Genomic DNA, 72,089 nt, shown 5'->3' with positions numbered 1-72,089 from the left:
ATTGGGGAGAAAAACAAAAATGAAAGCAAACTCCCAAAGTGAAACTTAAATATCTATTGATCCCTTTATCCACCGAATCCATTTTTGTGCATGGTAGAGAGGGGACGACCCTTCTTCTTGTCTAGGCAAGAGGGGGAATTCCACGATCCTCCAGTGTTTCTAACACCATAGGGAGTCTACTCTTGACAAAAGCATTTAACGATTGAGGACAAAGGTACCCTAGCTTGACACAACTCGGAGGTGATTTATTGGTATCCTTCTACGCTTAGTAGTTTGAAGAAATTGCATCTATGAAGGAGTGTGTACCCTTGAATTGCTTCCCTTGTAGATAATTTTCGCCACTTAGATGAGGAAAGTGGCTATTCGTTTGTAGATGCATCCATTATTTGTTTTTGTGTGCTTAATTTTTGGATGTGTTGCCATTTTGGCAAGACCCGCATTGCCTTGCAAGAAGGCATCCTACCTCATGGTTGCCTTGTTGTGAGTTGAAGGGGCGGAGTGAGACCCGCTAATTGTCTCATATCGGCTATGTTATTAGGTTAGTTTAAATAATGGTCCTAGTCTTTGTCACCTCTTTACTCGGGACGAGCAAAGGTTCGGTTTGGGGATATTTGATGTGACCATAATTAGAGCATATTTAGTCCCCGAATTAGCCTTGTTCCCATGATTTTTAATGCATATTTGGGTCATTTATTGTCTTTAGTTCTTTTTTTTGCATATTCTTTGAGGTTTTGTGTCCTTGGTAGGAAAGGAGTGCAAACCTTGCATTTTCATGGCAAAACGAGACTAAATTGATTGAATTCAATGACCAAGCATCAAGGAGAGACAAGATTAGAAGGCCTTTGTACATACTATAGTAGATGGGAAATGATGAGAAAAGATCCTTGCATCCCCGAGGAAATCCCCAAGGATTTTATGAAGAAAAGGGGAGAAAAGAAGAAGAAATGTGACTGTCCAGCAATCCGTGCGGATTGTCCTGAAGACGCCCGTCCTCCACCTTCACAATCCGTGCGTCTTCACTCCAAGACGCCCGGGCAGCAACCCCAGAAGACGCCCGTCTTCTCCCCAAGACGCCCGGGCAGAGACCCACGAATTCGGTCGTCCCGTGCTAAAGACGCACTGATTCCAAGGCAGAACAACTTCGTCTTCTTCAAGCTTCAAGAAAGATGCCCATCCTTTCAAAAATACCGGCGTTTCCTTAAGTAGGGACTTAATCGTCATTTAAGCCCTTAGTTAACCCTAATTCCTACACCTAATCCCCACTATAAATACCCCATTAGTCTAATTAGAAGAGCATGTTCTTCTTAGCAATCTTTAGTATAGTTAATATCAATCAAATCTCTCTTTAATATTGTAATCAACAATTAATCAAGTTTTAATACAAGTTTTATTTCATTAATCTCTCTTTTGTTCATCCTTTATTTTGGGTAATTGAAGATTATTTGGGTTATTATTGGGAGATTAACAACCTCTCAATCAAGCATCAAGTACTTCTTTTATTCTTTGCTTTATTATTGGAATCATTAGTAGGTATAAGTCTCTTAATTCCTTTTTAATTATTGCTAATTACTTTCATTTATTCATCATGTTTCACTTTGTTGGTATGATTGACAACCTTGCTAGCATATTCAACATGATAATGAGTGAGTAGTCACTTAGCTAGGGTTAATGGGTAATTAGGGGAAACCAACATGGGGAATGATTCATGCTTAAATTAATATGCTTTCATGATTTATTTGCTTGCTTGTTATGATCTCAACTCATGCACATGTTATGTTTGATGAAATGCGAGCCTATGAATCCTTGCATTTTTTACCCATCACCTATCTTTTCAATGAGACTTGTAAGACATAAACCAACTCAAGTCTCAATAGACCATGCATGTTGTTGAGTAGGGAAGACTAAGTCGACTTGTAGGTGTTGTACAATCTAATCGATTCGGCTCCGGGACCCAAACTTTCCGAGGATTGTAAGATATAACCCAACTCAATCCATCCTAACAATAATTGCTTGCTTATAATTTGAGAACATGTTTGTATGATCAATTCTCATGAATCCCCTATGTCCCCATGATACCCTAGTGCTTTTTATCAATTGTTTACAACCCTTTTTAATTCATCTTGTTTGTTTACTTTTATTGCTATTTAGTTTAGTGACCTTCTACATCAACCCAAATTGTGACACCCCTAAGACACCCCTAGTTACAATAGAAATCTCATCTCAATTCCCGTCCCTTGGGATCCGACCTTTACTTGCCTCTTTACTAATTGTAGAGTTGTTTGTGAAGCTATAAATTGTGTTTTGGTCTAGGTGCTCCTAACGACAAGTTACCGAAAAGATTTAGTCCGACCATTAATAAAAATATGAAACATTAAGGCATAAACAAACAAGTGCATGAACAAAACATGCAATATAATTAATAACGATGCTAAACATTAAGGCATAAACAAACAAGCCCTTCATTGTTTCTACCCCATTTACTCTCACTCATTTACTAAGTCAATTTATTTTAGTCATCAACTAAGCGAGAGTTGGGAGCGTGTTCGCTCTGATACCAACTGTAACAACCCGGATTATAAAATAAAGGGAAACGTATATAAAATTAAGTATCAGAGTATAACAATGATAACATGGTCAAGGTGTCGGAAACACCTGACCAATCCGGTTCGCTACTAAATCCAAAACCAAACTAATACATTATTCAAAGGGTCTCAAAACATGAAAACGAACTCCTAATTTATTATTCGTCTCGCCCCTCGATGCATCCCAAGCAACATCATCCAAAAAGCGACGAGCATTCAACCTGAGAGTGGGGTTGACAATCAGTCGGGAGTAACTTGAAGATCTCCCAGTCATGTTTACAACAATTGAACATAACCAACAATGATTAATAATTGAAATGCAAAACTAGTAAACATGTGAGACCATCTATACTCATGAAAACTTTATAACAACTCACTACCAAACAATGGCATAAGAAGATAATTATTCAATATATTGACTCTAAGTCAATCAGCATGTGACGACGCATAACATACACCACATTATGACATCATACACATCATAGAACCATTATGACCACGTACCATATGACCAAACCAACAACCTTCTAGAGCGTATAACAACTGCCTCTAGTCACAAGCACAGTGTATAAAATGAACGTCGTTAGAGCGTATAACAACTGCCTCTAACTGTCAGAGTGTATAACAACTGGCTCTGAACTGACGGAGCGTATAACAACTGCCTCTATCGGTGTGGACCGTATAACAACTGCATCCAAGGTACTATGTATAGCATATAACCACTGTATATATGTCTAAGACCTGGCCAGACTCTCGGTGCAATAACTGTACACCGAACGACACTCGGGGAATATAGCGTATAACAACTGCCTCCATTACCCCCGACCATAGACCATACACCAGACCCCGAAGGGTTGCATTAGTTCATTCCGTTCGGTATGTAACTGATACCTCACGTCATCTATACAACCAAACCACAAACAATGCACAGTATAACTGACCATACATACATGAATAACATCATTATCAAACCGTAGGATAATATAACTGACTACCCTACAATCATATGAAAAAGAGTAACCAAAGACATATGCAACACCAGGACATAACATGTTGAACACAATACAACATATGAAACAAGTATACGCAACCAATGTTATAGTAACTTCAGCTATAACATTAACAATAACCTTACCTCATAACCCAATGTTATATTAGCTTTAGCTATAACATTGACTTCATTAGCCTAATGTTACATTAGCATTAGCTATAACATCGACATGTGACTTAAGTTATAGTAGCCCAGCTATAACATTGAGCTATAATCTGAAAGTTATACGACTTCACTTATAACTTTATCACAACCTCAGAGTGTACCAACCCAGCTATAACATTGAGCTATAATCTCAAGGTTATACTAGTTTAGCAATAACTCCAGGTCTTCCCCCATACCACCACCAAGTCGCCACTAGGGTTTCCATTGGGAACCCTAGCCGCACGCCCAAACACTCAAACGGAGTATAGGCAAGATACATTATGCAATTTAAACAATAAAACACATACGTAAACACACCAACACAATTAAACATGATAGTAAATAATCCAACACGTACCAATTACACAAATCAATTATTAAATCATATAAATTACATCAATTGGCATAAACACAATTAAAGGAAAACACATAGTTACCATTGTAGCAATTAATGATCCAAAATAAGAATGAAAACTCCATGAAAGACACGACCATCAAATCCTTGTCTCCAACGCACATGTCAACTACCCAAAACCGCCTTTAAGGACGCATGAACCCATGTGCAAGAAGTCGTGCATGCAGATCTTCTTTTAAAAAGTCAAAGGAATGACACAAAATGAACCCTTGAAAACACCATGAAAATATATTCTTCTTTACCCATAAAATTAAGAGACCCAAAACGTAGGTCTAAAGGTCAATAAAAATAATTCCCACAAAATAATTTGGAGATAAATATGATGTAAAGGTAAGAGCAAGGATTGTGGAAATATATTTTGTGTATGAGTTTGGAAGAAGGAAAGATATTCAACAATGAAGTAATGGAGTTAAAGGGAGAAAAGAAGAACAAAAGAGAGGAAAAGAGGGAAGTTGCCGTGGGGATTCACGCACAAAAGAAAAAGAGAGGAGCTTGCCTACTAGGTTAGGGTTTTGTATTTATAAGAGAGGGCTTATAAGTGGGTTTCGGGTCCATTAACTCATACAATGGTTTATCTAATTATAAATCAGATTGGACCATATTAAAACTGTAATACCCGTCCTTTTAGGGACCCTTTGACCAGCGTTGACTGACCTTGGGATCGGGAATAGTCTTAGAAAAGTGTGCCAAAACCATCTTTGGGTGCGTGTTAAGAGTGGTACACGATAGAGTAGAGGCTACTCGATCGAGTAGTTAGGTTACTCGATCGAGTAGGGGGCTACTCGATCGAGTATGTTGGGTACTCGATCGAGTACCGAGTTTTCAGCGAGGGTTTTATATCGCATTTTGTTAAATCCGCAAATCACTTCCGCCACTTTCCTCCTATCCTTCAGTCGCCTCTTTCCCTTCCCTTCACCTCAAAACCTCCATGGAAGCCTTTTAATGATCCTTGTGCTTTAGGAGAGCGCCTCTTGGGTCGGGTAGCGGTCTCTTGCTGAGTTTCCTCCCTAATAGGTATGTCATAATCATCATCCGTGTCCTTGTTCTTCATAGTTAGGGTTGCTTGTTAGTAATATAGAATTGTATTGTGGTTATAGGCGTTGCTTGGTCGCTGGACAGGTTGTCTGTCGGCATGGATTGGTTGCGGTTGCTTAAAGGTAGTTTCGCCTACTCAGTTTCTGTAGATGGTCTAGTGTGTCGGTCGTTGTAGTTGTATTGTGATCGTTAATGTCTTAATTGTATTGTGATGGCTATGGTTGTGATAGTGGTTGTCGTCTCTGGTTCTCGAGATACGTCTCGGCTGAGTGGGGTCACTTGCGGGAGTGGCTTCACGCCCTAGTTTCGCCCTTCGTGGAACCCGCCACGGAAGGGGATGTGCACATTAATGGACAGGGTTATCGCTCGGCATGATGAGCGGGGATTTGGTGGGTACGGCTGCGGTCCCCCACTGGCAGGACTGGTCCAGTGGACAGTCAGTGACAGAGGTTGGTTGGTTTGTCGTGAGTGTGTGTGTGAGACTGCTAGCATCGTATTGTGTTGATAGTTGTAGTTGTTATTGTTGTGTCGTATCTCAGTACTGACCTTGTGTGGTTGTTTGTTTGTTATGTGTCTGCCGTGATCCCTTATGGTGAGCAGTCGGTCTTAGCAGGTGTTGATGTTGTTGATAGCTGGAGTCCAGACGGGGATGAGTCTTCACGAGTTTTGATAGTCATAGCGAGTAGTCTCTGAGTTGTATCTTTTATATAGCTTGTTGGTTTAAATCACTTGTAATACAATATTGTAGTTCCTTTATTGACGTTTGATTATTACTGTCCTTGGGCAACCGAGATGGTAGCGCCCTTATATGCTAAGGAAGGCCTGGATAAGGCTCCTCTGAATATGGGGGTGTTACAAAGTGGTATCAGAGCGACGATTTTGGAACCTGTAACAAAAAAAAAAATGAACATGGGGAGTCTAATAAAATGAACCTGGTGTATGTGTAATGGGAGCCCCAGCTGATGCTAGGTTTTGGGTGAGTAGGCGCCCTCATTTCAAAATCTTGGCCCCATGACACTTAAGCCAGTCACATGGTATGGGAATGTGGAGTCCGTGTGTCTATGTGTGATATGTATGTTGATTGTGCTGGAGCTACCTCCGGTTAAGTCTTTGTTAGGGTTAATAGGGGTGTGATAGTGGTATTTGGGCCGCGTTTAGTAATCATCGGTGAAATTAGTGGAGTTTTTAGAATGATTAGTGAGTTCATACGATGGTTATGAGTTATGTGACGGAAGTTTATGTGCCAAAGATACGTGAAAATGTGGAATTGAATGTTGTGACATGAATATTGAAATCGTAGGTGTTTGCTATAAGTTAATAATGACGGGAGTCATATACGAGTTTATAAATCCTATAGTAATTTCTATGGTAATAGTTATAGTATGGTTGAGTCATAATTCGAGTCATAGCATATAATAATGCATTTATGCCTTATTCGTTGGTTGGAATTTTTCCGCTGCGTAATATTTAATTCGTGCAAGATGAATTGCTTAGGATAGAATGTAAGACATGATTGAACAATTGTTTGAAAAGTGTGTATTTATGTGATAAGCGAAAGAAAGAATTGATGTGAATTATATGCTTCAAATTGGAGTGAACATGAGTTTAGTAGTAACATGTATAGTAAGTTCAAGTACAATATGATGACGTGAATATGTTTATGGAACATTCGGTAGCAGGTGAACCGAGTGGGGTAGTTGTGTAGCGTAAAGTGGCATACGCCTTGTTAGTAAGGCGATACGTTGTGCGTGAGTAATGATGGTAAAACGTGATCGAAGGTGATAATTAGTGCCGAATTCCGAACTTAGTTTGGAATCGACACGCGGTGTTGTTTTGCAGGTATCTTTGATTTACTTCGTACTTTGACCGAGTACTTAACTAAACTTGACCGAGTGCGGGTGTTTACTAGACCGAGTAGACCTCACTCGATCTAGTTAGGAAGCTATGATGTCGGGATGTGGGGAACATTCCTGCAGATACTCGATGATTTAGCTCCTACTCGATCGAGTAGGGTGGTACTCGATCGAGTACCCCAGACACTCGATCGAGTAGGTTACTGTACAGCGAATCCTACAGGATTTCTAAAACCCCTAATCTTTCTATTTCTTCCTCTTATTCCCTATATTTCGAAACCCCTAAGTTCCTCCTAAATCCTTATTCCTCTCAAATCCTCTCATACTCTTGGGTTAAGTGGTGATTCTTGGGTTAATTTCCTTGCTTAATTTCGTTTCTTTACTTTGTTAATCAATCAAGGTATGCTATCCTTCTTAATTTACACGATTTATTGTTTTGAATGTATTAGAGAAGTGAAACAATCTGAAATTTCGATTATTATGATCAATTTGGTGCTTTTAATTGTTGAAACATGATTCACATGCCTTCTTTCCATGTTTGTTGGTGACCAATTACTGTAAATTAGATTAGAAATTGCAAAATTTGAACCCGAAATTTCTAGGGTCTCTTAAATTGAAATCGATTTTTGGTTGTTTTACAATGGTTAGATGGTAGAATTGAGCCTTAAGTATTGTTTATATCATGTTGGAGGATAGATTTTGATGATTTTACCTTAGAAAGTTGCCTTAAAACTCCGTCTTAAAAGTGCCTCAAATGGAAATTCGTGAATTATAATTGGAAAATTGGTGTTGTGAAAGACATTATAAGTATAAGTTGAACTTCAATATGATAGTAGAAACGATAATTGATGAAAATATGCCAAAATTATCACAGCTGTAATTACCGTCTGAAAATTTTAAGTGAATTGTTGTTCATAATATTGAAGGGTAATAATGATATGTTCCAAATTAATCTTCCCCATGAACTAGTAAGAATGCCTCACATGTGATTAGAAGTGTGTTTAGAATAACCTTAGAATCATGCTAGGATATTCGAATTTGTTGAGCATATGTAATCACCATGATAGTTTCTTTCACAGCTGTGGCTTATGAATAGTAATAATCTGAGCTTGTATGTCAAATTTTGGAAACTGCTGGTGAACGTATGTACTTAGCTTAATATTCAAAGTTAACGGCATAAATTATGTGCTTCACATGCTAAAAGTTGTTGGTTTATTGGTGTGTCTAACTGAGTATGTTGAATTCAAATTACATGAAATAAATATTTGCATGTTTATACAAGTTGCTTGAACATATGCCTAAAGCAGATGCCGAGACTGAACCTTGGAATCCGCCAAAGTAAAAGGGGGAGGGGTAACCCACCTGAGATGGGGGAAGGGAGTGGACCTGTGGTACCCGCAGTTCCAGAATACCCTTCAGTTGTTTTTGTTGATTTCAAGCAGAGGGAGCGTTTTGTAGCCTTACAAAAACGCAAAATGAGACCTACGAGGTGTATAGACACTACTTCGTTGGAGGAGTTGGAGATAGAGACGGATGTCCGTCACATTTTTGAGACCTTAGGTCTTATGGGTTTGTATAGGCTGAGGAAACACACTTACCCTTTTCTTACTTTGGAGTTCATGAGCTCCTTTAGCTATGACCAAAGAGCCGGTCATCGTTGAGTTTAGATTGATGAATACCAGCTTTCTGTTGACTATGGATTTGTTTGCCTCTCACCTTGGGTTGGCCAAGCCTCCCAAGGGTTCTATCACCGACATCCCAGCTGAGTGCGGCGTCTGCCGCCTAATGCCTTGCTTGACCGGGAAACCAGCCCCTACCTCAAGCAACATGCTGATTAATGACGTTCAGCATGTTACCTTGAGGGTCTTTCTCCGTTCTCTTTCAAACCTCATTTATGACAGAAAGGATATCAGTAAGCTCAACAACCATCAGGTGTTACTTCTGATGTCCTACTTGAACCCGGAGCGGACCAGGAAAGTGGTATTCAATGCTCCTTCCATGGTCTGTGCCGCCCTTGCCTTGATGGCTACTGCCTCAACCCGGTACTTGAGTTGTGGCGCTATCGCCACACGGTTAGCTGAAAAACTAACCTCTTTCGAGGCTTCTTCGGAGTACGTGCCGCTAGTTACCCCAGTGCCCACTATGGACCGCGAATACTATCTCGACCTGAAATGGTTAAGGACTTTGGCTGACGGTGGCCTAGCTTGGAGGGTGTGGGGCATGAGTTGGATGAAGATCCCAGCTCCTGAGCACCTCCCACCCACGGAGCCCTTGGAGCCGACGGTAGTGACGGTGGGACTCCGATGATGGGGAGAAGGAGGAGGAGGATGATAGACCCCGCCAGCTGCAGACCTACCTCATCGACGACACCATTCTCGAGGTGATACCGGAGCCGACAAAGGGCGAGAATGCATCGGTCGTGGCAGTGGAGAGACCTAGGTTGGGGAGAGGACCCCGTCGAGTGAGGGAGAGGACCTCAGAGACTAGGCCACGGCCGGAGGCACCACAGCAGCAGCAGCCTTTTCCATGCTACCCTTACCTCGACACCCCGGAGACACGATCCAGCTACTTGGCGGAGAGAGTGTCATCTACCTTGACACTCCGGAACATGCACGAGATGGCGTACGCTCAGGGGATAGGGACGGAGGGACCGCATCCGGTGTGGTGGAGTGGAGTTGGGGACTACTCAGGGGTTTTCCATTCCTACGGGGTGGATCAGTCGGCGTGGGGGACACCTCAGTCCTTTGCCTACGGTGGCTTGACCCCATGGTACGTGGGCCCAGGGGCAGGAGCAGGAGTGGATGCGGGGATTGGGACATCGGGAGAAGGTACTTCTGGCGGCGGTGGTGATGATGAGGTGATGTTTGAGCAGCAGCAGCAGGAGTGATACTCCTTGTTATTATCTTTGTTTTTAGTAGTATTGGTAGGATGGTTAGACTTTGATGGTTGATTTTGTGGAGACTTTGATTTTGGACTTTTATTGTTGGCCATAAGGCCGGATTTGTCGCTTAACTACGTTGCAGGATTGTGTTGGGGGTCGGGAAATCATCCCGACTCAAGTTATATGACGACTATGTTTACGGATGTGGGATACGACAAGTTTTATAGGACACCTTGGCCTGTAGGTACTCGACAGAGTACCCCGTACTCTATCGAGTAGCTGCAGGAAGGAGGGATAGAAAGCATTCTGACACGTAGGCTACTCGATCGAGTAGCCAGGACACTCGATCGAGTAGCATGGCACTCGATCGAGTACCGCTACATACTCGATCGAGTAGCACTGTTACAGGAGGTTTTCGAAAATTAAAAATGTTCAATTGTTTTATAATTGCAAGTTTCATATTTAACGTGGTTGTTAGTGCTTAGTAACATCGTTGAACCGTTAATTCGCTATGTTGGAAGTCGTGCTTGAGTTTTCTATGCATATTTATACCAGCTAATGAACCAGTGATAGATTCTTTTGTTTAAATGTTGCATCCGCCTTGTTCTTATCTCATTACCGGAATTACATCTTCTCATACGTTTGTGCATACCATTTTAACCTGCCTTCTAGACAGCGGCTAGTTATTCCGGTGGCTTGTGTATGATTTCTAATTTAACGAGTATATAGTTAGCGAGTAATGTCCATAATAAATAATATGGTTTTCTTTAATGTTATGAGGCAAATAATAGGTAATATGTGTAGTAATTTTGGTGGTGAACTTCGGGGACGAAGTTCCTTTTTAGAGGGGAAGAGTAATGTCGCGAAAATTATCGCGAAATAAAAGGCTGATTTCGAAATTATGTTTTGGTTGCTTATAAGGTTTTGTTGTTCAATTGTAAAATTTTCTAGTACCTTAGTTACTTTACTTGTATGAAGTGCAATTGGTTACCTCGTTTGTGGAGTAATTCATGCGTTGTAGTGAAAGTGATAGAATGAATCGAGTAACACGGTGATGTTAATTGTGCAATATGAGGTTGATATGAGTTACGTTTTGGGTTGACGAATTGTTGTCACATGACGACCGATGGTTGTTTGTGTTGGCTCATACGGCAAAGTCGATGTTTGATACATAATCATTAGTAGGAATTGATGCATACATGTAAGAGTGACAATCAATGGTGATAATGCTTGCATGATAGTGGTAAGAGTCGATAGGTATAAGTGTGGACGGTGATGATGATGACATGGGGGGGGATGGTATTTCCAAGGAGTAATGGTTTGAGCGGGAGGATTGGTGAGGTCGTGTTGTTTCCGTGTCTGGAGCGGGAGATAGGTGAGTTGAACTTCGGGGACGAAGTTCTTTTTAAGGGGGGAAGACTGTAATACCCGTCCTTTTAGGGACCCTTTTGTTGGGAAATGTGTCCTCAACAATAGTGCGATCATATGATTTAAATATCATTATTAAATCTCATTTTAAAGAATACAATTGGGAAGTAATTTTGTTACTGTCAACTGGTCAACATATATCGGTAATGATTGGCTGACTAGAGTTTGACATTACTGTCGTGCGACGGTGGTGATCAGTTGATCCCCTTAGGTCATACCTATAGGGAAATACTCTTAATTGATTATTTAATTAAACGTATACCGATACGAGTTAATTAAATTGCTTAAAATTGACGGATGATTTTGTGAGTATAATTTACGTATCTTATTGTAAATATGATTAAATGAGATACGGTCTGAGTAATCGAATTGTATCATTGCTCAGATGAAATTATTGTTTAAGGAAACAAAAGAATTGAATGAATTATTATAAATACAATTTATTGTGATTTATAAATTGGTAAAATATTTTGGTACAAGTAATTATGAATTACTAAGTCGATTTTTGTATATGACGTATTTTTATTAATACGTTGATTTTAATATGATAAAAATACATTACATTGTAACATGTCATGTAACATGTAACATGTGACAAAATTGACAAATGACAAAATATAAAATGGACCTTCCATTTTATAAGTGCCGAAATATTAAGAGGGAGTTAGTGGAAATTGTGTTATTTGTTTAAGTATAAACACAATGATGAAAGCTAGCTAGTAGGCATGCATACCTAAGCTTTTGAGAAGAGCAAAATTAAAAGGTATTGGGCATCCTACCCAAGCCAAAAATTTCGGCCACCCTATGGAAAGAAAAGGAGTTTTTCTTTTTCAATTAATTCATTCATAGAATACAAAAATTTTTCTAGTGTAAGAAAATAAACATGCTCTCTACCATTTATGAGAATTCTAGAGAAATAAACTCACAATATCATCACCTCTTGACCGAAAATAATCAAGAGCTCAAATACAATTTATTTGTATCAATTTTATTGAAAAACCATTATTATTACTAGATCTAAATAGTATTGGTTTATTAAGATGTATTCCTTGGGTATATGCTTTTGGGAGGGATTCTACACTTGAATCCTTGTTCTTCCATTTGGAAAGCTCAAGAACAAAAGAGAAGGAGATCTCTTTTGTGCCCATAAAACCGAATCATCCATTGTAAGAATATGATTTCTTCTCTTTTTGTTTATTTGTTTGCATGCATAAAATCCGTATTTAATTTTATGACAAATTAATTTAACATATATGAGTATGTTAGTATGTATATGAATCTACATTTCTTTCAATCGGTATCAAGAGCCACGGTTGTTTGCATGCAAATTGGTTAAAAGTTTTTCCAAGTTATATGAATAACAAATAAAACTTGTAAAATTTGTGTTATTATGATATATCACGAAATTATTACATGCATGTTAATATTTCTGGTCCTAAAGTGTTTTAGGATATTTTGGTTAATTTTTCGGATTTTTATTGTTCATAATTTACTATAATGGCATTTAAATGTGATTTTGTGAGTAAAAATGTCATTTTTGGTCTAAAAATAGCTATACTTCGAATTTTCACTTGGTTTTTGGATATGTTGTTACATATATTATTTTGAGATAACCTGTAAATTTTCATAATTTTTGGACTTGTTATGCTCGAAAAATGAATTTTTCATTATTAAATTCGGATTTAAGTGAAAAATAGGTTAATATGAGTTAAATTTCGAATCTGGTCATAGAAAATTAATATGTTGTCACATGCAATTTTAAAAGATGTGTGTAAAATAATTGGCTATATAGAAGTCTTTTAGCATGATTTATGAATTTTTGGAAGAAAAATAGCATAAATAGTGACATTATTAGTTGGAAATTAATAAAACATAATCTATGACTTAGGAAAAACGTCTAATGTTGCATTTTATTATCTTTTTCAGATCTAAAATTGAAAAGTTAATTAAAATAATTTTTCCATGTTTTTATGATTATTTTATTATAAATTGATAAACCGCAACATTGTTTTTCCGGAAAAAAAAAAAAATTTCGAAATTTTTAACCTAAAATTTTGAACATTATGAGTGTCATGGAATTTTCCAGAATGTTCATGAATTTAAATTTTGAATTTTGAATTTATTTGAAATTTTTGGATTTATTTGAAGTTAAATAGCTTATTTTTGTAATTTTTGGTCCATTTATGAACAATTTTGTAAATAAAGGTTAATTATGGTCAAATTATTAGTGAAGACTATATTTTGAGTCCTAAGTGGTTAGGGTAATTAACTAGTGCATAAATATGAGTTTATGTATTTTTGTGATTATAAAATGTTGAAATCACGCAAATCCGTAAAAACCGAGTAATATACGATATTGGCTAATTAAAGGCGATTTAGCATAAAATTGAGCATGTTCATACATATTATAATGCTGCATTTTCTTTATGATAGTCATAATTTTAATTATGTAATTTTACTTAGTATGGCCTTAGATTTTAATTGGTATTTCCCGAAATGTATGGGAATATCGATTCGGTTGTAATTTTTATTGTGATCTCGTATCACCGTTTTGTAATTTAATAGATTTATTTTATTTTAGTTACAAATGTATAATAGGAAATTATGTAATTTATTATGTAATTTTATTCATTCCGGAGTTTCCAAAGACGGATTTCTTCAAGAATGGCGATACATAAAGACGGTGTTACCTCGAGATGCGTGCCACAACCGAAGTTCAAGGGACCAATGGAGTTGGTTTCCGAATATGTAATAGTTAAATAGTTTTTCTATTCTAGGAAGGCCATACTAGGATTTATTTATTTATGCTTGCATTTTATTTTATGTCACATGCATCGCTAAATCGCCATAACTAAACATGCATTGTTGTTTTATCGAGTTTATCGACCGTGTCAATTCAAATTATCGTAGTTCACCGCTTTAGTTCACTTAAAACGTGATAGATAATAAATTGACATGACCTCTCGCTAAAAACAAACAATTGAGACATAGCCTTACCAAATAGTAGAAACCATGAAAACCTATTTCGCGAGGGAGTGCACTCGGCTACCCCGGGGTACAAACCTTGTTACGTAGGGGAAGTGGGTGATAAATGTCTAATCCACCGAATTCATGTTGATGAGGGTTTCATCGGCTACCCCGTGCCTAAATTAATATGGGTTTGGATAATGGACACATTTATTCGAAATTTGGATTGAACTCAACAAAAGTAATTGATAAGGGTTTCATCGGCTACCCCGTGCCCTTGTTGATGTGTTTTGGGCTATAGATAAATATTAGAGTAATTTTATCGACCAAGAGTTCTAAAAGTAGAATCGATTAAAAGGTTAATCCACCGAGTTATATTGATGAAGGTTTCATCGGCTACCCCGTGCCTAAGTCGATATGAATTTGGGTCTTGGAATCATTTATCATAGTTGGGTAGAGGTCACTATGTAAATGCTTTACTTGTTTTTCAAGTATTAATAAAACGATAAATGTTAAGTTTTCCACTATTCCGTTGTTATATTGTTCTATTTCTTTACCACAATTCATATACGATATCATTTCGTTTTTGATTCAAATCTCCATTAAAATATCGTAACTAAAGACAAATATGAGTTTGCTTCTAAAACCTCAAATGAACCATTGCTAAGGATCTCTTGTAAAGAGTATAGATTAAAGTTATTCATTATCAAACAGGTTTTTGATTCTTGACTAACACATCTACTTGCAATGGATTGTTTTTCCATGTACTTAAATGCATTAAGTACATCGAAGCGATAAAATTGTTTTGGTAATTAGTTTTGTCAAGAATTCGTAATTGACCAAAATAACGCAACCACTTCAATGAAAGTTTTTAAGACTAAAACGAACAAATGAAGAGTAATCTTCATAAATTCAATTTTGCTTCTCAAAGCAAAGACTCATTGAAATGAGTGGGAGCATTCTCTTAAACCGTTAAGATGAGAACGAGGTTCAAGAAGTAAAGATAATAATGGAATTGATACTAGGTAATGTTAAAGGTAAAGTTGTTGAGAATGACGATACTAAACCTATCAATCCCAACCGATAAAGTTTCCATTGTCTTAAATGTTAGACACGAGAAAGGAAACTACCCCAAATTATTGAAGAATCAACAAGTTAGTTGTGGGACATCTAATGAGACCTTCTTCTTTAAATGTTTATTTGATTAAACATAAATTTTGCTAGTACTACTTCGTCAATATTAGAAACCGGTGGTGGTTTACATCGTTGTACTTGATACATAAGATGATTAGAATATGACGACTAGCAACAATAATGTCGAGAGATAGAGTAATTGTGTACTCAATCTAGTTTTGGATTTAAAGTTATACTTAATTATGACTATTAAGTGCATAAACTCTAAATAAGAATATAAACTTGTTAAGATACAAAAGAGGTTTCACTTTTGTGACCCTATACACCACGATTTGATGTATGGCTAGCCCATTATCAAGGTGATTATATTCTAAACCAAACTAGAATAATATATCATGAAGATGATGCAAGACTCAAAATTGGTAACCCAAGATTAAACCTTAAAATTTTGGAATGATGAACGCAAAGAGTTATCGAGTACTCTTGAAACCATTAGATTGTTAATGGTATGTGCGTATCTTGTACTCAAAGCAAGATGTCTCGTGCCTTTTTGGTTGAAAAGGACATCGAGATTGTAAATCATTGATCCAAAATAGGTTGATCATTTTCTTTTACCAACGATTTAAGTTGACACTAATATGTTCACTTAATAAGGTAAATAGAGAAATCTTTGAAGAGGTTCAAGAGTTCAAGAAATCACGATTTAGTCGTGATGGGATTATCAAAGTGAAGACTTTGATATAAGCCAATGGAACTGTGATCTAATATCACAAGTTAATCTCTCTTAACACGCATTATGAAATAATGTGTGATTGGATAAGAAATCAAACGCTATTCGATATGGTTTGAACTTCAATCAAGTTACTTTGAGTTACTTGATCCTTTTGGGGATTTTATCATTTTGTCTAAAATTATTTTTCCACTAAATCGAATCATATGAGATATGAAATGGTAAGGGTACCATGGTTGTAAGTTTTCACAAAGAAACAAATGCTCATTTTTCCCTCTTCAATTATCACGAGTACGACGGGTTTGCGGCTCGTGAAGCTGTCTTTCTAAAATACAAGTTTATTTCTAGAAGACAGAGTGGGAGAAATTATTCAAGAGCCACAAAGATGTTATGTCGCAATATTCAAGAGTCACAAAGATGTTATGTCGCAAGAAACTGGACTTTCTTGACTACATGAGACGTTTTGTGTAAGACATTGTTTCTTTAAAACCTAGGAGGTTAAATTCGTCACTTGTTAAAAATGATGAATTTATGCTACTTTTAAGAATGTAAAGAGCTTATAACTTACAAAGAAATTGTTTGATTCAAGTTGATTACTTCTGGAAAGTAATGAACATATGACTTACATAAGAGTGTTCAAGTCACAACTCAATACAAGGCTTAGAGCCATGAAAATCCGAAATAAAAAGGCTTGATTAGTTGCAAAGGGTTTTGCACTAATAAAGAGAGATTTCAAAGTTTGATTGGTTGCAAAGGGTTTTGCACCAACTGAAATGCTTAAGCCTATTTGGATCTTCTTAGGGATTGTGTTTCATTATTATGAAATACATAGCGAGTGAATCTAAAACCCATTTCTTCAATTAGAAGGAATGTATTCAATACATATCTTGAGTTTTGAAGATTCTTGCAGTCCTAAGATAATGTGAAACTTAAGAGAGGGTCTTAAGTAGGACATCAATGAGTTGGAATCAACATTTTGGATCATGTGATAAAACATTTCTCGATAAGTCAAGAAGTTGTGTTTATACATGGAGTTTAGTGGGAGTTACGGAAATTTTAATTAGTCCGATATGTGGATGACATATTGATCATCAAGAATGATTTAAGACTTTTGGAGTATTATAATACATCTTTAATATCCGGATCTATGAAGATAAATCCACGTGATATTGGCGTCGAAGAAGTCTTATGTTGATAAGATTCATGACTAGTTCAATTAAATTGAACATATTTGATTGATTCCATTTGCTTCCGCTGCGGATCAATTAAATGAGTAATGATGTATAACACTTCATATACCTTGAGTATGATGAATTGTTTTCAAAATCGAATTTTAGTAATCTTTGCCAAGTACGCCATAAAGATTACCCTTAAGTGCATGCAGAAGCATTAAGGATGTAAAGCAAAGTGTTTATGATGCAATTTTGTGTAAGTGTGTTACACAAGTGACAATTGACAATTGAGGTTGCGCATGGTTTCCGACAAAACCATAATCAAAACACATTAGGATGGTTGAGATACCATTGTGGCTATGATAATTAAGAAGTAGATTTTCTAGAATCGTTCTAGGCAATAAAGAACAATGAGAGATATTTATAACGGAAATTGAGTACACTTGCAATCATGAGATGTGCAAGAGGATGAGTCCCGCACACCTTTGTGAAAACAAAGTGGGAGCTATTCTCGAGCTAAGAGGGCCTATGTCTTGATTGGATCTCGACACGTACTCAGAAAAGTTTTGTGATGCAAATGTATACATTACAAAGGAAAACGAATATGTAGTAAGGTTGAGTAAGGTACAAGAAGTTGATAAAACCTACTAACCAAAGTCTTCTCATAGGCTAAACATGATGAGTCATGTCATTTCAATTGAATTGAAATGAACAACTACATACAAGATCAAATTAGATTATAGAACATGAAATAGTAATCAAGCGTTGACTATTCATATGTGATAATCGCATTTATCGTTCGAGTTTTACTTTAAAACTCTTCTATTATACTTTGTTACATCCAAACGGGTTGTAGTGACAATTGAACCCCGTTAAAGTGAACACGGATTAACATTATATTCGCCCATAGTCACTTGTATGAGGTGACGTCTCGAAGTGACTAGAGTGTGATGCGATTGATGGCAAGTTCAAGTGTCATGGAGTCATGTGAGATGACTAGTCGATCACATAGGCAGATCAAGTTATGAACTTTTTGTCGGGCCTAATGACCGCTTATAGAGTTATGGCAAATTTATATAGCCTGGTCGTGGCGAGAGCTGCTATAGTATTCAAATGAGTCAATTCTTTTGACTAAAGACTATTCACCTAAGATGGCTCAGTTTCAGATTAACTTTGATTTGTGTTACTACGACCTTCGTAAATAGGGTCAAATGGGCATATTTTGGGTTATGATGGTGTGGCTAGTCGAAGGGAATGAGTGCGATAGGAATTGTCCATCCCCTTGTCAGGGTTAAAACAATATCTCGGGGCCACTCGAGGAGTAATGAACGAAATGCGTGGCCACGCTCGGAAGGTATCCGAGTGGATAAATCCGGTCAATCAGTTATTCTCCGATCGAGGAAACCACTCTCGATATGATCACTTGCAAGTACGACCTGAAAGACACCTTGCATTGAGTGGGAGATAGTAATAGGACAAGAGAATTGGTGACGCACACTTGTCGAGGACAAGTGGGAGATTGTTGGGAAATGTGTCCTCAACAATAGTGCGATCATATGATTTAAATATCATTATTAAATCTCATTTTAAAGAATACAATTGGGAAGTAATTTTGTTACTGTCAACTGGTCAACATATATCGGTAATGATTGGCTGACTAGAGTTTGACATTACTGTCGTGCGACGGTGGTGATCAGTTGATCCCCTTAGGTCATACCTATAGGGAAATACTCTTAATTGATTATTTAATTAAACGTATACCGATACGAGTTAATTAAATTGCTTAAAATTGACGGATGATTTTGTGAGTATAATTTACGTATCTTATTGTAAATATGATTAAATGAGATACGGTCCGAGTAATCGAATTGTATCATTGCTCAGATGAAATTATTGTTTAAGGAAACAAAAGAATTGAATGAATTATTATAAATACAATTTATTGTGATTTATAAATTGGTAAAATATTTTGGTACAAGTAATTATGAATTACTAAGTCGATTTTTGTATATGACGTATTTTTATTAATACGTTGATTTTAATATGATAAAAATACATTACATTGTAACATGTCATGTAACATGTAACATGTGACAAAATTGACAAATGACAAAATATAAAATGGACCTTCCATTTTATAAGTGCCGAAATATTAAGAGGGAGTTAGTGGAAATTGTGTTATTTGTTTAAGTATAAACACAATGATGAAAGCTAGCTAGTAGGCATGCATACCTAAGCTTTTGAGAAGAGCAAAATTAAAAGGTATTGGGCATCCTACCCAAGCCAAAAATTTCGGCCACCCTATGGAAAGAAAAGGAGTTTTTCTTTTTCAATTAATTCATTCATAGAATACAAAAATTTTTCTAGTGTAAGAAAATAAACATGCTCTCTACCATTTATGAGAATTCTAGAGAAATAAACTCACAATATCATCACCTCTTGACCGAAAATAATCAAGAGCTCAAATACAATTTATTTGTATCAATTTTATTGAAAAACCATTATTATTACTAGATCTAAATAGTATTGGTTTATTAAGATGTATTCCTTGGGTATATGCTTTTGGGAGGGATTCTACACTTGAATCCTTGTTCTTCCATTTGGAAAGCTCAAGAACAAAAGAGAAGGAGATCTCTTTTGTGCCCATAAAACCGAATCATCCATTGTAAGAATATGATTTCTTCTCTTTTTGTTTATTTGTTTGCATGCATAAAATCCGTATTTAATTTTATGACAAATTAATTTAACATATATGAGTATGTTAGTATGTATATGAATCTACTTTTCTTTCACCTTTGACCAGCGTTGACTGGCCTTGGGATCGGGAATAGTCTTAGAAAAGTGTTCCAAAACCATCTTTGGGTGCGTGTTAAGAGTGGTACTCGATAGAGTAGAGGCTACTCGATCGAGTAGCTAGGTTACTCGATCGAGTAGGGGGATACTCGATCGAGTATGTTGGGTACTCGATCGAGTACCGAGTTTTCAGGGAGGGTTTTATATCGCGTTTTGTTAAATCCGCAAATCACTTCCGCCACTTTCCTCCTATCCTTCAGTCGCCTCTTTCCCTTCCCTTCACCTCAAAACCTCCATGGAAGCCTTTTGATGATCCTTGTGCTTTAGGAGAGCGCCTCTTGGGTCGGGTAGCGGTCTCTTGCTGAGTTTCCTCCCTAATAGGTATGTCATAATCATCATCGGTGTCCTTGTTCTTCATAGTTAGGGTTGCTTGTTAGTAATATAGAATTGTATTGTGGTTACAGGCGTTGCTTGGTCGCTGGACAGGTTGTCTGTCGGCATGGATTGGTTGCGGTTGCTTAAAGGTAGGTTCGCCTACTCAGTTTCTGTAGATGGTCTAGTGTGTCGGTCGTTGTAGTTGTATTGTGATCGTTAATGTCGTAATTGTATTGTGATGGCTGTGGTTGTGATGGTGGTTGTCGTCTCTGGTTCTCGAGATACGTCTCGGCTGAGTGGGGTCACTTGCGGGAGTGGCTTCACGCCCTAGTTTCGCCCTTCGTGGAACCCGCCACGGAAGGGGATGTGCACATTAATGGACAGGGTTATCGCTCGACATGATGAGCGGGGATTTGGTGGGTACGGCTGCGGTCCCCCACTGGCAGGACTGGTCTAGTGGACAGTCAGTGACAGAGGTTGGTTGGTTTGTCGTGAGTGTGTGTGTGAGACTGCTAGCATCATATTGTGTTTATAGTTGTAGTTGTTATTGTTGTGTCGTATCTCAGTACTGACCTTGTGTGGTTGTTTGTTTGTTATGTGTCTGCCGTGATCCCTTATGGTGAGCAGTCGGTCTTAGCAGGTGTTGATGTTGTTGATAGCTGGAGTCCAGACGGGGATGAGTCTTCACGAGTTTCGATAGTCATAGCGAGTAGTCTCTGAGTTGTATCTTTTATATAGCTTGTTGGTTTAAATCACTTGTAATACAATATTGTAGTTCTTTTATTGACGTTTGATTATTACTGTCCTCGGGCAACCGAGATGGTAGCGCCCTTATATGCTAAGGAAGGCCTGGATAAGGCTCCTCTGAATATGGGGGTGTTACAAAAACGTAAGGAGAGCTTATTATAGAAAAGAAATTATTAAATACAAATAGTAAAATTGTGCACGGACATTTTAACCCAATCAAAAGTAGATTAAATTGAGAAATAATAAAATATAGAATGGAAGCGATAAATATAAATATTTCCAAAATACATCCACACACTTCGATATAATTAATTTAATAAAATATTTTTATAATAAAATATTTTAATAAAATACAGGGTGTTACACAATAGGCACTGTTTTGATATGAGGGCGTCTACTCATTGTGGACGCGGGCCCACGGGGGCGAAAAGCGAAGCAAGCTTTTCCTCTTTATTTGTTTTGCATTTGTGGAGTTGCCACCAATTTATTGTGGGAAATTGGAAACCGTTCGAATACTTCGCGTCATGTCAAGACACAAAGTAATGACATGAACACTAAGCACTCGTCACCCTCAGCATTCTATATCTAGAATGACTCTCGTGGATGCCAATGAACACGGATGTTCACAGAGATCTAGAGTATGGGGTGAGGGTACGTATTAGGAAGCTCTTTTGATCGAACACCTAATCCCGCCCGCCTCGATAGCGGCCTCTAATAATGATTGGGGAAAATCGTCTATACTTGATAAGTTGTCGATTTATATGCATGCAATGCAACATCCAATAAATTAATCCTAGCATGTGAGAATTAACTAAGTCCGTAGACACGTAATTTAACATGCATTAATGTCGAGGTAGAATTTTAGGTTAATTACATGTGAGAGCATACAAGCAATACGATAAAAGAAATACAATAAGAATACAATAAAGAAAAATTACAATAATTACATCGGATTTATTGATTTATGTCGAAAATACATTTAAAACGGATAATTTGGAAAAAGAAAGAATAAATGAGTAAACGAACAGATTATGCATGATAATACAAATAATAGTAAATTAAATACGTAAACTAATAAACTAGGTCAAGGCAGAAACGGGAGACAGAAATCAACCGGGAACAGGCGCAGTAGAGCTGCGTCCTTTGGACGAGGCGGAGCAGTTGCTGCGTCTGTTCCTGGGTTGAGTTCTGGCTGTGAAGCCGGAACCATATCTCGTTAATGTTCATTGGTGAATTTAATGATCGGTTAATGGTATTTGCCTCGGATGAAAGTGATTAACATATTATTTACATGTGATTTAGGTCATGAAAACGATAAAACATGAATGAAACCGATTAGAACGAATTATTTACAAGATGGGACTAATTAAAGAATTAAACAAACCAAAAAAATTAATTAGGTTAAACAAGTTATTAATTATGAATTAATGATGGTGACGGTAAATAACAGATGCAAATTTATCAAGGATGAATTCCAGAGATTCAATATGCGTAAATCGAATCACTAAAACCCGAATTGACTTAATGACGAAAACCCGCAAATATGGATTATAAGGGATTTAAGTCGGGATTTTGAAAGACGAATTAATTAATGATGATCAATGAATGATTACAGGCCAAATTATCATATTCAAATTGTTATGTTAATGAAACAATGAACAATTGAAAACGAAACAAAACAAACGAATTATCAAAAGACGAAGGAAGAAGAAAGGAAGCAGGAACTGCGGCAGCCTCACGAAGAGGCGCAGCAGGTGCTGCGTCCCTTCGAAGAGGCGCAGCAGTTGCTGCGTCCTTTCTCGACGGTTGTCTTTTGATAATCCGTAAAAAGGGTTTTTTAAACAAGGTTTTACAAATCGGTTTTAAGAATACTTTCGACATAAATCTTACAATATTCATTACGATAAATAAAGAACAATAAACAAAAGAAGGATTTACACCCTCAGACTTACATGTTTGACGAAACGAGATGAACTAAGTTAACGTTTAGTGATGCTCGACTAAAATGTAGACGAAAGTGCCCTCTAGGAGGAAAACGAATAAGATTGATTAAAGTTGATTGATGTGGAGTTGGTCAAATTGGTCGGTCATGCAAAACGAGGCTGGTACTCAGAAGGATCCAAGCTTACGTGGTCAAAAGTTCAAGCACGTAGACGCTAAAAAGCAAGAGCATGGTCCAGAATGCAAAGGGAGAAGAGAAGGGCGGACACTCACGTGAGAAATATGTGAGACCGAAGGTCTCTATTTATACTAATCACACGGAGGAAATATGGTAAGACTAGGATACAGAAGGAAAGATCCGGAAATAACCGACTTAGGTTAAAACATGGAAACTTGGACAAAAAGAAAGCCCTGGGAAAAGGTGCAGCAGGTGCTGCGTCCCTTGGAAGAGGCGCAGCACTTGCTGCGTCCTTTTTCGGGTAGGTTCCTCTGCGCGTAGAAAACGCGTTTGACAGCCTGTTGTATTTTAGGCATAACTTTCTCTACAAGACTCGGAATAAGGTGATTTTGTGGCGTTGGAAAGCTAAAAGAAAGATCTAGAACTTTCTGTGAAATAGGCCTGACCCAAAAAAGACGTTATCACCTTGTAAAATGGGCCTAAAAGTCGAGTTGTCATTTTAACTAAATGAAATACACATTTTGTAATGTAAACTTTAAGTTTAGCCCAATGAAGTGACATGGGACTCGAAATGAGTTATAATCTCAACATTTATGACATCCTAACCTTAGGTAGATAAGCACATTGCTTTTTGACTCGGGATTTGACGGTTTTAGGAATTGAAGACGGTTTTTGATCCGGACTCCAAATGTACTCTAATTACTGCCAAAACGACCGTAATGACACCTAGATGACGACCATGAGGTAGACACAAGTAATTGAGCAATCACTTGACGATAAACTTACGAATTGTCATAAATCGTTCCGTGTACCAAACATGCGGTCCAATCATCACCGAGTATTTTGCGGGAGGTGCAGAAATGAGGTATCTACAGAGCCCCCACTTTGACTGAGGCATGGACAAGGCAAAAGTCAAAGTATAGCCATCGGGTCAATTGAAGATTACAACCTGACGACTATGGCGACGCGAGGCGACTCAAGGGGTCTGAGCCAAGGACCTGTCGTCGGGAACATTTTAGAGTCTGTCGACTATCGGGGAGGGTCGTTTAAAGTCCATTAGACTACGTAAGGAGGCTCGCCAGCCATAAGAAGAGACCATACCTGAAGTTCCTTAAAACTCCAGGGGAAATAAAACGTGATATTGGGAGGAGGCAGCAGGACGTAGTCAAGAACTGCTGGGAGAAATCTGCTTGGGTCGGCTTCAAACAAACTTCGGAAGAGCTTGGGGTCGATGTTGATCTCCATGTCTCGAGAGGGACGATTTCCTGTCCGTGAACTCTCGCTGGGGGAACATAATCGGGAACTGATCTCCATGTCTCGAGAGGGAATGTCTCTCCGTGTACTCTCGCTGGGGGAACAGAATAGAGGTGTGTCGAAACACCTGTCAGAGAATATTCGCTCGTTGTAACAAGAAAGGTCTTGGTAAAAATATGGCGACAGTTTGCAATTGGCTTGGAAATACGGGTCTGGGCGAAGATAAATGTCAAACGGACCAAATATATGATATGACATCAAAGAAGAGGCGCACAAAAGATGGGCCCACAAAATAACGAACTTATAACGAATCTTCAAAAATTCATATGGAGGAAAACTGAGGAAGAAGCGCAGCAAGAGCTGCGTCTTTTGGAAGAGGCGCAGCACTTACTGCGTCTTTTCCTGGACGTGGCATTCCTGAGTAAAAACTCGATGAAACAGGGGTTTTGTTTCATTATTTCGAAACACAATTTGATCAATTTCTCTCTCAAATTCCAATCATTTCTCGTCAAAATTTGATCAATAACTTGCATTTGCCATGACTAATCGAGGTATGTGTATTATTTTTGCATTAATCTTCTATAATTGATCAAATTGGACCGACAAATTAAGGTTTTCAACCCTAATTATGTCGAAAATTTGGGGCTTTCCCCCAAATGATTTTGCCTTGCAAAATTGACCTTGTAAATGGCTAATTGATAGTATAAGGATCATAACCATGTATTTGTTTCGAATTTTTGTTGAGTTTTGAGCACTTGAGTGAAATTGAGACGGTCTCACAGCTAAACCGTAAATCGCTTCGAAAATAGCCTTTGGATTGCCCATTTGTGACGAAACTTGATATTTGGAATCCTTGTATGATGGGCAAACTTCCTATCATCTCGGAATTTTGATTTGTGACGGCTTTTTTAGTACACTTTCCTAGGGCATAATCGCCGTTATAACGAAATGCTGTCGAAATTCCGACTCGAACCCATGACTAGGCTTCAATGTAGGCTTGACTTGACCCAAATTACCACATGAGTGGTCGAGTTTATGGGAAAATGGCCAAAGATGGCGAGAAAAGAGCGATTTCGGAGTTTTGAAAACTCGACAATCCCCTAATTAAGCCTTGTCGTCATTTGACGCGGCCCAAATTCACTTTAATTTGCAGGTGATGAGGCTTCTACGTCAAGGAGAGCTCCCATGGACGTGGATACTGCAATTGACCCTTCTCGTTCGCTTGAGGAGGTGTTAGAGCAGGCTTTTACCACCGCGGTGACGGCTGCTGAGGACGAGGTCCTTGAGGAGGTGGTTCTTGAGGAGGAGGAGGCCCCGAGACAGGCCAACGTTAGACGGGGTGGTCGCCAGCTGAGGGGAGCACCTGCGTGGGCTGAGACTTGGGACAGCAGGCACCTACTTTGGGCTGCAGAGGGTCACCTGTCCTACAGGACGGTGAAGAGCTTGGTAAATCGAACTCATCACTCTTCACTCATCTTCTTTCATTTCTTCTTGTTATTCATTTTCTTCTTCATTCAAGCTAAATATAGCTTTTGTTTCGAATCCAAATAGGAGGCCGAGAACATCAGATCGTTCTCGGGCTACACGACGGCGATGGGGTGCTCCGAGAGGCTGTCGGCTGAGGAGTGAGCCATCATCGAGCGGGGAGCGTTCGGTGCTTTGGTGTAAGCTTGGAGGGATATTACGAGGAGGAAGCTTCGGGCTAACCTCAACCTAGTCCAAGCTTTCTTGGATCGGTTTTGGGACACGACCTCCACATTTCACATGCCTTTTGGTGAGGTTGGGGTCACGTTGGACGATTACGGCATGATTTCTGGTTTGCCGTGTGGGACTGAGGTGGTGGAGTGGCCGGAGACAACCATGAGGATAGACTCGGCTGAGGCTGGGAGATTGATCGGCTGGAACTTGATGTCGAAGGCTGCTGCGGTACCCGGGTTGGTGCCTAGTTCCTACATCCGGGACTATTTTGCGGGGAAGACCTTGACGTCGGTGGTGATCGAGGGGAGGGAGACGGCTCCCCCTCCCTGTACTGCAGAGCAAGAGTCCGCTTGTGGCTCTGGTGGTTCCTGTCTTCGATCTACTTTGGAGACAAGAGAGAGGCTATCAACAAAGCTCCTTCCTTTTCTTTCTGACCTGAGCGACCTAGGCCGTTGGGACTGGGTCACTGCAGGTTTTGCGGTCCTCATTCGCTTTATGAGGGCCATGGTTCGTCCGGAGTTGATGGAGAAGGGGACTTCTCCTGCCGCTATTGGCCCCGGACTGTTGTTGGAGGTATGAACCTTCATTTCATTTCATGAAAGATCATTTCCTTTTCTTATCGAATCACGAAAGAAATTTATTGATTATCTTGTTTTACAGGCGTGGGTGTACTCCTACTTTTTGAGCCTCGCGTCCAAGAGGACGGAGCCGGTGGAGAGGGCCTATCCCGTTTTGAGGGATTGGGTGATGTGCCGTACGAGGAGTCGGCGTTCCTTTCACTACGTCTGTCGATGGGAGGTGAACGCTCTTCAGTTGGACGGTGTGAGTATTTTACCTTGCATTGTTTGTCTTTCTTCTTTACTTTTAGAACTGATCATAAGAATGACCCTTCGTTTGATTTTCCTAGTGGGTGCCCAGGCCTTGGGTGGACTACGCTGATGCTCCTCCCTTTGTGGCTGAGGTCCTTCGACCTAGGAGCTCGAGACGGTTGCTGCTTAGGGCGCCGATGGGTGATGTGTGGTACTTGGGCGAGCGTTTGGCTCGTCAATGCTCTCAGGATGTCTTGAGGGTTCCCATCAATCCTCCTCGGACGATGTTCAGGGAGCCTTCTGAGGCTGAGAGGGAGGCTGACCTGGCAGGCGTTGGTGGTGACGCCCTCCTTCTTTCTGGTGAGTGTGTGTTACTCTTACTTTTGATCATTTTGAGAACACGATGAATGATCATCGGTTAAAGGAAATCATTTGACTTTGCAGGAGGTCGAGGCGGCGGGCATCGAGCCCCCAGAGTACCACGAGACCCTTGAGTACACTGACGCGACGGGGATGACGATGATCTCTGAGCTTCGTGACTTTGATGCGGTGGTGAGAGATGCTGGTCTAAACGAGTGGCAGCATCTGATTCGGAGGTTGAGTCTCCTAACTTGTATAATTTTGTGTAAGAACACATTTGCTTGAGTTTGTCCAATCGTTTAAGAATCTCTTCTTTTGAAATGCAGGTCACATGGCCTAAATTAGCGCAAAACAAAAAATGCAAAAAAATTGCCGGAAATGACCGGACGGTAAGGAGGGCTACCCCCTAAAAAAGGAAAAAATAGAAACATATAAGTTTGAAATGTAATGTGAAACGGGAGTGAAATGATTCCCCAAAAAAGAAAATTAAAAAGAAATGTATAAGTTTGAAAATGAATAAATTAAATTGGTGAAATGATTCCCCAAAAGAAAATTAAAAAATGGAAATGGATAAGCGTGCTAAGATGACGAAAATGTCGATATCGCCTCGAAATGCGTGCCCGTGGAATTAGGAAACACGAAACATGGCAATTTGACGGATTTACCAAAATAATAACCCGTATGAATAGGAAATTATTATTTGAGGAATTATGAAAGATCCAACGCGGAAAAACACAGAAATAAGGCTGAGGAAGAGGCGCAGCAGGTGCTGCGCCTGTTCCCCAGTGTATCCGTCCTGACATATTTTAGGAAACAGCTTTTAGTATAAATAGAGACGTCGAGGGAGGTTTTATTCACATAATTCTTCTGCATTTCCTTCGTCTTATTACATAAAGCTCTCAAAATAAGCATACATCATGAATACTCTCGAAATTCGTCTAAAAGAATGGACAAATGAGTTCTCTAATGTGGAGAAACATGACATGGGTGCTTATAATTTTGGATCACTTTTGAGCTTGAAATTGATCAAGGTGGTCAAACCGTTCCTAGATTCTTGTCTTGATTATTGGGACCCGAATTATCACTTATTTGCCTTCCCTGGAGGCGATATTTGCCCATTTCCCGAAGAAATTGCTGCGATTGGTGCTTGGGACCCGGAACATTTGCCTGCTATTCCCTCTACTTCTCAAGGATATAAAAACAAGTTTAGGGATTTGCTTGGGTTGACAAGAGCTGAGGTGGACCGTCTTGTGACCTTAAAGGGAGTGCGAATGTTGGACTTCATTGATCGATTCATCAATAAGGCAGATCCCACTATCTCTTATGTTGCCAAGCGAAGGGCATTCGGATTTTGCCTACTACATGTGTATGTCCTTCAGGGGCACGTTGATGAGGATTTGAGAGGTGATCCTCGTTATTTGAGCCTGATTGAGCAATTGGAGCTGCGCAGGAGCCCAGCTTGCCTGTGTCTAGGAGAGATCCTGTTGGGGTTAGATAACAGGAAAGCCAACCGTGACCTTCCTTATCTGGGAAGTCCCATTATTTTGCAGGTAAAAGAACTCTTTTTCTCTCTTTTTTTCTTTTTTTTTCTCTTTTTTCGTTTTTTTTTTTTTTTCTCTCTTTTTTTTTCTAATACCTGCTTTTGGTAGGTCTGGCTTATGGAGCGTCTTCGATTGATCGAGCCCCCAGTTAATGTTCCTGCTTATCATGCTCGCTCAATTGCAATGAGGACTAGGCTCTACATGGTGGACTTCACTCGAGTCTGCAACTATTGGGAAAACAAATTGAAGAGTGACGATGGTCCCTTGATTAGATGGATCGTACCATGGTGGCATCTTAAATCTGTCACTGGAGTATCATCCTTGAATTCTACCCGGTCTGTGCGCATTCTTGGCTTGGAGTTTATGATATGCATCTTCCCGGAGAGGTTGATGAGGCAGCTTGGATTGAAGCAGATGATTCTGAAGCTTGACACTTTCCGCAGACTGCCGTGGCGCTTACTACTAAGAGTCGAAGAGAATGGGCCAGCAAATGGGCTCAAAGAAATATGTGGTTCTTGAACTCTTTGGTTAGTGCTCTATGGGTGTCGGATTCCTATCTGCGGTGGAGGAAAGCTACTACTCCGGAGGAGCGCGAGAGATTGAGAAAACGCGAGCCTGTTGACTACAAGGTTCGTGATGTAGAAAAGGAGAAAGAGAAGCATCTGACTGAGGGAGAGGAAGAAGCCGGGTTTCGAGTTGTTCATCCTTCGAAGAAACCGAAGACTTCACCTGCCGTCGAGATGGTGGTTGACAAGAATGGCAAGGCTAGACCACGAGAGAGACCGTTGGTGATTAGGTCTGAAGTGGCGCAAGAACGTCCGGCTCGAGGTCAGGACAAGAAATACTCCCTCCAATTTCCTATTATCTTCCCTCTTTCCTTTTTTACACAAGTTTGATTATCTTCCCTCTTTCCTTTTTTGATAAGTTTTATTCATTATTTTATTATTTTCTCTCTCATAAAAATCAACAACTCCCACTACTTTATCCATTCTTTTAATCATTATTCATTCTTTATTATTTTCTCTCTCCTATAATCTTTACAATTTACAATATTTACCAATACTTTATTCCTCTTTCTTCCCCTTTCTTATTTTTTGTGCCCAAAAAAAGGGGAAGATATTAGAAAATTGGAGGGAGTATGATAAAAATGACAAAGGCAAAGGGAAAATGGAAGAATAGCCAAAGTCTTTATTATTATTTATTATTATTATTATTGTAATAAAAAGGTGGGGTTTTTAGAATCCTAGCCTATTTTATTTTTTATATTATGTGGCATATTATTATTTAAAGAAATGAAATAAAAGAGGTTGATTGGTTATGAAACCGTTATGATTTTCTATCATTATTCTTGTCGAATTCCAAATGCATTTGCAAATGTCCTTCTATTTACATTTAAAATGAATGGGTTGTATCCTGTGAAGGATTGCCTACGTATTTGATGTGACCATAATTAGCGCATATTTAGCCCCCGAATTAGCCTTGTTCCCATGCTTTTTAGTGCATATTTGGGTCATTTATTGTCTTTAGTTCTTTGTTTTGCATATTCTTTGAGATTTTGATCCCTTGGTAGGAAAGGAGTGCAAATCTTGCATTTTCATGGCAAAACGAGACTAAATTGATTGAATTCAATGACCAGGCATCAAGGAGAGACAAGATTAGAAGGCCTTTGTACATATTATAGTAGATGAGCAATGTTGAAGAAAGGATCCTTGCATCCCCAAGGAAATCCCCAAGGATTTTATGAAGAAAAGGGAAGAAAAGAAGAAGAAACGATGCTGAGCTACAATCCGAGCGGATTGCCATGAATCCGCCCGTCCTCCACAGCACAATCCGTGCGTCTTCCTTCAAAGACGCCCGGGTAAGCAGCCACCAGAATCCGCCAGGATTCCCTCGAAGACGCCCGTCTTCCCCTGCTACAATCCGCCCGTCCCGACACCAATACGCCCGGATTCCAACCCAGCACGAATTCGTCTCTTCATGCATCAAAGAAAGAAGCCCTTCCTTCGAAAAATACCGGCTTCTCCCTGCTCAATCTAAAAAGTGTAATTACTAGTTTAGCCCTTAGTTAACCCTAATTCATCCACCTAATTTCCACTATAAATACCCCATTAGTCTAATTAGAAGAGGATGTTCTTCTTATCAATTATTAGAGTAGTTAATATCAATCAAATCTCTCTTTAATATTGTAATCAACAATTAATCAAGTTTTAATACAAGTTTTATTTCCTTAATCTCTCTTTTGTTCATCCTTTATTTTTGGTAATTGAAGATTATTTGGGTTATTATTGGGAGATTGACAACCTCTCAATCAAGCATCAAGTACTTCTTTTATTCTTTGCTTTATTATTGAAATAATTAGTAGGTATAATACTCTTAATCCCTTTTTAATTATTGTTAATTACTTTCATTTATTCATCATGTTTCCTTTTGTTGGTATGATTGACAACCTTGCTAGCATGATTAACATGATAATGAGTGAGTAGTGACCTAGCTAGGGTTAATGGGTAATTAGGGGAAACCAACATGGGGAATGATTCATGCTTAAACTAATATGCTTTCATGGTTTATTTGCTTGCTTGTTTTGATCTCAACTCATGCACATGTTATGTTTGATGAAATGTGAGCCTATGAATCCTTGCATTTTTTACCCATCACTTATCTTTTCAATCAGATTTGTAAGACATAAACCAACTCGAATCTCATTAGACCATGCATGTTGTTGAGTAGGGAAGATTAAGTCGACTTGTAGGTGTTGTACAATCTAATCGATTCGGCTCCGGGACCCAAACTTTCCTAGGATTGTAAGATATAACCCAACTCAATCCATCACAACAATAATTGCTTGCTTATAATTTGAGAACATGTTTGTATGATCAATTCCCATAATTCCCCTATGATCCCATGACACCCTAGTGCTTTTTATCAATTGTTTACAACCCTTTTAATTCATCTTGCTTATTTATTTTCATTGCTATTTAGTTAGTGACCTTCTACATCAACCCAAATTGTGACACCCCTAGGACACCACTAGTTTCAATAGAAATCTCATCTCAATTCCCATCCCTTGGGATCCGACCTTTACTTGCCTCTTTACTAATTGTAGAGTTGTTTGTTAAGCAATAAATTGTGTTTTTATTCGGACGTGACCCAACGACAACATCTATTCAATTGTGAACACGAAACGGACCGATCAAAAATGGCGCCGTTGCCGGGGACGGTGTTAACTTGATTTAGATTTTCTTATATTGTTATTAGTTGTGTCTTTCTTTGCCTTGGGAAAGTAAAACTCCTCAAGGTTTGTTCTAATTGTTTTCGAGTTGTTTGATATTTTGCATGTCTAGAAGGTCACAAGGTGATTTGTTACCTTTTGATCGTGAAATTGAAAGAACCTTGACAAACAATAGGAGATTTGCTAGGAGGAATTTGAGAGGTATTAGTGAGGTTGTGGATATTCAACCAACTATTGAGTTCATCAACCCTTTTGCAAGAGAAGGTGAGGAGAACCCAACACAAAATACCTCACAAAATCAACCTACAATGCCTAAATTTTCATCACATTCCGTACCCACCGAGGAGAACCTACCAAATGGTACTCCCACACCACAACATTTGACCGGAAATTTTATTGCCAAATCCGCCTTTATCCAATTAGTCGAAAGGAGCCAATTTGGGGGGATGCCTAGTGAAGACCCTCATTCTCATATGGAAACCTTTTGTGACTATTGTGATGCGATTTCTCAATTCAGTGTGACTCAAGACCAAATTCGATGGGTCTTATTTCCTTTTTCTCTAATCGGCACCGCGAAACAATGGTTGAAGGGCCTTGATAAGGCCACTCTCGGAATAGATTCTTGGAAGAAGTTGGCTCTAGCTTTCTACAAAAAGTTCTACCCACCGGAAAAGACTAACATGCTAAGAGCTCAAATTACGGGTTTTAAGCAAAGGGATGAAGAATCTTTGTATGAAGCTTGGGAGCGGTTCAAGGGAATTTGTCGCTCATGTCCTCACCATGGACTTAGCGAGTGGTTCTTGGTACAACAATTTTGGAACGGTCTATATGAAGATTCAAGGAACATTCTCAACATGGGATCAAATGGAATGTTCACGGAAGTTGATGACAATCAAACATGGAACAAGACTGAGGAAATGGCGGTCCATAACTCACAATATAGTAGACCTCGCAAGGCTACTAGAAGAGGAAGGCATGAAGTGGACTCCGTTACTCAATTAGGTTCTCAACTTAGTGCTCACATTGACACAATCAATTTGAAGTTTGAACAAGCTATGGCTAGACTTGAAGAAGCCTCAAAATCACCAAAGCATCATGTTAATGCCATGACGGCATCCTCATCAATCCCAAGTGGGATATGTGAGAATTGTGGCACTTTGGGACATGACCAAAGTGAATGTATGGGAACAAATGAACAAGTGAATGTTTTCCAAGCATACAAGAGTGGTACCCCTTATTGCAATTATTACAATAAAAACACCAAATTCCATCCAATCTCTCATACAAAAGCCAAAATGTTCAAAACCCTCAAACAACATATACCCCACCTCCCATGAGAAACCAAAATCAAAGACCCTTTTACAACCAAAACCAAGGTTACCATAACCAAAATCCATACAATCACCAAAATGACAAAGGTTTTGATGTTCAAAAAGCGGTCCTCCAAATGCAAAAGAATCAACAAGAATTGTTCACTCAAATTCAAAAAGATAGTCAAGCAAAAGAAACCACCATCAACAACATTCTAGCTCACACCAAGATGTTGGAAACCCAATTGACTCAACTAGCATCTTCAAGCTCACAAAGACAAAAGGGACAATTACCACCTCAAAGTAATCCCCCAAGACATGAAACGGATAGTGCCATTCACTTGAGAAGTGGTACAAGGTATGAAGCACCGAAGAAGCAAGTTGAGGATGAAGTTGTGGAAGAAAGTGATAAGGAAGAAATTGTGCAAAACTCCAAAGATGGAGAATCATCAAAAGAAGAAATTTCAAAGAAAAATGAAGACAAGGTCAAGGAGAAGGAGCCCATTGTGATTAGACTTCCTTTTCCAAGTCGTCAAGCCAAGCCCAAATTTGATGACCAACTTGGAAAGTTTATGGAAATTGTGAAGAATTTGGAAGTCTCAATTCCTTTCACGGAATTAATCAATCACGTGCCGGCATATGCGAAATACATGAAAGACATCCTCACAAAGAAGAAGTCGATCCGGAAACTTGAGACTATCGCCTTCACTAAGGTGAGTAGTGCAATACTTCAAGGGAGTTCACCTGCAAAACTAAAGGATCCGGAAAGCTTCTCAATACTGTGTACCATTGGCAACACCACGATCAACAAAGCCTTATGTGATCTAGGGGCTAGTGTGAGTGTTATGCCGTACTCGGTGAGTAAAAGGTTGGGGATGGGAGAACTTAAATGCACCAATATCACACTCCAAATGGCCGATAGATCGACGAAGACACCATTAGGGATATGGGAAGATGTCCCCGTACGAATTGGGAAGTTTTTCATCCCGGTGGACTTTGTCATTGTTGATATGGAGGAAGATTCCAACATTCCAATCATTCTAGGAAGACCCTTCTTACACACCGCGGGTGCGGTGATTGATGTGAAACATGATGAGCTCACTCTAGAAGTGGGAGATGAGAGTATCACTTTTAATCTTGACAAGACTATGAGAGCTCCCCGTTTACATGAACCGTGTTTTATGATCGATCATTATAGTCGGAAGGATGAAAGGAAGAAGTCGGAACTCCAATGGAAGAAGAAAATTGAAGATGCTCCATTCAAAGAGCAAGTGAATTGTGACAAAGAGAGCTTGCAAAGCTCATCAAAGACAAGCAATGAAGAAGATGGCCTTATTGGCCAAGAAAAGGAAATGGGAAAGTTGTCTCCATCAAATCAAGAGATTTTCAATCATCAACTTAATGAAGTATGTGGTCTTTGGGACGACGAATTTGAAAGGATTTTTAATCCCTACATTATGCCATCGATCAAGACCGACAACAAGGGCCAAGGTCTATTGAAGACCTCTATCATGATAATGAACAAGCTTTTGATTACTTTTTCAAGGTGTTGAGCAACATCAACAACACCTTGAACATGCCCCCTTGACATCTCATCAAGAATGAGAGTTTGGTGGAGTCGTCCCTAAACCACCATTTGTAAATATTTCTAACTCCCTAACTTGCATTTCAATTCTTATATTGCATTTTAGTTATTTTCGGATTTTTATACTTTGATCAAGATAATTATCATGTTTGAGAGAAGTGAGGGAGGGACTAATAATTTCAATTAATGTGTAGTGCTTTAGCTTAGTGTGGGGATGGCAATTGCCTAGGCTATCCATGCCTTAGTAGTGCCCCCAAAATGAAGAACACGTGATATGAAGAAGAATGGAAAAATGGCAAGGGATTGGCAAAGTACACGGATGGAACTGAATCCGGGTACAAAGGGGTCGAATCCGAGCGGATTCAGGAGAATCCGCCCGTCTTCAGGAAATCCGGGCATATTGGGTAGAAGACGCACGTCCCTCTGAGCTAAACTTTTGAAATATTTTTGACTGTAAGCGAATCCGGGCATCCTGCATTCGAATCCGCCCGTCTTTAGAAATCCGCCCGTCCTGAAAAGAAGACGCCCGTCTTCTTGCCTGAGGAAAACAAGAAAAATCCCTGTGAAGGAATACGCCCGTCTTCTGTAGAAGACGCCCGTCCCGTGTTTGCAAATCCGAGCGTCTTCACTGAAAGACGCCCGTTTTTAGGCGAGTTTTTCCCAACCCAGAACAGGCCAAATCCGGGCGTCCCGAGCAGAATCCGCCCGTCTTCCCCCTGCAGTTCAAATTTTTCAGGTTTTATAAACCCCCTCCCACATTCATTTATTTATTCCTTCATTCATAACACTACTCATAACCCTCAAAACCCTCATCCTCTCCATCACAAAAAAACGATTCCTCAACAACATTCACCAAAATCAAATCAAAACATCCTTTTTACAACAAATCAATCACTCCTCTTTCAACAAAAATCAAAACCAAGCACAAAATCTTCAACCTTTGAGTCGATTTTTGAATTCATAAAGGCAAAGCCTTTCATCTTTAAACGATTTGGGTGCACTAGAAATTGAAGATTTTTCACTCTTTTCTTGGTTTATTCATCAATGGCAAGGACTAAGGGAGCAACAAAGGCAACAAAGGCAAAGGCACCAAAGGCAAAGGCACTCTCAACAAGACAAAAGACTCTTCAAGCAAAGAAAGCATTAGCTATGGTGGTAGCAAACCCAAACTTGGAAGTGCAACAATAACAACCTCCCATGGAAGCAACAACATCCTCTACTCCGGAAATTGCTCAACTTTCGAACTATCCGGAGGTAATTTTCATTTCCAAATCCCATAGGGACACTTTTGCCAAGTTTGCTAGGAAATCATTTCTTTCCACCAAGTTTATTTGTGAAGATACCTTAGAAAAGTTGGGTGTCCTTGAGCAAACTAGAGCCTTTTTTAAAGCCATGGGGTTGGAGAAATTGTTTGAATCAAAAGAATTGACATACCCCTCCCTTACCTTAGAATTTTTGAGTTCTTTGAAAGTTAACAAGGTCGAGACCATGGAGACCATCGAGTTTCGTCTAGCTAATGTTAGTAGGCGCATCTCCTTTGAGGAAATCGGTAAAGCTTTGGGTCTTAGTGATTCACCGAGTTATTTTAAGAATGTTGGCAAGTATGACCCCGACCCTCTTTGGGAGGCGATTTCCGGAAGGAAATTTGAAGACTTTCATGCTAGTCGTGCTCTATTAGTCCACCATCCGGGCATTAGAGTGTGGCACAAGGTCATAGGTAACACCATCATTGCGAGAAAAGACACCAACCATTTCACCAAACTCGATTTTGTTCTTCTTGAGTCGGCTTTGAACGTTGGAAGGGAATTCACCAAGCCTTTTAACTCTCTAAGGCTCTTGGTGGATAGATGGTTAAATATTGATTGTAGGAAGAAAGGCACCATCGTTATTGTGAATGGAGGCCTAGTCACTATCCTAACTAAATACTTTGATCCAAACTTCAACAAAGATAACAAGTATGAGGCGAAAGAGGGTGGTCATCTCATTGATATTAATACTATGATATACAAATACAAGTGGGTTACCCATAACCCTCTTGACACCAAGTATGGATGGCTCACTAGTGAGGCTAGATCTTTCACTTTGCCTTCAAAGATTTGTCGATTGAGTGTCCACCGGACCAACTATCTAATTCCCCTATCAAAAGAGGCCGAGTATATTATCCAACAACAAATGGGTGAAATTGAAATGCCCTCCTCTTCCATTGTCACACCACCCTACCCTTTCGAGTACCAAGAGTTCAAGCCGAAAGGTGTTGAAGCAAGAAATGATTATTTGACTCTTCTCATGCAAGAGATGCACAAGCAAGCTTTCGAGGATCGGAAAAATGCTTACTTAGCCCAATATCCACCCCTCTTAAATTTAGCTAGGCAAGGACTACTTGACCCATCATGTCCTTTGCCTAGTTGGGCGGATAGGGAAGTCCTATTTCCGAGTGCATCTAGGGTTGTTTCGGGTGATAATGAGGTTGTTGGTAATGAAGAGGTTGATGATAACATTGATGAAGAAGCTAGTAAAGAAGGAGAAGAGGATGATGAGCAAGGTGAAAAAGAAAGTGAAGGAGAAAGTGGTGACAAGACCGCTTCTAGTGAGGAAGGTGATGATAATGATGATATGATGGAAGATTAGCAAGCTTTAGAGGCTCCTACCCTCTTGAGGTTTGTCTATTTCTCTCTTTGTTCTATTTATTAATCTTGATCATTATTGGAGTAGTCCTAGCACCATAGAGGACTCACACCTCGGCTCCATTGAGGTGTTCTCATTTTATTGTTCCCACCTTTCAAAATCCAAAATGTCAAAATTAGTTTCATGCATTGCATAGTGTGTGCATGAACTACACCCATCCTTAGGACATTAGCAATAATGTCTAGATCGGTTTGGGGAAGTTAATGCATACACAACGGGAGGTAATCTAAATTATCCTCTCCGTCATAAACAAAAACCATGCATCATGTAGTATAGATTAGTGTAGCTTGCATTTAGTGTTGAAATCATGCATCATGTTTGCATAATTTCCCATCATTTTGGCCATTGAGGACAATGCCCATATTAGTGTGGGGATGGGGAATTCTAACTTAACCTTTATTCAAAAATCCAAAAAAAATTTGAAAAATTTCGAAAAACCATAAAAATGTGAAAATTGAAAAACCCAAAAACATATTTATTTCTTTTATAGTGTAGTCATGTATATATTGTTGTATATATTGTGTTTGTTCTATCCTTGTTCACATTGAATGACTACGCCACATCCGAGACATGAGGATCATGAAGACCGCATGGTATGATCTTTCCAATCTCCTTTTTCCTCTTTATGTTAATGACTATGTCGCTTTATTTTGATTGATGTGGTATAACAATGTGAACTTAGGACTTGCATTTAGTTTATATGTCATATTAGTTGATAGAATCACTTGCATTAGGATGTATATAATAGTTGCATCATGGCATGTAGTTGCATTTAGATAAAATATTTTATAAAGTGCCTAATTGAGAACTTTGACAAGAGCAACTAATCCATTACAAATACTTTTTCAACTTAAGACTTTGCCTACTAGAATGGTTGTAAAACACCCTAGATTGTGTCATACTAGTGTCTTTTGACCCATGACCCAAAGCCTAGTCAAGCGTTTGCATGTGAGTCACCTATCCAACCCCGTGATGCGATGTGGACTTGGTTAACATGTCTAGGTGACCTTGATTGACCTTGTGGTAAGGCAACCCAAAAATACTTTTCTATCAATAAGCTTGAAGTGCTCATTTCGAAAATTTTGTTATGTGGAAGTAATTTATTGTTAAGGAAACCTCAAATGTTATGAAATGTTGAAATGTTGAGAAATTTAGTTGTTTTGATGGAGGCGTACCACTTCGATGTGCTTTGGAGAGGGATCCATTGAATTGGGCCCCCACACGGTTGTGAATTCAACCGCCCAGAGACAGAGTGACCATCACCCCGAAAAGCTATTGTCTAGAGGTTAACCGGTTGCCTAATAAGCGATTGGCGAAAACAAAGGACACTAGCCCGGAAGGGACAAACCCCATCTTAAATTTTTGAAATGTGAAAGTTAAATGAGGACAATTTTGAATACTAGTCATATCCACCCTTATTTATAAAGATTTGAGCATTTCATTCCCAAAAAGCCTTTTGTCAAGCCACTTTGTCGAGCTTGGGACGATCCATGACCTTTACTTTTGTAGAGAATTCGAGACTTGTCATGTCATATGCTACTAACATCATAGGGATCATCATTCCACCACCATCCGATCGCTCTTGACGAAAGAATTTGGAAATTGAGGACGAAAGTAGTCTAGTTTAACACCATTTGGAGGTGATTTAGTGCCATCCTCTTAGCCTTAGTAATTTTTTGAACTAGTATTTGTGAAGGATTATATGCTCTTAAATTTGTTCTCTCTTAGTGCCTCCGCCACTTGATGAGGAAGTGGCTATTCCGTTTGTAGATGCATCCATTATTTGATTTTGTGTGCTTAATGTTTGGATGTGTCGCCATTTTGGCAAGACCCACCTTGCCTTGCAAGAAGGCATCCTACCTCATGGTTGTCTTGTTGTGAGTTGAAGGGGCGGAGTGAGACCCGCTAATTGTCTCATATCGGCTATGTTATTAGGTTAGTTTAAATAATGGTCCTAGTCTTTGTCACCTCTTTACTCGGGACGAGCAAAGGTTCGGTTTGGGGATATTTGATGTGACCATAATTAGCGCATATTTAGCTTCCGAATTAGCCTTGTTCCCATGCTTTTTAGTGTATATTTGGGTCATTTATTGTCTTTATTTCTTTGTTTTGCATATTCTTTGAGATTTTGATCCCTTGGTAGGAAAGGAGTGCAAATCTTGCATTTTCATGGCAAAACGAGACTAAATTGATTGAATTCAATGACCAAGCATCAAGGAGAGACAAGATTAGAAGGCCTTTGTACATATTATAGTAGATGAGCAATGTTGAAGAAAGGATCCTTGCATCCCCAAGGAAATCCCCAAGGATTTTATGAAGAAAAGGGAAGAAAAGAAGAAGAAACGATGCTGAGCTACAATCCGAGCGGATTGCCATGAATCCGCCCGTCCTCCACAGCACAATCCGTGCGTCTTCCTTCAAAGACGCCCGGGTAAGCAGCCACCAGAATCTGCCCGGATTCCATCGAAGACGCCCGTCTTCCCCTGCTACAATCCGCCCGTCCCGACACCAATACGCCCGGATTCCAGCCCAGCACGAATTCGTCTCTTCATGCATCAAAGAAAGAAGCCCTTCCTTCGAAAAATACCGGCTTCTCCTTGCTCAATCTAAAAAGTGTAATTACTAGTTTAGCCCTTAGTTAACCCTAATTCATCCACCTAATTTCCACTATAAATACCCCATTAGTCTAATTAGAAGAGGTTGTTCTTCTTATCAATTATTAGAGTAGTTAATATCAATCAAATCTCTCTTTAATATTGTAATCAACAATTAATCAAGTTTTAATACAAGTTTTATTTCCTTAGTCTCTCTTTTGTTCATCCTTTATTTTAAGTACTTGAAGATTATTTGGGTTATTATTGGGAGATTGACAACCTCTCAATCAAGCATCAAGTACTTCTTTTATTCTTTGCTTTATTATTGGAATCATTAGTAGGTATAATTCTCTTAATCCCTTTTTAATTATTGTTAATTACTTTCATTTATTCATCATGTTTCCTTTTGTTGGTATGATTGACAACCTTGTTAGCATGATCAACATGATAATGAGTGAGTAGTGACCTAGCTAGGGTTAATGGGTAATTAGGGGAAACCAACATGGGGAATGATTCATGCTTAAATTAATATGCTTTCATGGTTTATTTGCTTGCTTGTTTTGATCTCAACTCATGCACATGTTATGTTTGATGAAATGTGAGCCTATGAATCCTTGCATGTTTTACCCATCACTTATCTTTTCAATGAGATTTGTAAGACATAAACCAACTCGAATCTCATTAGACCATGCATGTTGTTGAGTAGGGAAGATTAAGTCGACTTGTAGGTGTTGTACAATCTAATCGATTCGGCTCCGGGACCCAAACTTTCCTAGGATTGTAAGATATAACCCAACTCAATCCATCACAACAATAATTGCTTGCTTATAATTTGAGAACATGTTTGTATGATCAATTCCCATGATTCCCCTATGACCCCATGACACCCTAGTGCTTTTTATCAATTGTTTACAACCCTTTTAATTCATCTTGCTTATTTATTTTCATTGCTATTTAGTTAGTGACCTTCTACATCAACCCAAATTGTGACACCCCTAAGACACCACTAGTTTCAATAGAAATCTCATCTCAATTCCCGTCCCTTGGGATCCGACCTTTACTTGCCTCTTTACTAATTGTAGAGTTGTTTGTGAAGCTATAAATTGTGTTTTGATTCGAACGTGACCCAACGACAACATCTATTCAATTGTGAACACGAAACGGACCGATCAAAAATGGCGCCGTTGCCGAGGACGGTGTTAACTTGATTTAGATTTTCTTATATTGTTATTAGTTGTGTCTTTCTTTGCCTTGGGAAAGTAAAACTCCTCAAGGTTTGCTCTAATTGTTTTCGAGTTGTTTGATATTTTGCATGTCTAGAAGGTCACAAGGTGATTTGTTACCTTTTGATCGTGAAATTGAAAGAACCTTGACAAACAATAGGAGATTTTCTAGGAGGAATTTGAGAGGTATTAGTGAGGTTGTGGATATTTAACCAACTATTGAGTTCATCAACCCTTTTGCAAGAGAAGGTGAGGAGAACCCAACACAAAATACCCCACAAAATCAACCTACAATGCCTAAATTTTCATCACATTCCGTACCCACCGAGGAGAACCTACCAAATGGTACTCCCACACCACAACATTTGACCGGAAATTTTATTGCCAAATCCGCCTTTATCCAATTAGTCGAAAGGAGCCAATTTGGGGGGATGCCTAGTGAAGACCCTCATTCTCATATGGAAACCTTTTCTGACTATTGTGATGCGATTTCTCAATTCGGTGTGACACAAGACCAAATTCGATGGGTCTTATTTCCTTTTTCTATAATCGGCACCGCGAAACAATGGTTGAAGGGCCTTGATAAGGCCACTCTCGGAATATATTCTTGGAAGAAGTTGGCTCTAGCTTTCTACAAAAAGTTCTACCCACCGGAAAAGACTAACATGCTAAGAGCTCAAATTACGGGTTTTAAGCAAAGGGATGAAGAATCTTTGTATGAAGCTTGGGAGCGGTTCAAGGGAATTTGTCGCTCATGTCCTCACCATGGACTTAGCGAGTGGTTCTTGGTACAACAATTTTGGAACGGTCTATATGAAGATTCAAGGAACATTCTCAACATGGGATCAAATGGAATGTTCACCGAAGTTGATGACAATCAAACATGGAACAAGATTGAGGAAATGGCGGTCCATAACTCACAATATAGTAGACCTCGCAAGGCTACTAGAGGAGGAAGGCATGAAGTGGACTCCGTTACTCAATTAGGTGCTCAACTTAGTGCTCACATGACACAATCAATTTGAAGTTTAAACAAGCTATGGCTAGACTTGAAGAAGCCTCAAAATCACCAAAGCATCATGTTAATGCCGTGACGGCATCCTCATCAATCCCAAGTGGGATATGTGAGAATTGTGAAACTTTGGGACATGACCAAAGTGAATGTAGGGGAACAAATGAACAAGTGAATGCTTTCCAAGCATACAAGAGTGGTACCCCTTATTACAATTATTACAATGAAAACACCAAATTCCATGCAAATCTCTCATACAAAAGCCAAAATGTTCAAAACCCTCAAACAACATATCCCCCACCTCCCATGAGAAACCAAAATCAAAGACCCTTTTACAACCAAAACCAAGGTTACCATAACCAAAATCCATACAATCACCAAAATGACCAAGGTTTTGATGTTCGAAAAGCGGTCCTCCAAATGCAAAAGAATCAACAAGAATTTTTCACTCAAATGCAAAAAGATAGTCAAGCAAAGGAAACCACCATCAACAACATTCTAGCTCACACCAAGATGTTGGAAACCCAATTGACTCAACTAGCATCTTCAAGCTCACAAAGACAAAAGGGGCAATTACCACCTCAAAGTAATCCCCCAAGACATGAAACGGTTAGTGCCATTCACTTGAGAAGTGGTACAAGGTATGAAGCACCGAAGAAGCAAGTTGAGGATGAAGTTGTCGAAGCAAGTGATAAGGAAGAAATTGTGCAAAACTGCAAAGATGGAGAATCATCAAAAGAAGAAATTTCAAAGAAAAATGAAGACAAGGTCAAGGAGAAGGAGCCCATTGTGATTAGACTTCCTTTTCCAAGTCGTCAAGCCAAGCCCAAATTTGATGACCAACTTGGAAAGTTTATGGAAATTGTGAAGAATTTGGAAGTCTCAATTCCTTTCACGGAATTAATCAATCACGTGCCGGCCTATGCGAAATACATGAAAGACATCCTCACAAAGAAGAAGTCGATCCGGAAACTTGAGACTATCACCTTCACTAAGGTGAGTAGTGCAATACTTCAAGGGAGTTCACCTCCGAAACTAAAGGATCCGGGAAGCTTCTCAATACCGTGTACCATTGGCAACACCACGATCAACAAAGCCTTATGTGATCTAGGGGCTAGTGTGAGTGTTATGCCGTACTCGGTGAGTAAAAGGTTGGGGATGGGAGAACTTAAATACGCCAATATCACACTCCAAATGGCCGATAGATCGACGAAGACACCATTAGGGATATGGGAAGATGTCCCCGTACGAATTGGGAAGTTTTTCATCCCGGTGGACTTTGTCATTGTTGATATGGAGGAAGATTCCAACATTCCAATCATTCTAGGAAGACCCTTCTTACACACCGCGGGTGCGGTGATTGATGTGAAATATGGTGAGCTCACTCTAGAAGTGGGAGATGAGAGTATCACTTTTAATCTTGACAAGACTATGAGAGCTCCCCGTTTACATGAACCGTGTTTTATGATCGATCATTATAGTCGAAAGGATGAAAGGAAGAAGTCGGAACTCCAATGGAAGAAGAAAATTGAACATGCTCCATTCAAAGAGCAAGTGAATTGTGACAAAGAGAGCTTGCAAAGCTCATCAAAGACAAGCAATGAAGAAGATGACCTTATTGTCCAAGAAAAGGAAAAGGGAAAGTTGTCTCCATCAAATCAAGATATTTTCAATGATCAACTTAATGAAGTATGTGGTCATTGGGACGACGAATTTGAAGGGATTTTTAATCCCTACATTGGTAATGCCATCGATCAAGACCGACAACAAGGGCCAAGGTCTATTGAAGACCTCTATCATGATAATGAACAAGCTTTTGATTACTTTTTCAAGGTGTTGAGCAACATCAACAACACCTTGAACATGCCCCCTTGACATCTCATCAAGAATGAGAGTTTGGTGGAGTCCTCCCTAAACCACCATTTGTAAATATTTCTAACTCCCTAACTTGCATTTCAATTCTTATATTGCATTTTAGTTATTTTTGGATTTTTATACTTTGATCAAGATAATTATCATGTTTGAGAGAAGTGAGGGAGGGACTAATAATTTCAATTAGTGTGTAGTGCTTTAGCTTAGTGAGGGGATGGCAATTGCCTAGGCTATCCATGCCTTAGTAGTGCCCCCACAATGAAGAACACGAGATATGAAGAAGAATGGAAAAATGGCAAGGGATTGGCAAAGTACATGGATGGAACTGAATCCGGGTACAAAGGGGTCGAATCCGAGCGGATTCAGGAGAATCCGCCCGTCTTCAGGAAATCCGGGCATATTGGGTAGAAGACGCACGTCCCTCTGAGCTAAACTTTTGAAATATTTTTGACTGTAAACGAATCCGGGCGTCCTGCATTCGAATCCGCCCGTCTTCAGAAATCCGCCCGTCCTGAAAAGAAGACGCCCGTCTTCTTGGCTGAAAACAAGAAAAATCCCTGTGAAGGAATCCGCCCGTCTTCTGTAGAAGACGCCCGTCCCGTGTTTGCAAATCCGAGCGTCTTCACTGAAAGACGCCCGTCTTTAGGCGAGTTTTTCCCAACCCAGAACAGGCCAAATCCGGGTGTCCCGAGCAGAATCCGCCCGTCTTGCCCCTGCAGTTCAAATTTTTCAGGTTTTATAAACCCCCTCCCACATTCATTTCTTCATTCCTTCATTCATAACACTACTCATAACCCTAAAACCCTCATCCTCTCCATCACAAAAACAAGATTCCTCAACAACATTAACCAAAATCAAATCAAAACATCCTTTTTACAACAAATCAATCACTCCTCTTTCAACAAAAATCAAAACCAAGCACAAAATCTTCAACCTTTGAGTCGATTTTTGAATTCATAAAGGCAAAGCCTTTCATCTTTAAACGATTTGGGTGCACTAGAAATTGAAGATTTTTCACTCTTTTCTTGGTTTATTCATCAATGGTAAGGACTAAGGGAGCAACAAAGGCAACAAAGGCAAAGGCACCAAAGGCAAAGGCACTCTCATCAAGACAAAAGACTCTTCAAGCAAAGAAAGCATTAGCTATGGTGGTAGCAAACCCAAACTTGGAAGTGCAACAACAACAACCTCCCATGGAAGCAACAACATCCTCTACTCCGGAAATTGCTCAACTTTCGAACTATCCAGAGGTAATTTTCATTTCCAAATCCCATAGGGACACTTTTGCCAAGTTTGCTAGGAAATCATTTCTTTCCACCAAGTTTATTTGTGAAGATACCTTAGAAAAGTTGGGTGTCCTTGAGCAAACTAGAGCCTTTTTCAAAGCCATGGGGTTGGAGAAATTGTTTGAATCAAAAGAATTGACATACCCCTCCCTTACCTTAGAATTTTTGAGTTCTTTGAAAGTTAACAAGGTCGAGACCATGGAGACCATCGAGTTTCGTCTAGCTAATGTTAGTAGGCGCATCTCCTTTGAGGAAATGGGTAAAGCTTTGGGTCTTAGTGATTTACCGAGTTATTTTAAGAATGTTGGCAAGTATGACCCCGACCCTCTTTGGGAGGCGATTTCCGGAAGGAAATTTGAAGACTTTCATGCTAGTCGTGCTCTATTAGTCCACCATCCGGGCATTAGAGTGTGGCACAAGGTCATAGGTAACACCATCATTGCGAGAAAAGACACCAACCATTTCACCAAACTCGATTTTGTTCTTCTTGAGTCGGCTTTGAACGTTGGAAGGGAATTCACCAAGCCTTTTAACTCTCTAAGGCTCTTGGTGTATAGATGGTTAAATATTGAGTGTAGGAAGAAAGGCACCACCGTTATTGTTAATGGAGGCCTAGTCACTATCCTAGCTAAATACTTTGATCCAAACTTCAACAAAGATAACAAGTATGAGGCGAAAGAGGGTGGTCATCTCATTGATATTAATACTATGATATACAAATACAAGTGGGTTACCCATAACCCTCTTGACACCAAGTATAGATAGCTCACTAGTGAGGCTAGATCTTTCACTTTGCCTTCAAAGATTTGTCGATTGAGTGTCCACCGGACCAACTATCTAATTCCCCTATCAAAAGAGGCCGAGTATATTATCCAACAACAAAAGGGTGAAATTGAAATGCCCTCCTCTTCCATTGTCACACCACCCTACCCTTTCGAGTACCAAGAGTTCAAGCCGGAAGGTGTTGAAGCAAAAAATGATTATTTAAACTCTTCTCATGCAAGAGATGCACAAGCAAGCTTTCGAGGATCGAAAAAATGCTTACTTAGCCCAATATCCACCCCTCTTACATTTAGCTAGGCAAGGACTACTTGACCCATCATGTCCTTTGCCTAGTTGGGCGGATAGGGAAGTCCTATTTCCGAGTGCATCTAGGGTTGTTTCGGGTGATAATGAGGTTGTTGGTAATGAAGAGGTTGATGATAACATTGATGAAGAAGCTAGTAAAGAAGGAGAAGAGGATGATGAGCAAGGTGAAGAAGAAAGTGAAGGAGAGAGTGGTGATAAGACCGCTTCTAGTGAGGAAGGTGATGACAATGATGATATGATGGAAGATTAGCAAGCTTTAGAGGCTCCTACCCTCTTGAGGTTTGTCTATTTCTCTCTTTGTTCTATTTATTAATCTTGATCATTGTTGGAGTAGTCCTAGCACCATAGAGGACTCACACCTCGGCTCCATTGAGGTGTTCTCATTTTATTGTTCCCACCTTTCAAAATCCAAAATGACAAAATTAGTTTCATGCATTGCATAGTGTGTGCATAAACTACACCCATCCTTAGGACATTACCAATAATGTCTAGATAGGTTTGGGGAAGTTAATGCATACACAACGGGAGGTAATCTAAATTATCCTCTCCGTCATAAACAAAAACCATGCATCATGTAGTATAGATTAGTGTAGCTTGCATTTAGTGTAGAAATCATGCTTCATGTTTGCATAATTTCCCATCATTTTGGCCATTGAGGACAATGCCCATATTAGTGTGGGGATGGGGAATTCTAACTTAACCTTTATTCAAAAATCCAAAAAAAATTTGAAAAATTTCGAAAAACCATAAAAATGTGAAAATTGAAAAACCCAAAAACATGTTTATTTCTTTTATAGTGTAGTCATGTATATATTGTTGTATATATTGTGTTTGTTCTATAATTGTTCACATTGAATGACTACGCCACATCCGAGACATGAGGATCATGAAGACCGCATGGTATGATCTTTCCAATCTCCTTTTTCCCCTTTATGTTAATGATTGTGTGGCTTTATTTTGATTGATGCGGTATAACAATGTGAACTTAGGACTTGCATTTAGTTTATATGTCATATTAGTTGATAGAATCACTTGCATTAGGATGTATATAATAGTTGCATCATGGCATGTAGTTGCATTTAGATAAAATATTTTGAAAAGTTCCTAATTGAGAACTTTGACAAGAGCAACTAAGCCATTACAAATACTTTTTCAACTTAAGACTTTGCTTACTAGAATGGTTGTAAAACACCCTAGATTGTGTCATACTAGTGTCTTTTGACCCATGACCCAAAGCCTAGTCAAGGGTTTGCATGTGAGTCACCTATCCAACCCCGTGATGCGATGTGAACTTGGTTAACTTGTCTAGGTGACCTTGATTGACCTTATGGTAAGGCAACCCAAAAATACTTTTCTATCAATAAGCTTGAAGTGATCATTTCGAAAATTTTGTTATGTGGAAGTAATTTATTGCTAAGGAAACCTCAAATGTTATGAAATGTTGAAATGTTGAGAAATTTAGTTGTTTTGATGGAGGCGTACCACTTCGATGTGCTTTGGAGAGGGATCCATTGAACTAGGCCCCCACACGGTTGTGAATTCAACCGCCCAGAGACAGAGTGACTATCACCCCGAAAAGCTATTGTCTAGAGGTTAACCGGTTGCCTAATAAGCGATTGGCGAAAGCAAAGGACACTAGCCCGGAAGGGAAAAACCCCATCTTAAATTTTTGAAATGTGAAAGTTAAATGAGGACAATTTTGATTACGAGTCATATCCACCCTTGTTTATAAAGATTTGAGCATTTCATTCCCAAAAAGCCTTTTGTCAAGCCACTTTGTCGAGCTTGGGACGATCCATGACCTTTACTTTTGTAGAGAATTCGAGACTTGTCATGTCATATGCTACTAGCATCATAGGGATCATCATTCCACCACCATCCGATCGCTCTTGACGAAAGCATTTGGAAATTGAGGACGAAAGTAGTCTAGTTTAACACCATTTAGAGGTGATTTAGTGCCATCCTCTTAGCCTTAGTAATTTTTTGAACTAGTATTTGTGAAGGATTATATGCTCTTAAATTTGTTCTCTCTTAGTGCCTCCGCCACTTGATGAGGAAGTGGCTATTCCGTTTGTAGATGCATCCATTATTTGATTTTGTGTGCTTAATGTTTGGATGTGTCGCCATTTTGGCAAGACCCACCTTGCCTTGCAAGAAGGCATCCTACCTCATGGTTGTCTTGTTGTGAGTTGAAGGGGCGGAGTGAGACCCGCTAATTGTCTCATATCGGCTATGTTATTAGGTTAGTTTAAATAATGGTCCTAGTCTTTGTCACCTCTTTACTCGGGACGAGCAAAGGTTCGGTTTGGGGATATTTGATGTGACCATAATTAGCGCATATTTAGCTTCCGAATTAGCCTTGTTCCCATGCTTTTTAGTGCATATTTGGGCCATTTATTGTCTTTATTTCTTTGTTTTGCATATTCTTTGAGATTTTGATCCCTTGGTAGGAAAGGAGTGCAAATCTTGCATTGTCATGGCAAAACGAGACTAAATTAATTGAATTCAATGACCAAGCATCAAGGAGAGACAAGATTAGAAGGCCTTTGTACATATTATAGTAGATGAGCAATGTTGAAGAAAGGATCCTTGCATCCCCAAGGAAATCCCCAAGGATTTTATGAAGAAAAGGGAAGAAAAGAAGAAGAAACGATGCTGAGCTACAATCCGAGCGGATTGCCATGAATCCGCCCGTCCTCCACAACACAATCCGTGCGTCTTCCTTCAAAGACGCCCGGGTAAGCAGCCACCAGAATCTGCCCGGATTCCCTCGAAGACGCCCGTCTTCCCCTGCTACAATCCGCCCGTCCCGACACCAATACGCCCGGATTCCAGCCCAGCACGAATTCGTCTCTTCATGCATCAAAGAAAGAAGCCTTTCCTTCGAAAAATACCGGCTTCTCCCTGCTCAATCTAAAAAGTGTAATTACTAGTTTAGCCCTTAGTTAACCCTAATTCATCCACCTAATTTCCACTATAAATACCCCATTAGTCTAATTAGAAGAGGATGTTCTTCTTATCAATTATTAGAGTAGTTAATATCAATCAAATCTCTCTTTAATATTGTAATCAACAATTAATCAAGTTTTAATACAAGTTTTATTTCCTTAGTCTCTCTTTTGTTCATCCTTTATTTTAAGTAATTGAAGATTATTTGGGTTATTATTGGGAGATTGACAACCTCTCAATCAAGCATCAAGTACTTCTTTTATTCTTTGCTTTATTATTGGAATCATTAGTAGGTATAATTCTCTTAATCCCTTTTTAATTATTGTTAATTACTTTCATTTATTCATCATGTTTCCTTTTGTTGGTATGATTGACAACCTTGCTAGCATGATCAACATGATAATGAGTGAGTAGTGACCTAGCTAGGGTTAATGGGTAATTAGGGGAAACCAACATGGGGAATGATTCATGCTTAAATTAATATGCTTTCATGGTTTATTTGCTTGCTTGTTTTGATCTCAACTCATGCACATGTTATGTTTGATGAAATGTGAGCCTATGAATCCTTGCATTTTTTACCCATCACTTATCTTTTCAATGAGATTTGTAAGACATAAACCAACTCGAATCTCATTAGACCATGCATGTTGTTGAGTAGGGAAGATTAAGTCGACTTGTAGGTGTTGTACAATCTAATCGATTCGGCTCCGGGACCCAAACTTTCCTAGGATTGTAAGATATAACCCAACTCAATCCATCACAACAATAATTGCTTGCTTATAATTTGAGAACATGTTTGTATGATCAATTCCCATGATTCCCCTATGACCCCATGACACCCTAGTGCTTTTTATCAATTGTTTACAACCCTTTTAATTCATCTTGCTTATTTATTTTCATTGCTATTTAGTTAGTGACCTTCTACATCAACCCAAATTGTGACACCCCTAAGACACCACTAGTTTCAATAGAAATCTCATCTCAATTCCCGTCCCTTGGGATCCGACCTTTACTTGCCTCTTTACTGATTGTAGAGTTGTTTGTGAAGCTATAAATTGTGTTTTGATTCGGACGTGACCCAACGACAACATATATTCAATTGTGAACATGAAACGGACCGATCAGTATTCATTAAAAAAATGAAATCAAACCCTTGCGCGTAGTTCAAGTAAATGTAAAAGAATAATTGTTCTAAGCAAGAGCTTGTAATGAACTTAGAAAATAAGCATGAGCTTTCACTTACTCCTAAAATGCATTTCAGTTTATTTGATGATATGAGGATGACAAATTGTCAAAATGCAAGAGCAAGATGACATTAGCTTATTTTAGCTTGGCCAAGGGCTGTTTATTTCGTGCCACAAGGGCGACACGTGAGGTTACGCGAGGCGCGTTTTTGCTCCTATTCTAGGCATAGTAACGTTTCAGTTGGTCGAGGTTTGTTGGGTTGGCAAATTCATTCCCATCTAAGTCTGTGATCCTAACCGCACCCCCTGGAAGTATGGACTTGACTAGAAATGGCCCGACCCAATTGGGTTTGACTTTTCCTCGTGGATCGACAGGTAAAAGAGCTCTAATTGATTTGAGGACCAAGTCTCCTTCTTTGATGTTCCTTGGCTTAACCCTTTTGTTGAAGGCTCGTTTGATACGTGCCTGATATGTTTGCACATTATGTAATGCACGCAATCTTCTTTCATCCAGGAGGATGAGTTCTTCATATCTATCTCTCTTCCAATCCGCTTCTGGGATTTGACTTTCGAGTAAAATATGCAAGGATGGTATTTCTAGTTCGACTGGTTATACGGCTTCCATGCCGTAGGTCAAATAGAAAGGGGTGGCCCCAGTGGGCTTCCTAATAGATGTACGGTATCCCCATAAAACAAAAGGTATCTTGCTTGGCCAATCTCGATAGTTGTCAATTATTTTCTTGAGAATTGTGACAACGTTTTTGTTTGCTGCCTCTACCGCGCCATTAGTTTGTGGTCTATATGACGAGGAGTGGTGATGCTTGATTTTATACTTGGCTAGCAATTGCTCAGTCTCAGCTTGGAAATGTGATCCATTGTCACTGATGATCTCATGTGGGCAACCGTATCGACAAATGATGTTGGTTTGTATGAACTTTGCCACGTTCTTGGCTGTAAGACTGGTGTAGGAAGCCGCTTCTACCCACTTGGTGAAATAATCGATTGCTACTAGGATGAAACAGTGACCTCTTGTTCCGGCTGGAGTGATCTTGCCGATGATGTCAATTCCCCAAGCAGAAAATGGCCAGGGAGATGTCATGGCGTAGAGTAATGAAGGAGGGACATGTTGCACATTCCTGAAGATTTGGCAATTGTGGCAATGTCTTACATATTTGATGCAATCGGATTCCATTGTAGTCCAATAATACCCCAAACGTGTGATTTTCTTTGCCATCATGGGTCCACTCATGTGAGGGCCACATTCTCCATCATGGACTTCTTCCATCACTTTCCATGCATGTGAATGATCAAGACAGCGTAGGATTACACCAAGAGGTGTTCTTTTGTATAACTCTCCTTGCATGAGAATGTATTGGGAAGCTAGTAAGCGTATAGAGCGTTGTCCCCTTTTGTCCATATCCGATGGATAGGTGTTGTTGAGTTTGAAGTTTAGGATTGCTTGGAACCAAGGTTCCCCTGTGATTTCCTCTTCATCGGTGATTTGGTGCACATAAGCTGGCTCTGACCGTCGTTCGATTCATAAAGGCATTTCTACCATGCTATCCGGCATATTAATCAAAGATGCAAGTTTTGCAAGAGCATCTGCAAATTGATTCTCCTCTCGAGGTAGGTGTAGGTAGGTTACTTGATCAAAGAATTGGGCAATTTGGGCTATTCTGGCTTGATAAGGTGCTAAGCTTTCACTTCGGATTTTCCAAGATCCTGTAATTTGGTTGATGATCAAAGATGAATCCTCATACACTTGAAGATTCTTGATGCCTAAACCTACTGCTGCTTGTAATCCAATGAGACAAGCCTCATATTCTGCAGCGTTATTTGTCACCTCAAAGTCGAGTTTGACAGAGATTGGTGTATGCTCGCCTTCAGGAGAAATGAGCAACACTCCTATTCCAAATCCTCTCAAGTTCGATGCTCCATCAAAATAAAGGTCCCAGGAGTCTACATCGGTTTGGAGTATATCCTCATCCGGAAACGACCAGGTGTCTATCGTTTGTATATCATTAATGGGATTTTCTACGAAGAATTCGGCAACGGCGCGCCCCTTTATAACTTTCAGAGGTAAATACTTGAGATCGAACTCTGAGAGCATCAAAGTCCATCTTGCTACGCGTCCATTGAGAACGGGTTTCTCGTAGAGGTATTTGACAGGATCCATTTTGGAGTATATTTTGACGGAGTAGCTAAGCATGTAATGGCGTAGCTTCTTCGTTGCCCATACAAGAGCGAGGCATGTCTTCTCGAGTGATGTGTATTTGCACTCGTACTCCAAGAACTTCTTACTAAGGTAGTAGATAGCTCTTTCTTCTTTTCCTACGGTTTGAGCTAGCATGGCGCCCATGGCCGTTTCAGTTATCGTGAGATATAAACCAAGACATTGATCTCGTTGGGGTGGCATGAGCACTGGCGGTTTGGCTAGTATTTCCTTGATTTGGTCGAAAGCCTTCTGACAGTCATCATCCCACACGGTGTGATCTGTTTTCTTTAACTTCTTGAAGATAGCTTCACAGATACTGGTGAGTTTCGATATGAATCGACTTATGTATTTCACCTTGCCTAGGAATCCTCTAAATTCTTTCTCCATTTGAGGTTGCGGCATTTCGATTAGGGATTTGATCTTAGAAGTGTCTATTACTATTCCTCGTTGGCTAACAACGTATCCCATGAGTTTACCAGATGTTACTCCGAATGCACATTTCTGAGGATTGAGCCTCATGTTGTACTTCCGTAGCCTTGAGAAGAATTTGCGAAGGTTCGCAATGTGCCCCTCTATTTCCCTGGACTTGACAATCATGTCATCTACATATACCTCAACTTCTTTATGCATCATGTCATGTAAGAGCGTAGTTGCGGTCCGTTGGTATGTAGCTCCGGCATTAATTAACCCAAACGGCATAACCGTGTAGGAATAAGTTCCCCAATGAGTGACGAAGGCAGTATTATGCATATCTTCTATGGCCATCTTGATCTGGTTATATCCTGCATATCCATCCATGAAGGATAGTAACGCGTGATCTGCTGTATTGTCCACCAATATGGCGATATGTGGTAGAGGAAAGTCATCCTTAGGACTGGCTTTGTTTAAGTCTCTAAAATCAACACAAACACGGATTCTCCCATCCTTTTTGGGTATGGGTACTATGTTAGCTACCCAGTCTGAGTACTCGGAAACTTTGATGAACCCGGTTTTGAACTGTATATCGACTTCTTCTTTGATCTTGAGAGCCCATTCTGTCCTCATTCGATGAAGCTTCTGTTTCACGGGTTTGAAACCCGATTTGATTGGGATCTATGCTCTGTGATGTCCCTGTCGATCCTTGGCATGTCTTTGTAGGACCAAGCAAAAACATCTTTGAACTCGTGTAGGAGGTCTATGAAACTAGCCCTTTTGGTAGGGCTCAAGGTCGTCCCTATCCTAAGTTCTTGGGGTTCTAGTTCGGTTCCTACATTGATGGGTTCAGTGTTTTCTATTACTGGTCCCCCTTCCCCCTCTTATAGTATTTCTTTGGCTATGTAAGGAGGTATCTCGATCGAGTCTGGGTCTGGGTCATCCTCAGTATCATCGTAAACAGAATTGCATTCAGAGTAACACAGAGAGTAAGCAGAACCTGATTTATTCATATTAAAGTTTAAGAAAAGTTGAAACAAAGAAGCCATCTGATCTGTAGTCAGTGGCGGTAAAAGGACAGCCGTTGGGACATTTCCCGAACTACTGTTACTACATGATGCTAAGCTAGGAGAAACAAGGGGAGTGGGAATGACAACAGGAGAAGACTCTCTAGGAACTTCTCTAGACTCCGACTCTGACTCCGACTCTGACTCTGACTCTGACTCTGACTCGAATTCACCGTCTTCTGGTTCTCCGTTGAACATCTCTCCTTCTCCAGTGGTGAGCTTGAAGAGTCTTCCTTGATTGTTTGTCCATTTGATCGACTTTCTCCATCCTTTCTGCTGATTGGTGTTGGTTTCTGTGCCCAGTGTGGCAATGATCTCATCTATGATGCTTTCGGCGCTCTTGATTAAGGGAAGATCCTGGAGGTAGACATTTCCCTCGTTATCCATCCATATCCCATTGATCACCTCTTCTTTTGGGGAGATAAGATGTGAGCAATCTAAGGTAGATTCATCACTTGTAATCATCAGAACTCCTAGAGGATTCTGAATGTTGTTTGGCTTACCTCCATGCGGTATTGGTAGGCGACCATCTTCAATCATGTCTTGAAGTACATTTTTCAGTTTGTAGCATTTCTCTGTATCATGTCCCTTACCTCTATGGTATTCGCAGTATGAATTCTCATTCCAGAACTTGAATTTCTTTTCTGGTTCGGGTGTAGGGCCTATGGGTTTAAGTTTACCCAGTTTCATCAACCTTTTTAGAGCATTGGAATATGTGTCCCCAATATTTGTGAATTTCCTTGGTGGGGTACTCTTCTTAGATGGCTCGAGAAGGTTAACTTCATCAGTTTTGCTAGTAGAGCCGTCAGAACGACTTGTTGAGCCTTGATATCCATGACCTACCATTTTGGATAAGAGCCCTTTACAGATTTCATCTTCGATCCTTGTTCCTAGTACGGTTAAGTCTTTAAAGGTCTTAATGTTTTGGTACCTCAAATGACTTGCATAGATGGGCTTTAGGTTGTCCACGAATTTCTTCATGAGGGTAGCTTCATCTGGACGTTCAACAAGTTGGGTACTACTCTTCCTCCACCTACTTAGGAATTTGGTGAAACCTTCATTGTCATTTTGGGTAAGAACCTCTAAAGTGTGCATGTTGACTTGGATTTCAGCATTATCCGCATATTGCTTGGCGAACTCAATTGCGACATCGTCCTAGGTAGCAATTTTCTTGTGCTCTAGAGAATAGAACCATTGTTTTGGGATGGTGTCAAGAGATGAAGGAAATATCCTTAATAACATCTCGGGTTTAATGCCTTTGATAGACATGTAATCCTTGAAAGAACGAATATGGTTCAAAGGGTTTTCATGCCCCTTGAATTTAGGGATATCCGTCATGTTGAAGTTGGTTGGCAACTTGGAACTCACGGCTTCATATCTGCGATTATTTTCCCTATAAATGGCATCCCCTTTGAGATACATCAATTGTTCCTCCAAGTATTGGAGTCGTTTCTCAGCTGTAGTCATACCTATGGGAGGGTTTTTGTCCCCGAAGTTATTCACAAATTCATCAGACACTTCACTTTCTCGAGGAGGCATCCTCGTTTCCACGGCATATATTCGGCCTTCGATTGTGTCGAGGCGATCATATACTTGATCTTAAGTGACTTGGAGACGAGCTAGCGCGGCTAGGATTTGATCATTACCATTCTGGAGTTGGTTGTGGTTCACGTTGCTTGTTTCGGGCATCTTGGAAACTGGATAAGCGATCGACGACGAATCAAAACACGATCGACCATTCTAGCACACTTACTCGAAAAAAGAAGTGTTTGGACTCGTGAAGTGGGAGTGTGCCGCTTGTGTCAAGTGAGTTTTTGAGGAAATGACAAGGTTTGAAAAATGTTGGTTCTAGTCAACTGTAGTGTAGTTGTAGGAGTGTATTCGAAGTGAGGTCTGACTCGCCAATTGGACAGAGTTTCGACTGGTTTTGCGCTAATATTAGGCCTATGCTTCAAAAAATTTTACATTTTTAAAAGGGATTTTGATTTTACAAAAATCGTCATGGTTTTGTTTAGAAATGGTGATCACATATGGTACAAACATTATACAAGCATTATAACGGGATGCTGAGTGCATTTAGAAGGGTTTTGGTTTTAAAGGGTGGGTTGCCATACCGAACAATCAAACCCGGGGTTTGTGGAGAGGCTCGTACCAAACAAGAGTAAGGTCGATTCCTAGTCCATTTCCTCAAGTAGTGAATGTCCTTGATACAAACAAAAGTACCAGGGTATGGATGACGTCAAACGCTATCCATCCTTAGGCCCAAATAAGAATTAGGACCGTTTAGACGGGACGATTGGTCGAATGGGTTGGGTTGGGCCTAGGAAGGCCGAATGAAACGATCTAGGAAGACCGAGTTATGAAAACCGACAATTGTCTTGTACAAACTATTCCCTAACCTTGTTTAAGTTTCACCCTTTTGGCTACACGTAAGTGTATTATCCCCAGCGGAGTCGCCAAACTGTGGACGCGGGCCCACGGGAGCGAAAAGCGAAGCAAGCTTTTCCTCTTTGTTTGTTTTGCATTTGTGGAGTCGCCACCAATTTATTGTGGGAAATTGGAAACCGTTCGAATACTTCGCGTCATGTCAAGACACAAAGTAATGACATGAACACTAAGCACTCGTCACCCTTAGCATTCTATGTCTAGAATGACTCTCGTGGATGCCAATGAACACGGATGTTCACAGAGATCTGGAGTAAGGGGTGAGGGTACCTATTAGGAAGCTCTTTTGATCGAACACCTAATCCCGCCCGCCTCGATAGCGGCCTCTACTAATGATTAGGGAAAATCGTCTATACTTGATATGTTGTCGATTTATATGCATGCAATGCAACATCCAATAAATTAATCCTGGCATATGAGAATTAACTAAGTCGGTAGACACGTAATTTAACATGCATTAATGTCGAGGTAGAATTTTAGGTTAATTACATGTGAGAGCATACAAGCAATACGATAAAAGAAATACAATAATAATACAATAAAGAAAAATTACAATAATTACATCGGATTTATTGATTTATGTCGAAAATACATTTAAAACGGATAATTTGGGAAAAGAAAAAATAAATGAGTAAACGAACAGATTATGCATGATAATACGAATAATAGTAAATTAAATACGTAAACTAATAAACTAGGTCAAGGCAGAAAAGGGAGATCAGAGACAGAAATCAACCGGGAACAGGCGCAGCAGAGCTGCGTCCTTTGGAAGAGGCACAGCAATTGCTGCGTCTGTTCCTGGGTTGAGTTCTGGCTGTGAAGCCGGAACTGCATGAAGAGTCTATTGATCCAAAATACTCAAGAGGGGGAGGGGGGGTGAATTGAGGATTTAAAACTTTTTAAAGGCTTTTTCGATTATGCTAATGTAATTGATTATTTAAAGTTTATTGATTAAACTTTAACTAATCAACTAAAGAATGTAAACGTAATAAGCGAAACAAACGAAAGAACGAAGAGACACACGGTTTTTGAAGTGGTTCAGTCTCACAAGTCGAAACCTACGTCCACTATTCTCGATTAATAAATTTAGTACCTTTCTACGGATTACAAATTTACTAACCCAACTCGTACAACTAACTCTAGCTATAACTCAATAAGTACCGTTAAATACTCGAGTGACTAACTTACGCTAATAAGAAAGCACTAATGATTCTAACAAAGGTTCACGTTAATGAACAAGTTAAGAAATCAACTAAGCACTATTATCTTATAACGATAAATGAAGAACGAGTATGCGAGCTTTATAAACACACGACCTTTCAAAATAACAAAACGGTTTTCCTTTTAAAACACACGGTTTTGCTTTGCAAAGATGAAATCAAATTTTATGCTTAAGGTCTCTATCTTAGACGTTGTAAATAGCAAAGTATTTATAAGAGAAGAGGAAGTAGGCTACACGGTTTTGTCAAACCCTAATAGCCGAAATATTAAGATATAAAAACAAATTATATCTTATTATTATCTCTTTCCTAAAAGCCTTAAAAGATAATAAAGAATATTAAGAGATAGAATATAATCTTTCCAAATATTATCTTTACTATAAATTCTAAGATTATGATAAGATTTCTTAAAACAAGAATATCTTTTACCATAAACAAATATATTAAGTAAGATATGTAAAGATATTATTATAGAATAAAATCTTTACCTAATATACCCTAGGCAACACGAGATATCACGGCCCATAAGCCTCGTGAAACGTACAAACCCTAACCTTAATATATGATTAGAATTTAGGTTCAAAAAGAGGCTATGTTGAAACCCTAATTAGTAGCAAGGTCCAACTCATAGGTTGATCCATCATGACCACTAATTAACGTTTACAACAAAACCGGGCTCCTTACTAAACCGGGCTTTGAAATATAAATAATTTCATTAAAACATTTAAAATGAACCTTAAACAGTTATAAAACAACTTTCAAAACATTTATAAGTCGTGTATAAAAACTCAGCATTTCAATGTTATAGTAGGAGAGCTATAACATTGAGCTCTTTTACTAGTAATGTTATAGCTGCAAAGCTATAACTTTACCAATTCAAGAAACTCATTCTTGATTACCATTACGAGATAATCACCTATACTATTCTAATCTTCAAGGAGATCTTCGAGTACAGGTTACGTCATCATCCAAGCTTGATTAATCTTTAGACGGACTTCGTCTTCACATAATTCTTGAATGAATCTTGAACCGTTTGATCTTGATTGAAGGCTTGAACGTTTCATGCAATTGTCATAATCTCCCTTGTTGCTTGTAATAGGTTAATTCTAAAATACTTAACAAACGATTATACGCAACAAGTATATAAATTGTAAAGCACCTTGACATCATCAAAACATAAACATATAAGCTATATGGTTCAACAAATTCCCCCTTTTTGATGATGGTAAGCCTCCTAAAATTTGTGACTAATTGAGTAGTTCCCCCTCAATATAATACCGTTATCTTGATAATAAAGATTAACGCAAGATCCAAACGATTCTTCAAAAACCGAAACTTTAAGGACTTTAAGAGACAATTGGTCTTGATAAGGAGCAAGCTTAGGTAGATGCTTACTATAAACGTTCTTTCCCCCTCTTGACATCATCGAAAAGCTAAGACAAATCAAAAATGACTAGAAAAATATAAGACGAGACAAGAGATAAAACGTCATAGGAAATAGTAATAACTCACAAGACTATAAGCATCCAAAAGATAAGTATCATACAAACTAGGAATTAAACATGTTAAAGCCAAAGTGGGCCGAATTAACACATGTCTAATGAAACACTTGGGCCATAACCACAAGTGCATTGCCAAAATGGGCCGAATGATAATGTTCAAACACACCAACACAAAAGAAAAAGAAAGCTAAGTAAGATAAGGGCTAGATGTGGTAAGACGAGAGGAAATCAAATGTTACGGGTCTTATACGGGTTTACGTAGTCGGGCCTAGTACGATGCTCTAAGGCATCAAGACGGTCAAACGAGCTTCGAACCAGCTGAGAAAGTGTACCAATGCTCCTCTCAAAGTTAAGCACTTTCAAGGAAAGAGCTTTTGTGGCCTCCAACGTGAGCGCTTGATCACCCGCCATTGCTTTCCCGTGCATAACCAAAGCTCCACCCTGACTCGGAAGGAAAGTGAGACGATCACCGTGTGGGAACACTTCCCCACGAATTGCCTTCAACTCCCTCTCAAAACCCGCTAACCTTTTGTCCACTTCCTCCATCCAAGAGTACACCCGAGTAGCATCCAAGCCCGAGTCAAAAGACCGAGATGGTCCAACCCGTGACAACACCGTAGCCAAATTAGTCGAATGCTCCTCGAATTTCTCCATTAAACCACTCATAAACCCCTCCAATTTTGACTTTATAGCTCCCAAACCCGAATCTACCGGGGTTTTCTCAACATCTTTAGCAAGAAGCAACTCGGGTCCATCAATAACAAGACCCATTAGCTTGATCAACTTATCACACATACAGTCCCGCGCACTAACACTGTAACTATCTTGTCCCACCACACGCTTAATCTCCAACAACCGAGACACCCACATCCCATACGGTAAATCGATTGTGGTGCTCAACTTCTCTTTTGTCACGGTAAGACTTGTTTGAATTATACGGTGCAACACGACACTACCTGATGCGTGTCTTTTATATGATGTTTTGCACCTCATTTTACACGCATTTCAGAACTCATTTGTGTAGTTTAAGCTGCCATTTCCCCCATTTCCGTCTACTTTCATGTTTTTGTACTTTATTGCAGAAATGTGAAGAATTCAACGGAAATTGAGCTAAATCCGTCCCCGACTATCCTGCATTGCAATTGATGTGAAGTATTGACTCGAGGAATGAGATTGGTGCGCATTTCAAAGCCCAAAAGACAAATCCACGAGATTATAGAAGTCAAGTAGCAGCTAAAGCAGTCGATCGACCACTACCTTCAGTCGATCGACCAACATGCGGGTTCCAGAAACTATTGTACACAGCATAGCAGTCGATCGACCGGTCATCTCAGTCGATCGACCACCTCGCTACTCAGACGAGAATTAAAAGATCGAGGAAAGCAAGCCCATTATGTTTAGGTTTTGATAATAAGTTGTTACGTATGTTTGCTATATAACGTAACCTAGAACATCAGATAAAGGCATCGAGTTTTTATCTAAGTTTCACATTCAGCTTTAAAATATCATAGTTAGGGTTTGGAATATTGGTTGCATCGGATTTTCATTCATACTTCTAATCATTCTGTTACTATTCTTCTGCAATTTTAGGTATTCCTTCTGTTCTACTTTCAGTTCATTATTATTGCATTGTTAGATATCGAATTGTTAGTTAGAATCTAAGCCAATTATCGTTTATGTTAATTGTTTGTTCTACTATTTTTAGCATGAATTCAGTAGTCTTTATCATCAATATTATTGTTATTTTAACCATAGCCATGAGTAGCTAAATCAATTGTGCTAGGATGTAGGGGAATTATAGCGTAGGCGGCGTAGTATTAATTTGGACTGAAATCGCGTGTCAGTCGATCGACTACCATACCTGGTCGATCGACTGACCACGTGAGGTTACCTTTCGTTTTAATTGATTTTAATGTTGTATTTAACGAATCGAATGCATGCGACCAGTTAGATGCTTAATTTATGACTGACCCATTAGATCGAAAGATAGGGAAAGTTGTTAGATCACCAATTGAAATGACTAAACTGCGCTGAGATCGAAAGATAGGTAAAGATTAGATTATTAGTCACTTTTCTGGACGAGAGTCAATATTAGTGATATTAGGGACCTATAGCGAGATCGAAAGATGCTATCTGTTAAGAGTGGACCGAGAGGACCTCTTGTTTCCCGCCTCACATGTGTTCGATTTGGACCTGTATAGTATGCTGCCGCCGAAACAATAACGAACCGACCATCCTAGTACCTCTTTTTATACTTGATTTCATCCATTTGCTTAGTTCACTTTATTTTATTGCTCAATAGTTGTAGACCAAATCCTATCAAACCCCCACCTTATTGTTACCTTAGACCGAATTTAAACAACTAGAAATTACGTCTGCCTCTCTGTGGTTCGACCCGACTGCCGCTAGCTATAGTTGTAGTTGGAGTTTATAAATATTATTTTTGACACCTCACGACGGGTATCAAATTTTGGCGCCGTTGTTTTGGGAGGCAATTGTTCTAATTTTTAGTTGTTTTTATTTAGTCTTTATTTAGTTTAAGGGACTTCCGTTCCTTAAACTTTTCTTATATTCTTTTTGTAGTTTCTTCTTATGCGCAGGTCACAGGGTGGTGAACTAGTACCATTAAATCCCGAGATCGAGAAATCCTTGCGCGAGTTGAGACGATCACAAAGGGTATTACCGACGAGAGGAAGAGCCGAGTACTCATCAAGCTACTACAAGAACGCTCTGTTCGAAGGAGATCCACCTACATCTCCCGCCTCTACTTCTTCAAATTGAGACAGTTACTTCTCCAGAAATCCCAGTCATGGCTGAAGAAGCAACCATTGCTATTCACTCAGAGCCTACAGCTGCGAATCTCTACAAAGGATTCGAACTACCTGGGGAGGCGAGAAAATTCGAGCCAAAGCCTTCCTATATTAACCTGGTTGAGAGAAACCAGTTCGGGGGAGCTGCAAATGAAGATGCAGCCAAGCACATGGAGATTTTTATTGATTATTGCTGCTCTATACCCTCGCCGGCCGGTGTGACCCAAGATCAGATCAAGGAGACCATGTTCATTTTCTCTCTTCGTGACGCTGCAAGAAAGTGGTATAGAGATCTGGACCGAGCCGCCCATGGGATCACCGACTGGAATTCCTTAGCCCTGGCATTCTACAAAAAGTACTTCTCTGCCTCGAAGACGAATGCCATTAGAGCTCAGATCACGAGCTTTAAACAAGGGCCTGATGAGAACTTCCATGAAGCATGGGTCCGTTTCAAGAAACTGGTGCGAACCATACCGCACCATGGGTTCGAAAAATGGAGTCTTTGCAACCAGTTCTACAATGGGTTGTATGACGATCGAGAGGGCTATTTTGGATGTCACCAATGGCCGATTTTTGAGAACATGGGAGAGATTAAAGGATGGAAGATCATCGATGATTTGGCCACTCATAAGGCTGAATATGAGAATTCGAGAGGAAACCAGAGGAGAGCTGCTGAATCTTCCTCTGTTGCTGCACTAGAAGCTCTCACTGCAAGGTTTAACAAATATGAATTGGGAAGAGCTTCTAAAGGTGGGATGTACCATGTTAACGCTTTGTTTCGAGACGGTCCTTTCGTCGTAGAAGATGTGGAGCCGAGGGGCATGTCTCGAAATTTGTTTTGTCCCCTTTGAGTCTTGTCTTTGCCTTTCAACACTATAGGCCGACAAACACGTACTATGAGCCGAATGTCCACCCCAACTTGAGGTGGAGTAGCCGAATGTCCTCGAATCCGACTCAACCTCCACAACAACAAGAAGAAGAAGCTTATGTGCCCCTCATCATAAGCAACAACAATACCAAAAACCTCCCTATGTGCCGTAGCAACAACAACAATCCCATGGTTCTCGATTTTGCTTTGAGTTTAAGAACTTGTTCTTTGAAGGAGTCCCAAGCTAGTGAGGCCGGGATGAAGCTACTAGAGAGCCAAATTGCTCAATTGGCTAGTAAGAGTACCACTCGAGCTCCCGGACACTTACCGACTCAAACCGACCAAAGAGACCCCGAATGCCATTACTTTGAGGAGTGGGTCTACCTTGGAGGGGCCCGCTATGGTCGAGGATGCCCCTGAAAAGAATGAGGCGGAACCGAGTCAAAAGAAAGCTTTAACGAAAAATAACAAGAACAAGGCGTCAACCAGGTATATCGATCGATCGATATATATCCGGCCGATCGACCGATATGCGGTTACGAGAGCTTCGAATCGTACATCTCGGTCGATTGACCGAGCAAGGTGGTCGATCGACTGAGACCCCTGCTGATATTGAGAAATTTCGTCCTTCAATGCCCGATAATTTAATAGACCATTTGTTCCGGGGTTCGAAAACTCCGAAAGTATTGGGGCAAGACCCGAGCGCTGATGGGTCCGTCCCGATTCCGAAGTTCGACCCAATGTCGGTCAATGGCTCACATTTGAGACGGTCTGAGGAGGGTTCAAGCTTCAATAGGGAGAAGGTGGTGGACTTTCAGCCTAAGTCCACGGATGTCGGCATGCGAGACTTAGAAGAGAGGGCTAAGGTACTTCTCTCAGCCCCATATCCAGAGAGACTAGTGCCGACAAAGGAACAGGTATCTTTCAATAAATTTGAAAAGGTTATTCGTAGTTTGAATGTACAAGTTCCTTTCCTTGAGTTGGTCAATCAAGTGCCTGCCTACACTAAATTCATGAAACAACTCTTGTCTAAGAAAAAGTCACATGAAAATGTGCATACTGTCGCATTAACCAAAGAGTCATGCTCTTATTTATCTCATACTGCACCCCATAAGCTAGAGGACCCGGGTAGCTTTTCTGTTCTTGGCAATATAGGTACCTTCTCTATTGAGAAGGCATTATGTGACTTAGGAGCTAGTATAAGCGTCATGCCTTTGAGTCTAGCTAGGAAGCTCAAATTGACTAGGTTCGCAGTGACAGATATGACAGTACAGATGGCTGACCGATCTGCGGTCCAGCCAAAAGGAGTCTTAGAGGACATCCCCGCCCAAATAGGGAAGTTTTTCTTCCCCGTCGACTTCGTTGTACTTGACATGCCTGAGGATGCCCACATTCCCATTATTTTGGGTAGGCCATTTCGCACACTTCTTTGGTGCGATCATAGATGTCGGTCTAGGAACCTTGACTTTTAAAGTGGGCAAGCATTCTATTGTTTTTGCCCAGCCATCTAAGAAAAAGGACCCCATGTGGCCTGTGACTTGTAATACGGTTTCTGACAAGAAATCGTACTTTGTGCTTCCTGATTTACCTATCTCTATTCCTGTTGTAACCCCTCCGCCCCAGATTGGGAGCAAATTGGAGGAAGATTTGTCTATTTCTCGATATTGCGGGAGAGCTGGTTTGGGAAGGAAGAGCTGCAAGTCACTCCACCCGCAAAAGAAGCCAATCGTTTCACGAGGAGGTCTTGGTTGCCTTAGCTATGCCACTGATGAGGAAGTTGATGACGAGCCGGTCAAGGCAAGGGAGTCCGACTTGGACTTTGATGAGCAAGAAGAGGTCATTGACTGGGGAGATGATGAAAGTGTTGATCCGTTGAGCCATACGGACGTGGAAGCTAAGAAGGGTGCAGCTGAGAAGATAAGCACCGTTGAGGCTACCTCTTGTAGCCAGAAGCCGACGAAGTGGGCTATTCCGTGGCCGTTCTTGATCAACTACTAGTTGATCACATGTTTTCCAAACTTTTTATTTGCTTTTGTTAAACACTTTTTATTGCTTTTGTGTGCGCGAAACTTCGCATTTTATTTTGCTTGCTTAGGATTCTATGCGTTTTAGACTTTATTTTAGGTTTTGCGCAATTTTGGGCACGTATTATTGTGCATTTGCAGGTTTTTAGACCTCTTTAGCTCAAGTAATTGAGCAAATACGAAGAAATAAGAAGTAACAACAGATTTTTCATCGATCGATCGCTCGAGTTGTCGATCGATCGATCTGCGCAGTTCCAGGAGCTCTTGTTCCTTTCACCTCGGTCGATCGATCGAGTGATGTGGTCGATCGACCGACCTGCACTCGCTTTGCCCGGTTCGACCTCTCTCCTGCTATGTTTGGTCGATTTGCGGAATTAAGGGAGTTTTCTACTCCACTTTATCTTCCGTCATTTATTTATTTCTTCTATTTTTCTCAATTTTGCACATAATACCGCTTCATTATTGTCTTTCTCGATTTTATGCGTGGTACTTTGTTTGTCTTTTCAGGTACTTATTAGTAGCACTGCTGGCTACTAAAACCTCCTAGCTCACGCTGGTTTGGGGAGGTTTCCTTTACTGCGCTTAAAGTCTTGTAAGTTCCCGATTTCCACTTCATGTCATTTTTATTTGTTTATTTTCCCGCAAATTCCCATTTCTCTTTTCTTCATTACATGATTTTGCACAATGGGGACATTGTGCGATTTGGTTTGGGGAAGGGTTTTGCGTCGCATATCATTTGCTTGCATTCACGTTTACATTTTGTTTTGCATTATTTATTTCATTCTTATATTCAAAAATTTCAAAAAAATTTCAAAAATTTCAAATAAAATGCATGTTTATTTTAGCATATAGGTCGAGTCGGAACGGTAGTATTTCAAGGATGATATTGCATTTCCATTTGTTTTGCCTAAGCCTTGCTTGATTAACATGTTATTAGTAGAATCGTATAAGTGCATATCCACGAGTTTTCGTTAATTATTTGCTGAAACTTGAGACTTGACTTAGAAAATTGGCAAACTACATCATATTTCTGAGATTTAGAGCCTATAACTGGTGACATCTATGACCGGTTTATTTAGGAATGTGAGTAGTACTCCTTATAAGACATGTCATATCAATTTGCATAAATATGAACTTAATCTGCTTAATACCTGTATTGCATTCGGTTTGTGGTTAGTTGACACATGTGGTAGAGGTTTCCCCTTATTCGTTTTTACCCATGAACCCCACACTGCCAAAAATAGCCTTTTTGTCCCATTACTACATCCTACATATAGCATGTCCTTTGTCAAGCTAGTAGTCCGTGTCCTTGGGATTTTTACTTAGTTTTTGGTAGTAAATGCTCTTATTGAGATTTAGTTGGGAAAATGAAAAGAAAGGAAGGAAAGAAACAAAAGTTGAAAAGAAAATAAAAGAAGTGAAAAAGAAATTATTCAAAAAAAAGAAAGAAAAAGAGGTTCTGTACTGTTGAAGCGGTCGATCGACTGGCATCATAGGTCGATCGACTGAGGTTCGAGAAAAAGAAATCAAATTCGCATAATTCAAATCCTTATCTTTTGGCGATTTTTGCTCCCATGTTTTATTCTTATCTTATGGGGAGTTAGTTGATTACCTTTATACCTGGAGATTGTGAGATTTGTGCTTGCTATAGCACCGTTTCATTTGTTTTTGAGCAAGAAGTTGGATGTTGCCATATGGTTCTGTTTTGGTACTAGCTTGATCACATGTACCTCCACTTTTCCATAAATGTTTTGCCTCTTCTTACCCATACCTCACATATCCACATATATACCTCAGCATGTGTCATGGTCTTTTGTTGGTTGGAATGCGTATGTACGGTCATAGAGATTGCTTTCATATTATATTGCAGGCATGTTCTTATAGGTCGTAGTTAGGTGAGTGTCACTACAAATGAATTCTTTCTATCTTTACATTATTCACCTGTGCTTATTTGAGTGATATGAGCGACCCGTAAGTGTCCAATTTGATAAGTCTCTACAGTTGACGGTTCAGTAGTTTTAACGACTCCATAACTCGATTGCATGATTCATTTGCTAATTGATTGTTGGTTGTGCATTAAATTGGTTTAGGCTTTACATGTTGCATTTCGCTCTGAGATTGAACTCGTTCCATTAGGTCATTAGATCGAGTCTTGTTCTTGCTTGGGGACAAGCAAGGGTTTGGTTTGGGGAAGTTTGATGCGTGTCTTTTATATGATCTTTTGCACCTCATTTTACACGCATTTCAGAGCTCATTTGTGTTGTTTAAGCTGCCATTTCCCCCATTTCCGTCTACTTTCGTGTTTTTGTACTTTATTGCAGAAATGTGAAGAATTCAACGGAAATTGAGCTAAATTCGTCCCCGACTATCCTGCATTGCAATTGACGTGAAGTATTGACTCGAGGAATGAGCTTGGTGCGCATTTCAAAGCCCAAAAGACAAATCCACGAGATTATAGAAGTCAAGTAGCAGCTAAAGCAGTCGATCGACCACTACCTTTAGTCGATCGACCAACATGCGGGTTCCAGAAACTACTGTACACTGCATAGCAGTCGATCAACCGGTCATCTCAGTCGATCGACCACCTCGCTACTCAGACGAGAATTAAAAGATCGAGGAAAGCAAGCCCATTATGTTTAGGTTTTGATAATAAGTTGTTACGTATGTTTGCTATATAACGTAACCTAGAACATCAGATAAAGGCATCGAGTTTTTATCTAAGTTTCATATTCAGCTTTAGAATATCATAGTTAGGGTTTGGAATATTGGTTGCATCGGATTTTCATTCATACTTCTAATCATTCCGTTACTATTCTTCTGCAATTTTCGGTATTCCTTCTGTTCTACTTTCAGTTCATCTTTATTGCATTGTTAGATATAGAATTGTTAGTTAGAATCTAAGCCAATTATCGTTTATGTTAATTGTTTGTTCTACTATTTTTAGCATGAATTCAGTAGTCTTTATCATCAATATTATTGTTATTTTAACCATAGCCATGAGTAGCTAAATCAATTGTGCTAGGATGTAGGGGAATTATAGCGTAGGCGGCGTAGTATTAATTTGGACTGAAATCGCGTGTCAGTCGATCGACTACCATACCTGGTCGATCGACTGACCACGTGAGGTTACCTTTCGTTTTAATTGATTTTAATGTTGTATTTAACGAATCGAATGCATGCGACCAGTTAGATGCTTAATTTATGACTGACCCATTAGATCGAAAGATAGGGAAAGTTGTTAGATCACCAATTGAAATGACTAAACTGCGCTGAGATCGAAAGATAGGTAAAGTTTAGATTATTAGTCACTTTTCAGGACGAGAGTCAGTATTAGTGATATTAGGGACCTACAGCGAGATCGAAAGATGATATCTGTTAAGAGTGGACCGAGAGGACCTCTTGTTTCCCGCCTCACATGTGTTCGATTTGGACTTGTTTAGTATGTTGCCGCCGAAACTATAACGAACCGACCATCCTAGTACCTCTTTTTATACTTGATTTCATCCATTTGCTTAGTTCACTTTATTTTATTGCTCATTAGTTGTAGACCAAATCCAATCAAACCCCCACCTTATTGTTACCTTAGACCGAATTTAAACAACTAGAAATTACGTCTACATCTCTGTGGTTCGACCCGACTGCCGCTAGCTATAGTTGTAGTTGGAGTTTATAAATATTATTTTTGACACCTCACGACGGGTATCACTACCCAAATTCACTTTCTGACCTTCTAACCAAGAATAGACCATTATAGCTTCATAACTCGACACCTTATCACGGCCTCCTCTCCTCGGCACCACTGTGTTCCATAAAAAGTTCAAGAGGAACTTGATTTTTGCCGAGAGAGGACGAACCACGATATTACCTCCCTCCGTCATCTCCTCAAAATACTTCTTCACTAACAACTCCTTTTCACTCACAACATTAGACCATTCAAGACTCGGATTTAATTCAATTCCTTCATCAGGAACCGAAAAAGCAGAGCAAAAATCCGAAACAGAGACCGTAACATCCACTCCATTAACAACCGCATGCAAGACTCCTTTCTTAATTGAGACACTAGCAATGAATTGAACCACCTCAGCTGGGTAAACAGGACCCGAAAACTGACTAATGTGACTCCACCCTTGAAAATCAAGAAAATTAACAAAGAAAGCAAGAACGGGAACACTAACCAACCAAGATTTTGGATAGTACCTACCACCATGAATGGAATACCTCAAAACTCGATTAACTAGGATGCTTTCATCATGAGTAAGCCGAACACGATTTAACCCTTCCTTGGTCGCGGCTTTTGAAACATCCCTAAGAAAGGTACGAGCAACACCATTCCGAACTATTACCTCGGGTCCCTCCACAGCTTCACTATTATCGACAACCACCTTATTTTTTCCTTTGAAAAGACGGCGTCTTTTGCCTTCGGACACCGACTCGTCCCGACTACGAAACAGGGGCGTATTTTGGTTTGGTTGTGGTGAAGGACAATTAATGGAATGAGGATCATGTGGTGGTAGAGGTGATGTTTGGTTATGAAAGGGGCGGTTTTGGTGGTGACGGGTTGAAGATCAAGTATTTTTTGCATGAGTTGGATTCATGATGATGGTGATTGTTGAAAAAGGAGGTGATGGTGATGGTTTTTGTAAACAAGATGAGTTGTGATGATGGTAAAAATTTAAGAGAAAGAAAAGTATGCAAGTGGGGTTAGGTGGACGGGTAACACGCAAGGAGGGTAGATATAGGTGTAGGCTAGGGTTAACAAGTGGAGGTCAATTATGGTAAGTGTCTTAATTAGGAATTAGTATTATGATAGGTATAGGAATTTATGGTGATAAGACAAGAATTAGGAAATTGATTTTATATAAAAAGCATGAGCCGTGTATATGAGAGCTTATTTGGAAGATTTTTGTAAATTGGAAAGATAAAAATATGGTGTGCTTTGTTTATTGTGATAAGGAATAAGTTTGTATAATAATTAAATTCTAAATAGCAAATTGAATTTTATGATAAAAATATTTCTATAAACGAAATTATTCATGCAACGCAATATATGGACACAGTCATACAATCTTAACCTAACTAGTCAGTCATAAAAAGATTGAACAAGTATAGAAACTTAGGTACCACCGATTAAACCAATTTCCAACCGTAAAGTCTCAAATCGTTCTCTAGCTAATGATTTTGTCAAAATGTCTGCCCATTGTTTTTCAGTACTACAAAATTCAAGTTTTATATTTCCCTTTTCAACATGGTCTCGTATAAAATGGTGTCTTATTTCAATATGCTCGGTACGTGAATGTTGTGCGGAAGTTTTAGAAATTATTATCGCACTAGTATTATCACAAAAAATAGGAATACATCCTACGTCAACACCATAATCACGTAATTGTTGCTTAACCATAAAAGTTGAGTACATACCAGTCCTGCGGCAATATACTTGGCTTCAGCGGTTGAGAGAGCAACCGAATTTTTTTTCTTCGAACCCCACGTGATGATACACGGTCCGACAAATGTGGCGACACCCGACGTGCTTTTTCTGTCTAGAGAACATCCTGCGTAGTCGGCATCAGAATAACCGACTAGATCAAAATTGCACTCCATTGGATACCATAAATATAGATTGGCCGTTCCAATTAAGTAACGTAAGATTCGTTTTACGGCCGTCATATGCGATTCTTTGGGAGATGATTGATATCTCGCACAAACACATACGCTAAACATAATATCGGGTCTACTTGCGGTCAAATATAACAGTGACCCAATCATCCCACGGTAAGTAGTTTCATCAACTGATTTACCGTTCTCATCCAATGTCAATTTTTTTGTTCTCAACCATTGGAGTAGGCATAGCATGTGAGTTTTCCATTCTGAATTCCCGAATCAACTCCTTGATGTATTTCTATTGATGGATTTTAATGCCTTCATCAATTTGTTGTATTTGCAGCCCTAAGAAGAATTTTAATTCTCCCATCATACTCATCTCGAATTCGGAAGTCATCAACTCAGAAAAATATTTGCATAGGCTTCGGTTGGTTGATCCAAAGATAATATCATTGACGTATATTTGAACAACCAAAAGGTCAGACCCTCAGTTTTAGAAATAGGGTTTTGTCGACGGATCCTCTACTGAATCCACTGTCAAGTAGAAACTTAGATAATCGATCATACCAAGCCTTAGGTGCTTGCTTTAATCCGTATAGGGCTTTATCCAATTTGAACACGTGATCCTCAAATTTGATGTTCTTAAAACCAGGGGGTTGTTCAACGAAGACTTCCTCTAGTAAATAACCATTCAAGAATGCTGTCTTGACATCCATCTGGAAGAGCTTCATTCCCTTGTGTGCGGCGAATGCTATTAGAAGTCTAATAGCTTCAAGATGAGCAACAGGTGCGAAAGTCTCGTCATAATCTATTCCCTCTTGTT

General features: G+C 39.6%; 3 non-coding genes across 3 annotated transcripts; all 3 read right to left on the bottom strand.

Moving 5' to 3' along the window:
- Nucleotides 1-32,997: 32,997 nt before the first annotated feature.
- LOC141604432 (small nucleolar RNA R71) lies at nucleotides 32,998-33,104 on the bottom strand. Its single transcript, XR_012526132.1, has one exon. It is a non-coding gene; the product is annotated as a small nucleolar RNA R71 (small nucleolar RNA).
- Nucleotides 33,105-42,379: 9,275 nt separating this feature from the next.
- On the bottom strand, nucleotides 42,380-42,486 carry LOC141604431 (small nucleolar RNA R71). The gene has a single exon (XR_012526131.1). It is a non-coding gene; the product is annotated as a small nucleolar RNA R71 (small nucleolar RNA).
- Nucleotides 42,487-63,156: 20,670 nt separating this feature from the next.
- LOC141603673 (small nucleolar RNA R71) lies at nucleotides 63,157-63,263 on the bottom strand. Its single transcript, XR_012525531.1, has one exon. It is a non-coding gene; the product is annotated as a small nucleolar RNA R71 (small nucleolar RNA).
- Between the last annotated feature and the right edge of the window lie 8,826 nt (nucleotides 63,264-72,089).

This window comes from Silene latifolia, chromosome 9, assembly GCF_048544455.1.
Source record: "Silene latifolia isolate original U9 population chromosome 9, ASM4854445v1, whole genome shotgun sequence".
NCBI classification, from domain to species: domain Eukaryota; kingdom Viridiplantae; phylum Streptophyta; class Magnoliopsida; order Caryophyllales; family Caryophyllaceae; genus Silene; species Silene latifolia.
The sequence above is the reverse complement of the archived record's forward strand: the minus strand, read 5'-3'. Positions and strand labels throughout refer to the sequence as shown.